The sequence below is a fragment of the Ictidomys tridecemlineatus genome, unplaced genomic scaffold, assembly GCF_052094955.1.
Source record: "Ictidomys tridecemlineatus isolate mIctTri1 unplaced genomic scaffold, mIctTri1.hap1 Scaffold_87, whole genome shotgun sequence".
NCBI classification, from domain to species: Eukaryota; Metazoa; Chordata; class Mammalia; order Rodentia; family Sciuridae; genus Ictidomys; species Ictidomys tridecemlineatus.
Window position 1 is genome coordinate 648,572 of NW_027526114.1, and position 66,854 is coordinate 715,425.

Consider the following 66,854-nt stretch of genomic DNA (forward strand, 5'->3'; position numbering starts at 1 on the left):
TATATATATATATATATATATATTCATATGTATACAAAAATATATAAATATGTGTGTATACATATACACATGAGTGTGCGTGCATGTATCCATGTGAAAACAACTGTAAACAGTTCCAGCTAATATTGCATACAGATTGTAATGCTAAATGAACCAAGATTTAGACAAAACACTGACTGAATTAGTTCCCTCAGTTCAGCTAACAAGGGACCTCAGCATGCTGGTGGTCAAAATCTTTTGGTTTATAAAAAGAAAGAAAAAATTTATTTTTACTCCCAGCTTTTCATATCAATAAGCAAGACATTCCTTCCATATTCAACATTCATGGAGTGACTTGCCCTGGTTCAAGTTGAGTTTAAATTGTCATTAATGCTCAAATTCAAAATTGTCCCCAATGTTCAAAGATATCATACTCTACAATTAGAGGAGGTTGCATCCAAAACAAGTAGCCTCCATCTGAGGTACTTTCTCTGGCATAAGGGGGAGAAATATAACTTAAATTATAGGAATTCATCAAATTATAATGATATTACCTCCCAATAAACCCGTCATAAGTTGAAAATATCACAGTTGAAAATTTGTTTAACAAACCTAATTTATCTACAGAACATTATAACTTACCCTCACCTAAGTTAAGCATGCTCAGAACACGTAGCTTAGCCTATAGTATAAAACCCATTTTATAATAAAGCACTGAATATCTCATTTAATTTATCAAATGCCTATATCCAAAAAACCCACTGAACTCACAGAACACCACAGGGTGTTAGTGTTGGTCGTTTCCCCTCCTGATCACAGAGCTGATTAGGAGACAAAGCTGGCTGCTGCTGCCTAGTACTAAGAGAGCATCTGCCATAAACCTGCCTGGCAAGGATAAGGACAACATTAAAATTTCAAAGTATGATATCTACCAAATATATATGGTTTTTGCATTATCATAAACCTGATAAAAAACATAAGTCAAATTATTCTAAGTCCCAGATTGTCTGTATTTTGATAATCAGTGAGTATGTAGGTTTGAAAGACAGTTAAAAAGAGACACATCTGTTTTCTCAAGACTACCCAGAATTAGGCTAATGTCTTCTAGTGTTTCAAGTATACATCTGGTTACCAACCCTCAACTTCAGATAAGAGTCACATTTTAAATTCTGTGACAACCTTACTTTCATGTAGACAGACTTATGCATGCTGACTCACCATAAGCAACCTAGAACTTCTTATTTAAAAAGGAACAGAATCTATAGTTACTTCTACTAGTATTATAAATATCTCATTGATTCATTTTTTTATTTATTTCAAAGATGACTGCTTTTAGACTTATGAGTAAGGACACTGATGAGTATACAAAGGCACCTGTGATTTCTCACCTGCTCAGATGGCTCTAACTGGATGACCAGGCTGACACAGGCTGAGCTTGAGTTTCCCATCAGTAAGAACAAGGACAAGAGCCCCTGCCCAATGTAGAAACTGACTTTTCAGCAACAGCCCATCTCTGTTCCACGTTTGAAATTAGAAACTGATGGCCACTGAATCCTCTCTAGAGGTGTTCAGCCAAATAACTCCTGGAGCTCAGGAGGTCACAGGGACTATTTGAGGATGTGAACAAAAGAATAACACATTTCCCTGCAAATACAGTAAAGGAGGATATTAGGAAAGTGGAGTGGTGAAAAACCTTTTGGCTAAGAAATTCCACTCCTGAAAATTCCCATCAAAATAAAAGCCTCAGTATCTGCAAACACCTATGCAAATGTTTTTACTGGGGAAAAGTAGAGATAAGGTAATTACCTTCAGTAGAAAAGAGAAGAAAATATTTGTACACTTTCATAATGGAATGTTACATAGCCACTAGACAACAGAACCATACTTGATAACTCAAAAAAATTCCCACAATGTGTTATTGAGTTAGAAAATGCAGAAAAGTGTATTTGTAAATACTGCCAAATTCAGATAGATGAGTATTTATAAACATGTACATGAATATGAACCTGTGACAGATCTACATGAGATTTGATTATGCTGGATGCAATAAGCTAGACAAACTAGTCCAATAACATATCAGTGTTGGGAGGAAACACAGCTCTGCACGGAGAAGGCAGAAGGAAAGCAAAGAAAGCCAAGCAGAAAGAAAAATTGGGAGGTGACTTCAGACAAATGGTATGAGAAGCTTTGGCTTTTCCTTCCCTCTTGGACACACAGATTCAAAGAAACACAGATCAAGTTCCTTTGTGAAAAATGAAGAACTCTATTTTATGAGCAGCACAAAACTAGCCACATTGAAACTGGTAGCAAAACCCATAAAACCCTAACAATATAAGTCCTTCCCAGCACAGTGTCAGAGTATCACTAGGAAATTGCAGCACCAGCTTCTTCCTGAGGAGGGAAGGGTGGGTCTGAACTGTACGTCCATATCCAATTTTCTGACTTTCCTGAGGGCTACCCAAGGGTAACCCTTGGGTACTTCACTTCTTGCCTGAATGTGAGTCCTAACAGGAAGTGACCCTGGGTGAGAGTCCCTGAGAACAAAAAGAAAAATGTGGAGGATATCTATTAAGCAAGTATGCTCTGTAGCCCTTCCCAAGGCTCAGCACAGAGTTCACTGCTGAAACCCCCAAATCCTAGGTTCCTCATGGGAGGGAAAGAGATGGACTGCGTGTCCAACATTCTAAATTTTCCAGGGACTGAATTCTACCCAAGAGTCTGATTCCTTGTCACATATCTTGAAGCAAGTGAGAAGCTGGCATGCTGTGGACATGTAGCAGACACTGAGAACAAAGATGGTTGTTTAGACTAGCAAGTATGCACCTGCCACAGTCCCTCAACTTTGTAGAACTGAAAAGTAAGCAGATGGAAACCACCAAATTCCAGTTCCCTAGGAGGAAAAGAATTAGACTGTATGTATAAGTTTCCAACTTTTTCAGGGGCTGCCATAGAGACTCGCTTCTGTCTTGTTTATCTTAAAGCACTGATGGTATCCTCCAGATACCTGACACACTGGGGGGAAAGGTGGCAGTTTGGACTATCAAGTAAGTACTTATCATACATATCCTGTCTTTGTTGTTCAATAAAGTGGGTATAGAAATCACCAAATCTCAGTTTTTTCCTGCAAGGGAATAGCTGGATCAAGCATGCAATGTTTCAGCATTTTCAGAGACTGTCTGAGGGACTAACTTTATCTCATCTGTCTAAGAGCACTGGTGAGACCAGGCATATTCTAGATATACAAGGGAAACTGAGAATAAAGGCAAAGTTTGGACTACTATGCAGTCATCTTCTGCCCTCTCCTGGCTCAGCACAAAATAATCAATGAGAATCTCAGAGCCTGGCTCATCTCTGCAATGAAGAGAGAAGAAAGAAAAATATTCCAAACATTCAGAATTGGCTTCAGTCTCACTGTTTTCAGAGCATGAATGAGATCTGGTACAATCTAGATGTCTGTGTGCTTCTGAGACCTCAAAAGAGTCCAGGTGTGCTGCTGCACCAGAAAACCAGTGATACCACAGACAGAATCCAGAAGCAGCAGAAGATTGTGAATTCATGAAGGAAATAAATAAATAAATGCAAACAAATATAAAAAGAACTTCCCTAACTGGGAATTTACACAACCAAATCCAGCAAAGACACATACACAGAGAGTTTGAAAGGTCCCTGGCAGGGCTTCCTACTGAGAGTCTTGTTCTATAAAACTCCTATTTATGAAGACTGGAAAAGATGGTTGCTTTTTCTAATGTGCAGGTATTAACTCTAAGAGACAAGGAAAATGAACAAATAAGTACACATGCCTCTACAAAAGGAAGAAGATGAAACTTCAAGACCCCAATTTTACTGACACATAATATATGAATTACCTGGCAAAGTATTCAAAATTAACTTGGAAAAAAAATAAAGAAAAAAAATGAAAATTTTAGCAAAGGTACATGTGAGCTAAAAGAAGTCTAGACTTCAAAGAAAACAGTAACTGCATTGAAAAATTCACCAAAGAAATTCAGTCTGCATCAAAACATCATACTAGATCAAGCTGTAGAATCACTGAATTTGAAAACAGGTCATTTGAAATTACCCAGTTAATTGGATAAAAAGAAAAAACGTGAAAAAGAATGAAGGAAGTTTGGTGAATACACCATTGAGTAGACCAATATATATAATGAATGTCCAAGAAGGAAAAGACAGACCCAAAAACTTACTCAAATAAACAATGGGGAAAAAAACTTGAAATTTTTTAAAAAGGAACAACTAGACTTATAAAATCCAAATAAGTCTAAATAAGATGAACCCAAAGAATTCCACATTGAGAGAAATTATAATTGAAATGTGAAAAGTCAGACACAAAGAGAACTGTGAGAGCAGCCAGTGAAAAATGACATATCACATACAGGGAATTTTCCCTGAGGTAGTCAATGGCTGTCTCAGCAGAAACTTTGCAGACAAAAGGGCAGTGGAACATTTTCAAAATGCAGAAAGGTAAAAAGCAACAACCAAGAATGTAATATCTGACAAAATTGCCCTTTAAAGTTGAAGAAGACATATATTCAAAAACAAAGCTGAAGAAGTATATCATTACAAGACCAGTCTTACAAGAAATGTTAAACAAATTTCTTCAAGTTAAAACAAACCAAAGCTGAATAGCACTATCAATGCATAGGTAAGTATAAAACTTTCTATTGAAGGTAAATGCATAGATAAATGCAGAATAATATATCATTGTAACAGTACTGTGGCAATTACTGTTAAATTCTAGTATAAAAGTTAAAGACATAAGTCTTAAAACAATAGTATAAGATATATTCTTGGCTACACAAAACAAAATGATATAAATTGTGATGTTAATAATATAAAGTCCATGGAAAAGATTAATAATATGGTTTTTATATGCAATTTAGTTTTTATTAGTTTGAAGAAGACTGTTGTAACTATACAAAATTTTAAGTAAGACTGAGTGAAATCACATTAAATATATGGAAAAGAAAGAGAAATCAAAACATATCTCTATAAAAAAAATCAATAAAATATTAAAGAAGACAGTATAAAAGGAAATCAGGGACAAAAAATGTATGGTAGGCAGCAAATCTTTAAAAAATGCTAGCAATGTCTTTCTGTGGTACAATAAAAATTAAATATTTGGTATTTGTACCTGGTTCTTGACACATTGCTCCTACAATCTTTGAAATCTCCAGTGGTCTAAGTGCCTTCTCTATGCTCGTAAGGACTGGTGGCTGAATGCTACCTCTACATGCCTACAAGATGGGAGCTGGTTGCCAGAAAGACCAAGAAATCATTAGAGGCATGGAAATTTCCTCTGCATTACTTGAAGTCTGAGAAGGCATGAAAGGATAAAGGTTGAACTTAATCTCCAAAGGCTAATGTCTTACTCTATCTGCCTATCTCACAAAACATCCATAATGTAGGTTGAAGAATACTTTGTAGAATTATGAAATTTCTTAATTCCTGTAAAGAACATAAGATACTAAGAAATTATATTTGTACATTAACTATGTTAGCATATTCAAATAATAGTCATGTAAGGTTGTTGTTTGAGGAAAATTCCAAGCATCACCTGGCAATCCATGCCTAGTTCGATATAAATAATGTTTGAATTAATAACTAAATATGATGTAATCAGTCTAGCAAAGCAACTCTTTCCTCTTGTATATATGTGTGTGTGAGTGTGTGTGTGTGTGTGTGTGTGTGTGTTTGCATATATATACATGTATATGTGTGTGCACAGGTATTCAATTTGCTACAAGAACATGTACTTGCTTACTAAAAAGACACTGCAAATCTCAACATTGCAGCATTAACAACCATAAAACTTAATAAACTCACCTAAGTTGTGTGTTGCAAATACCAAATAATTACAAACAGCCATTAGGGACTGATTTCAGAAGCATATGCACAGGCTTTGTGTTGCCTGAGCTAAATAACTACAGTGTATTTTAATGTAGCATGTGTTATATGAAATCCAAACAAAGAAATTCCATTGTAAGAGATTGATTTGGGGTAAGGGAGGATGATATGATATTCATCTCTGTACAGCCTCTTAAAACTGATTTACTGCAATGACTTGTAGAAGTAACAGATGTTTATCTGAATGAATATTCATTTGTTCACATCAAGTCTCAGTAGACAACTCTTTCCTTTTAAGAGGTCAAATTTTCCTCTTATGCAGTGTTTACTATTGTGGTTTCCAATTGTCTATTTAGAGGATATAACAATAAGAATATATGTAAAGTGGAGTCTTGAAGGATAATGATGTAGAATCTGAAGCAGAGATAAATACGCTAATTAGAAACAACGAAAATTTCAGATATAAACATTGTAGTGACTTACCTTATATTTCCTGACAGCATGGTGATCATTTCTCATCAACCAATCATGAATTCTCTCTCAAATTACCTTATTATCACACTGTTGGAGCTATAAAAAAATTTATTTAAGAAAGAGTATTATCAGGCTTGTGATGTGCATCAGTGGTACAGCACTTACCTAGCATGCATGAGGCCCTGGAATTGGGTCTCCAGCATTGAAAAAATGAAAAAAAGAAAAAGAAAAGAAAAAAAGAAATAACATTACCAAAAAGTGAAGTGACTTCTTTAAATAACCATAGAAACCAAATAAAGAATTTTCTTGTGAAGAATCTTTAGAAATTATACAATTCTATATGAATAGAAATTATTATCATTTGGAAGCCTGTCTGCATTTCTGCCACTTGCTATACAAAATATTGCTTTCTCCCATGCATACTTTTCAAGAAAACAGCAATATCAGAATTACAGATAGTCTGTTTTTTTCATAAGTTCATGTATTAGGGCCAGTTTATCATACCTATAGTTATTTTGGCTCTGCAAAAGATTATTTTGGCAGAAGTTTTATTAGTGTCTCAAATTGTCTTTTAAGAAACTTGGCTAGGTTTATTGCCTAAGATGGCAAGTTATAAATTTCAAACCTTATTATTGCATACTCCCAATCCCTTTCCCCAAGTCACTAGTACTATGAGATTTTTCCAGTGCAATGATTCAACATATATTTGTTACAGAATTCCATAAACAAATAGGATAATTTTAGGAGCAGAGTTATAATGAGATAATTCTTTGGCTTTATTTTTTAGTGCATGAAATGCCTAATATATTTGGCAGCTTAATTAATCTCCATTATCTATGGAATTATTAGAAGAACAGATATAACATGTACACTAAAATATGAAGCTAATTCAAAAGCTATTTGAGTCAGCCTTCTTTCTCAAACTCTCAGACATCTATCTATTCATGGGAAAAGGTACTACTACATTAACAAACCTAGCCTTAATAGCAACTGGGACAAAGTGCCTTAATTTTTATTATTTCCTTAGAATGAGGAGGCTTTTGTTGTAGCTCAGTGGTAAAGCATTTGCCTAGCATGTGTGAGGCACTAGGTTCGATTCTCAGCACTACATATAGTTTCTAGGATGAATTATGAGCATTGGAATTGCAGAGCCAACATGTTGCTTACTGTACGGGTTTGAAACATATTGTTAAATTTACAAAAATCATACAGCATATTCATTGAGTGTCTACTCAAATATTGCTTCTCTTTAGCCTTTCTTACTCCCTGAGGCAAAAATGAAAACAATTAAGTGCTATGCACTAGGTGAACAGCTGATCAAACAACCAGCCAACAAAGTCCCTGCCTCTTGATGAGCTTATAGATTTATTAATAAGACAGACATTTATTAGATAACGATACACAAATATGTCGTGACAAACGAACTTACATGATCCTTCTCCTGCACATCTCTTGAACTTTATATCTAACTCCTTTATGACATTACCCTTAAACTTAATTGGTATATTTTTTCTTCTGTTAGACTTAGTTGCTTAAGGGCAGGGACAAACATTTGTGACTATAATGTCTAAGTGGATCAGTTTCTGCAGTCAGACAATCTTAACGTACATCCTGTCTCCACACTTATTATGTATCTTTTGGATAATTTTTTGGCCTCTCGTGCCTCGGTTTCTTAATATATAAAATGAATGGGGAGAGTTATAATATTAACCCTATAGTGCTGCAAAAGGATTAAGTCCTAGGACACGTACAGAACTGAGAATAGTGCTTGACATATGGTAAGTGCTTAAGAACTATTAGCTATAATCATCTTTCCAGATCTAGTGTAAACATTTTGTAATGTCTACTGCCTAGCTTAATAGATAAATGCATTTAACTCTATCAATAATTCTGAGTTCTTTAACATAGTCAACAAATTGATAAATGACTAGTCTTAAAAATTAGTATGTGCTTGTGCCATGACATGAAATTGAAAGCTTGATTATAATATAATCATTATTTTGCCTCTAAGAAAAATTGTTGTCAGCTAAACAATGGCATAAATTATAATATCAAGTTAAAGAGTTAATTCAAAGATGCAACATTTTGTGTGCCATTATAAATGAAAAATCATTACCAATTAAACTGTAATAATATTTTTTGTTACTTAGAATTTTTATTTTATGTTTATTGAAATAATTTTCTTAAACTTATTTGTTCTTGGATTTTTATCGTGCATCACAATATAAAGAGCAATGGACAAGTTCATGCAGTCCCAAGCAATGTAATTGCATCACAATTGCTGCCTGTCGAAGAGTGATTGAAAACATCATTTATTGGATGGTACATTTTGATTTTAAGGCTGGCGGGGTTGTGGGGGTGGCTGACGGGGTTGGGGGGGCCGGCAGGCGTGGGGGCCTTCAGTGGCCTCGTTCCGGCTGACCAGCGGGGTTGGTGGGGGCCTTCAGCGGACTCGTTCCAGCCGACCGGCGGGGTTGGGGGGGCGTCCGGCGGGGTTGGGGGGGCCGGGGAAGGGGTTGGGGGGGCCATCCGTCGGCGTCGTGGGGGCCTTCAGTGGCCTATTTCCGGCCAACCAGCGGGGTTGGGGGGGGCCGGTCGGCGGGGTTGGGCGGGCAGGCCCGCGGTGGTGGGGGGGCCAGGCCGGCATGGGGGCCTTCAGCGGACTCCTTCCAGCCGACCAGCAGGGTTGGGGGGGCCTTCCGTTGGGGTTGGGGGGCCGGCAACCGGGCGGGGTTGTGGGGGGCCGGCTGGCGGGGGTGGGGGGCCCAGCCGGCATGGCGGGCTTCAGCGGTCTCATTCCGGCGGGGTTTGGGGGGCCTGCCGGCGGGGTTGGGTGTGGCCGGTCGGTGAGGTTGTGGGGGCCGGCTGGCGTGGGGGCCTTCAGCGTCCTCATTCCAGCCGACGGGCGGTGGTGGGGGGGGGCGGCCGGCGTGGGGGCCTTCAGCGGCCTCGTTCAGGCCCACCGGCGAGGTTGGGGGGGGACTGCCCGCGGGGGTGGGGGGGGGGCCGGCCTTCAGTGGCCTCGTTCTGGCCGACCGGCGGGGTTGCGGAGGGCGTACGGCGGGGGTGGGGGGTCCGGCCGGCGGGGGTGGGGGGGCCGGAGGGGTTGGGGGGTCCGGCCGGAGGGGTTGTGGGGGGCCGGCTGTCGGCGTTGCGGGGGTCCGGCCGGCGTGGGGGCCTTCAGCGGCCTCGTTCCGGCTGAACAGCAGGGTTGGGGGGGGCCGGCCCGTGGGGGTAGGAGGGCCAGCCGGCGTGGGGACCTTCAGCGGTCTCATTCCGGCGGGGTTTGGGGGCCCTGCCGGCGTGGTTCGGGGGGCTGGCCAGCCAGGGGGCCTTCAGAGGCCTCATTCGGTCGGGCGGGGTTGAGTGGGGCCGGCATGGGGGCCTTCAGCGTCCTTGTTCCCGCGGGGTTGGGGGGGTGGCCGGCGGGGTTGGGGGGGCTGGTCTGCGTGGGGGCCTTCAGCGGCCTCGTTCCTGCTGACCGGCGGGGTTGGGGGGCCGGAAGGCGGGGGGCCTTCAGCGGCCTCGTTCCGGCCAGCCAGCAGGGTTGGGGGGGGGCCGGCCAGCATGGGGGCCTTCAGCGGCCTTGTTCTGGCCAGCCAGCAGGGTTAGGGGGGCCGGCCGGCGGTGTTTGGGGTGGCCGGCCGGTGGGGTTGGGGGGTCCGGCCAGCGTGGGGGCCTTCAGCAGGCCTCGTTCCGGCCGACCGGCGGGGTTGGGGGGGGCGGCCGGCGGGGGTGGGGGGGCCGGCCGGAAGGGTTAGGGGGGCCGTCCGTCGGTGTTGCGGGGGCTGGCCAGCGTGGGGGCCTTCAGCGGCCTATTTCCGGCCAACCGGCGGGGTTGGGGTGGGCCGGCCGGCGGCATTGGGGGGGGCCGGCCGGTGGGGTTGGGGGGGCGGCCAGCGGGGGTTGGGGGGGTCGGCCAGAGGGGTTTGGGAGGCCGGGCGGTGGGGTGGGGGGGCCGGAGAGTTTGGGGGGGTTGGGGTAGCCGGCCAGAGGGGTGGGCGGGGCCGGCCCAAGGGGGTGGGGGGGCCGGCCGGAGGGGGTGTGGGGGGTCGCCTGGCGGGGGTGTGAGGGGCCTGACAGCGGGGGTGGGGGGGCCCGAGGGTTTGGGGGGGCCGGCCGGCGGGTGTGGGGGGGCCGGCCAGCGTGGGGGCCTTCAGTGGCCTCGTTCCGGCTGGCCGGCGGGGGTGGGGGGGCGGCTGGCGGGGGTGGGGGGGCGGCCGTCGGGGGTGGGGTAGTCGGCCAGAGGGGTTTGGGAGGCCAGGCGGTGGGGTGGGGGGGCCAGAGGGTTTGGGGGGAACGGCCGGAGGGGTTGGGGTAGCCGGCCAGAGGGGTGGGCGGGGCCGGCTCGAGGGGGTGGGCGGGGCCGGCCGGAGGGGGTGTGAGGGGCCGGACGGTGGGGTTTAGGGGGCCGGACGGCGGGGGTGGGGGGTCCAGATGGTTTGGGGGGGCCGGCCGGTGGGGGTTGTGGGGGCCGGCCGGCGGGTGGGGGGGCCGCCTGGCGGTGGGGAGGCGAGGGGACTGGCCGCCCTGGGGGCCTTCAGAGTCCTCGTTCCGGCTGACTGGAGGAGTTGGGGGCTGCGGCTGGAGTGGGTGCCTTCAGCGGCCTCGTTCTGGCTGGCCGGCGGGGGTGGGGGGGCTGGAGGGGTTGGGGGGGCGGGCCGGAGGGGTTGGGGGGCCCGGCCAGCGGGTGTGGGGGGGCTGGCCAGCGTGGAGGCCTTCAGCTGCCTCGTTCTGGCTGGCTGGCGGGGGTGGGGGGGCCGCCGGGGGTTTGGGGTGGTCGGCCAGAGGGGTTTGGGGGGCCGGACGGCGGGGGTGGGGTGGCCGGCCGGCGGTGTTTGGGGTGGCCGGCCGGCGGTGTTTGGGGGCCTGGCCAGCGTGAGGGCCTTCAGCGGCCTCGTTCCGGCTGACCGGCAGGGGTGGGGGGGCCGGCCGGCGGGGGTGGGGGGGCCGGATGGCGTAGGGGCCTTCAGTGGCTTCCTTCCGGCTGGTCGGCGGGGGTGGGGGGGCGGCCGGGGGGTTGGGGTGGTTGGCCAGAGGGGTTTGGGGGGCCGGACGGTGGGGGGGGGGGGGGGCGGAGGGTTTGGGGGGCCGGCCGGAGGGGTTGGGGGGGCCGGCCGGCGGTGTTTGGGGTGGCCGGCCGGCGGGGGTGGGGGGCCGGCCGGCGGGTTTGGGGGAGCCGGCCGGCGTGGGGGGCCTTCAGTGGCCTCGTTCCGGCTGACCAGCGGGGTTGGTGGGGGCCGGCCGGCGTGGGGGCCTTCAGCGGCCTCATTCCGGCCAACGGGCTGGGATGGGGGGGCCGGCCGGAGGGGGTGGGGGGGCCGGCCAGCGTGGGGGCCTTCAGTGGCCTCGTTCCGGCTGGCCGGCGGGGGTGGGGGGGCGGCCGGCCCGCGGCGTTGGGGGGGCAGCCAGCCGGGGGAGGGGGGCCGGTGGGGGTGGGGGGCAGGCCAGCGGTGGGGGGGACTGGCCGGCGTGGGGGCCTTCAGAGGCCTCCTTCTGGCCCATCGGTGGGGTTGGGGGGGGCAGCCGGCAGTGTTTGGGGTCGCGGGCCGGCGTTCAGGCCAACTGGCGGGGTTGGGTGGGGCGTCCGGCAGGGGTGGGGGGCCGGCCGTGGTGGGGGCCTTCAGGGGCCTCATTCAGGCTGTCCGGCGGGGTTGTGGGGGTGGCTGACGGGGTTGGGGGGGCCGGCCGGCGCGGGGGCCTTCAGCGGCCTCGTTCTGGCCGACTGGCGGGGTTGGGGGGGCGTCTGGTGGGGGTGGGGGGGCCGGAGGGGTTGGGGGGGCCAGAGGGGTTGGGGGGGCCAGCCCGAGGGGTTGGGGGCGCCGGCTGGAGGGGTTGGGTGGGCCGGCCGTTGTGGGGGCCTTCAGTGGTCTCATTCCGGTGCTGTTTGGGGGGCCTGCCGCCGGGGTTGGGGGAGTCGGCCCGGGGGGGTTGGAGGGGTCGGCCGGAGGGGTTTGGGGGGCCGGACGGTTTGGGGGGCCGGTCGGCGGGGTTGGGGGGGGCGGCCGGCGTTGGGGCCTTCAGCAGCCATTTTCCTGCAGCGGCCTCCTTCGTGCTGGGGCTGGGGTTGGTTTTGCGTGCAGCTAGGGCTGTGGTGGCGGCGGCAGCGGCAGCTTCATTCCCGCCACGAGGTAAGTCAGCGGGGCTGGGGTCGGCTTGTGGGGCAGTAGGGGCAGCGACATCTTCCTTCAGGCGGCAAGGTAGGGAGGCGGGGCTGGGGTGGGGGTGGGGGGGTGGGCAGTTAGGGCACCGGTGGCGGCAGTGGCGGCAGCTACGTTTTCGCAGGGTGTCGGCGCTACCGGTGTCCGTGAGCTGCGGGGCCTTTTGTCTGCTCCTATAACTTGGCAGCTGGAGCGGTGTGCTGTCTGTGGCGGCCTTCCCCACCAAGGGCTGCAGAGCTGTGTGGTCGCCGGCGGCAGCAGCTTGCCTATGAGGGCACAGACATTTGTTGCAGTTCTTGGGTCTTTGTTGTTTTTCCTTGGGCTTTTACCCTTCTTTTCATTAATTTTGGATAAAATGACCCCCGTGATGTAAAGATAGAGCAAGGAACATTGGTGAAGTGGGGAGCTTTGCAGAAAGTGCAGTTTGGATTCTGCTTTTCCATTGGTGATGGCTGGATGAATCTTCACTGCTGGCCCTGGAAAGGGCTAGGGCAGCTTGTTAATTGAGTTTTAAATTTCCTAGTTTGTGTTTAAAGGTTTTAAGTGCATAGAAGAGGAATGTTCACCTTAAGTAAGCATATGAGCGGATAACAAGGAATGTTTTCCTCTGGGAAAGGGAATTTGGTAGCTCTGACCCATGTCAATCTGTGAATATTTAGACCTGTAGTGACTTTTTAACATTTTTCATAAAAATCTGTTATTTACAGTGTGTCATATGTTGTTAATACTCCTTGCCTTAAGTTCCCCAGCAAATCTTTTTCATGCCTTCTGAGAAAGTAGACAATTGATAGATTATCCAAGGAATGGAAAAAAACGTGAATGGGTTATTTCCACAGTCCCTGAGAGCTGGCATTGTAAGACTCATCCTATCCCCAGTAACATTTTCATACAATAAATGTGAACACTTTTGAAGCCTTTTTATAAAGATACAATTTGGGAATGATATTAAGATAAGGAAAAGCTGTTAATTGATTTCTTAGATTAACATGTCTTCCCTTTTCTCTTTTCTGTTCAGTGGCCTCGTTCCTGCCGCGGCCTCGTTCCTGCTGGAAAACTTTGAAAACTTATCACTTAGAAAACTTCATGAAGATGGCCAGTGATAAGCAAATGTCTGATGATGATGACAGCCCCAGCACCAGCACTGGCAGTTCAGATTCAGACCAGCAAGTCCCTGCTGCTCCAGAGCCTGAAGATCATGAAGAAAGAACCTTCTGCCACCCAGTGGAAGAAGAGCACCAAACTCTCTCAAAACCGCTGGTAAGTCATCCACTAGTGCTAAAAGGTAACATTGTCAGGTTGTCTTTCAAGCAATTAGATGCTTCCTTTTGTTTCCTTTTGTGAGTTATACTCTTGAGTGAAATTAGCATGTGTCCACGTGGGTGTCAGTCCAGGCATCTGTGGTGGCAGCTTCATAAAAGGAAATGTGTCACTTTTCATGAAAGGAAATGATCAAAAAAGTTTATATTTGCTAAAAAATGTTGAATGTCAGGCCTTGGTTTTTTTTGAAAGCAGATTTTAAATTTGCTTAGTTTTACAAACAAGTCTTTAAATCCTGCATAATAGGTATATTTTTTTGTAGTTATAGTTATCCCTCCTTGTTCTTGTGAGAACAAATAAAACTGAAAAGTAGCCATTAACAATCTCAGGTGTCACTTTGCTGTTAAAACTTTGCACATCTTTAAAACTCGTGGATGTTCTTGACATAGCAGTGAAAATGAACAGCAGGAAAAAACATTTTGTTGGTTGTAAGTGAAAGATTATTTGTTTTCCTGCTGACTTTTATTTTCTATGATGGCAAAAAAAAAAAAATCCATCAATGGGACACCATCAGTGATAGTGGTTGTATTGAGTGGAACTCTTGTATCAAACATAAAATGTACCTATAGCATTACCTAATGTTGATGTTTTGTTGTTTTTCATTGATCACAACTAAAAGAAAAAGAAAATATAAAAACTTATCAATTATTGTATTTTATAGCGATTCATGTTCTTATTTTTGTATACATTTTTACCGTCATTGCACCATTAACCAAACACTAATGAACTTGAGAATATTACATTGAATAGCAGCAGTCTTTGAAATAATTTAAAATTCTTCTCAGTGTGTTGTAATCTTATGGAGAGAACATTAAACAACTTTTGAAAACATTTTAAATTTCAAGAAAATCAGAGAAATGCTCTTTTTCCCCTTACCTCAAGGCCCTCTTTCCTCCAAGAGTATGAAATTTAAATTTACGTGCTGTACCTAAGATCAGAGAAAAGAAATGGTTAAGATTGCTAAAATAGTCCTTGGAAGTTTTTCATTGGTAAAGGTATTTGTAAATTTTAAACTTTTTTTTAAACAGATAAAATATTGACAAAACTATTAATGTACTCTTGCAATAGCTTTCTAAATTTTACCACAGTAAAAGTGGATTGAAGTCATTGTCAAAAATATTCTAGTGCTTTTTCTCCTTCCATTTTGTCTCATTTGCATATAAGCTTGAAAAGAGAATTTCTTTGGTAAGAAGAGTTTTAAAATAGATTTTATATCCTTTTGTTGAGTAGTAATGGAGAACTTTCTCAAATCAGGTGTAAATGACTTATCTATTTACAGTAGCAAGTGAGAAAAAATCTGCAATTTTCTGTTAAGGAGTTTGGGTTATGCCTCTGAGAACAAAGAGGAAGCAGCCATGTTAGCATTACTGAAGGCAAAACCAGCCTTGCATTTACCTGCATGATGGTAGAGGGCATTCTGATTTTCTGGTTATTCTGTAGACTGTCTCAAATCTTTTTTGTCTGTTCTCATTTCACTAATGGAATTCAGAAGGATTTAGCTGAAGTAACCCTTAATTCTCTCCTAACTGCAGGTAAGAAACAAATTTTGTTGTTTTGATTTCTAAATTGTGGAACAATATCAGGAGATGAATGTATTATCCTTGTATGTATGTGCAGCAGAAGAGGCTAGCTAGCTATGTTTGCTTCCTTAAAGCTTTGCAAATGCTTTAAACAAAAGTTGCCTAGGTGAATTAAATTAGGAGAAAAATACTATTAGCATGTATCATATATTCTGTACTTATGAATATAGTGATCTCGTGCTTCTTGCTGAGATTTGTTTGAGTAGTGTTGATTTTTCTGTTGTTTTTCTGTGGAATATATTTATTCACAAGTATTTTGTAGAAACCTGTAAAGTTTTAAGTTTTAAAGTTAGTGCTTGTGTGCAATCTGAATTGATTTTCCAAATTTAGAAATTGTTAAATATGGTGTTACAAAATGTAAAAGCATTAAAAAGGAGTATAGTTGTATCTGTTTGATTTATTCAGTAACTTGCCTAAAGGAAAAATTTTATGTGCTAAGCTATGGTTGTAGTTGTTATTTTCTAGAAAACACATTGTTGGAATTATTTACATTTTAAGCAAATATCCTAATGACTTGGAAAAATTCTTAGCAGTAAATTAATTGGAATTGTGAGAAGAATCAAATTCAGTGGAACTCAGAATTTAAGATTGGTTGACAAATTGTATTAAAAGTAGCTGATTGATTTTTTTATTTGTGTCTTATATAGTGTTTTGTTTATTTTTGAATGGTGACTGTGTGGTTGACAAAATTTATCAAATTTAGAGAGCAATATTATAAATAAATTGCATAGAAGTATGTGCTCAAGAATGAGAGGGGAAGGGATGCTATAATTAAGGAAGTGTTATGATTTGATATAAAAATATTTTGGTGTTTAACCTGTGTTTTTGCTACAAATTGTGTTTGCTCATGTTGATCAGCACCATCTCTGAAGTCTACTTGAGACATAATACGGAATAATCCATTTGCTATTTATTGTGTTAACCAGATCCCCAGATAAAGGGGATCTGATCCTGATTTATCTAGTGAATTAACAGTTTTGCTTATATTTGTAGTCGCAGCTATTTCAGCTTAAAAAGGAGACATGAATGTGAACTAATTATAAACAGAGTGATATTTCACATCTCAAAGTATTACTTAAAAAGTATACTGCTCAATAGTGTAGCCACTAGCCACATTCTGACTATGGACCAGGATGTTGTGGTTAGTTGAAAATGTGATATGCAGTAAGTGTGAAATGCATACTGGATTTTGAAAACTTAGTACAATTTGTAAAAGAATAAATATTTTAAAGATATTTATTACATGTTGAAATAATATTTGGCATGTTTAGTGTTTTAAAAATTGTATTTTTATCATTTTAGCATAGTTATTAGCAAATTCAAAATTACGTGTGTAACTTGCATTATAATTTTGTTGAACAGTATTGCTTTAGAGAAGAAGTAAATCAGTATTTCTTTTAGCCTTCTAAATGGTGTGTCAAATCTGTACCATTTAGGAGGTCAAGTTAAATTTGTTCTGTGGAAGAATCACTTAACTTTCAGAGTATATTCTGATAATTTCCATTATGAAAGATGTAAAGATCTGTCAATTTAAAACTCACATGTCTTAAAGTTGCATGTCAGGTCAAACTTTTTTAAGGGTTTCTGTTGATTTTCTGCAAATGGCTTAAACCAGTGTATGAATATACATCTAGAGAACATAGTAGACATATTGAATGCTTTCAGAGCAGTAATGTACTGGTACATTTGGTAAAGGAATGTACTTTAAGTGTTTAACCCAGGACTGTTTCCACAAGGTCACAGGATTATTTTAGATGGAGTAAAATCTTTCTGGGAAATAGAAAGTAAGTTTCACTTATCGCATATTTTCTCTCTTTATATACCAGATTTCATTTAAGTTCATGAAATAATGCTTAACATTTAGTGATTTAACTAGTGAAGCAGTAAAACTTTGGGCTTGCTTGTGCACAGTATCATGGAATACTTATATCTATTTTCTTTTGTCACAGTCTTTGGTGACTGTTGGCTATTGAAAAGGACATCTTTTAACTTCTCTTGTTCTTTAATATCTGAGTTTCTTTGTGGCTGTGTAAGTGATTCAGGAAAAAAAAAACAAATGTAAAATACAAGTTTCTTAGGAAATTAGAAGTTGTTTCTTACTACTTTGGGGAGAGACTTTTTTCCATATACCTCATATGTAAAATAATGCAGATGCTTTTGTGTGTCTTTGGTTTCTTCTGGGTAGAAGGCTACTTCTTGTAATTTTGATAGAAAAGCCTAAATTTGTATTGTGTTTTTGCTTTCATGCCAGAAAATGCAATAGATTTTGGTATTATATTTCTTTTAACTCATAGCTGCATAAATGAGAATTTTAGCTTTATGGTGGTTGTATTATTTAGATTTGTTAATTTATGTTGTAATTAAAAATGGGATTCCACAGTCATAAGTACATCTATAATTTGTGGGTTAATATTGCATGAGACCTTTGAAACCTTATGCTTGCTACTTCCAGGTACAATTATTTAATTATGGCTTTTGGTAAGGTGTGGTGTGTGTGTGTGTGTGTGTGTGTGTGTGTGTAAACTTGTCAAAGTATGTGACAGTGTTAATTATCCCTCAGGGAAGAAATGTTAATTGTATCTGGGTACATTCAGGAAAATGTTGAATGAGATATAGGAAAACTAGAATTACTTGTACTAGGGAGATTTGTCTTAAACCCCATCTTTTGTTTTAATTAATAAGTTATTCTTTAGTTACATAATTAGGTCTAATATACACATCCAGGATGGCCTTTGGGTAGATATCATTGTCAAATTAAATGCAGGACTTTAAAAGTGTTTGATTATATGTCAATAGGAATACTTCTTTTTCTTTTAGTAAAAAAAGGTTGATAAAGATTTAAATGGTATTTTAGGTTTTAAGTATTGAAGGCCTGTGGGCCAATGCATTTTAAACACAGGGAAATAATATATGTTTTTTTGGTTTACGTTTATACTTTTTATATTCTATATTTTAGATTAGGGTATAAAAATCAATTCACCAGTAAGGGGGAAGGGAAATTATTATGAACATCCCTTTGTTTTACAGAAACTTATGGACGATAGTTGTTTAGTAATGTGTTGACATTTATGTTCTATTTTTCAAAGGATGTGCTTCCTTTTCCACTTACAGTCAGCACTTGTGTAAACAGCAAAAGTTTAGAAAGGTGCTGGATTTCTAAGTTAATCTTGAATTTCTTTTCCTGTATAGAGGGTACAAACATGTACTCCTAAATATTAATGGGTTTGGACTGAATCTATGTTAAAGAAGATATTCAAGAGTAATTGTAAATCGTTTTTGGTTGAGGAGAAGGCCTTATGGGGGGGTAGATATTACAGCTTCAAGTTTATATTAATCATATGTTGACTATCAAAACCTGAAATCAGCTACAATGATACTTGTAAATATTATAATACTTGCAAATTTTGTTAACTTCACTTTTTAAAAGAAAGAAAAAGTAGCAGCATAAGTTCTAAGTCAGATGTTGGCAATTTGCACATAAGAGTAATTTTCTGAGGATAAACTGTGTTTCTGATGGTTGCCATATCTCTCACTATCGTCCAGTGTAGATTAGAACTTTGCTAATTAAAGGGTGATCTTCAGACTAGCAACATCTGTATCACAGGTGTGATTGTTAAAACTCAGTATGTTGTTTTCCCCTAACCAGAAGTACTGAGTCCGAATCTGAATTGAGTAAGATTGCTAACTGAATTGTATGTCTATTGAGGTTGGAAAAATCCCGCTACTGAAGGAAGACTGTTCAGATCCATGCTGTGCCACTATTGGCATGCCACTTTATAATCCTGCTACTGAAGCAAGACTGTTCAGATCCATGCTGTGCCACTATTGGCATGCCACTTTATATAAGTTATGGGATATTTTTGTTATTCAGTTTCCCAAGTTGTAAAATGAAGATTAAGTTGATCTCCCAATTGTATAATTTTTATGAGGATGAAATGAATTTGTTGAAAGTTTTGTTAACCACATAAATTGGATCCCTAAAGTGGATACAGCATGATAAAAGTAGGTGAGACAGTTTAGCAGCATGCCCACACTCTTGCTGGTGTTTGCTCCAGTGTATCCACATCCTACTTATAGGAATAATTGCATCTTAATTCATCATCTAATTATTCAGTATATATCAAGCAGTTTGTTTTTAATGTGAATAAAAGCAGGATTTTAAAAACTTGAGTTAAAACAGAAAATTAGCCTAAAAGTGTTGATCATAGATGAACAAATACTCAATCCCTTCCAAAAAAATATCTATAAACTTAATGATACTTAAAAAGAATGCCTTGGGGCTGGGGCTGTAGCTTAGTGGCAGAATGCTTGCCTAGCATGTGTGAGGCACTGGGTTTGATCCTGAGCATCACATAAAAAAACATAACATATATGCATTCTGTACATCTACAACTACAAAAAAAATGTTTTAAAAAGTATTTATAAGAATACTATGACTATGACTGCCCAGTAAAGTATAAAAAAATTTTTTTAGATAGTTGTATTAGTTAATGTTTTCCCCTCTTTAAATATCCCATTTTAAGAGTTTGTGATTTTATTCAGAACACAGTAATTTCAATATTTGTAAAATTTACACTCATAATAGTATAGTTTGCCAATTACTTCAACATAATGTAGTGTAATTCCAGGCAAAACAGTGAGTTGGAATTCGAAAAACATATTAAATAACTCATATTCTTTACTTTTTTCATAATTGTGATATTTAATATTAATCACTTAAAAATTATTTAGCTATCATTTCTATTTGCTTATAGAAAGTAGTTGATAATTATGGTAATCCTAATTGTGTCTCCCATATATGCCAGTGGAGCAGAAGGACTCAGTTACCTTTGAATAACTCAAAACATTTATCCAAAGGAGTGATTGATTGAAAATAATATCTCCCCCACATAAGGTCACATTTTTATTAGCTGTCTATTATGTTCAATGACGATAATGTAAGGAGAAAGTGGGTGAAAACCTTGGGTACTTTTTAAAAACCTAAATGGTTATTTCAAAGCAACATGAAGCAAATTGTTAATTTTCTTTCTGCAAGTAAATGATTGGTACCTTATTCTCTCCTTGAATGTGTTGCTGTAACAAAATGTAGATTATGTTTAATTATGAGGAAAATCAACAAGTCTTGCTTAGAGTACAAGAGCATTCAGATTGAGAAAACTGAATGGGAAAACTTTATCTTCCATTCTTCTCTTTTCTATAAATATGATATAACAAAACCACTTGTAGATCTATTAGATCTACAGGCATATAAAGTGATGATTTTTTCTTTCCGTATTTCTTTAGACAATAATTGTATTTGGCGGGGCTGGGCTTGTGGCTCAGTGATACAGTGTTTGCCTAGCATGTGCGATGCCCTGTGTTCAATCCTAAACACCACATAAAAATAAATAAATAAAATTAAGCTATGTGTCCAACTACAACTAAACATTAAATTAAAAAAAGAATTGTGTTTGGGCATTTTATTAGAATTTAAAAGATGAAATATCTTTAAACATTTAATGTTTTTTTGCATCTTGATCACAGAAGTTTTTGCCTCTACCCCATATTCATAATCTAGGAGATAGTTGACAATACCTGGAGACATTTTGCTTTTCAAAACTTGGGGGAAAAGGCTCTAGTACAACAAAGAATTGTCTCCCTTCAGGAGATCTTACTGAAATAAAACATGTATATGTTTCTGTTATGTTTTACTAGGAATATTGAAGTAACTTGTGACTACATAATGCACGTCACCTTTGTATTTTCTTAGTGATGAAAATAAAAACCAAATGAAGAACATGGCTTTCTCTCCAGTGTGTAATTTAATGTCAAAATCTAATATAATGTAATCATCACTTTCTGCAATCATAGAAAGTAATGTAATTGCCTCTTCGGTAAAAGATGGGAAGAGAGTATCAATATCAAATTTGGAGAAATGGTAAGAGTAAGGGAAGCATCTAGAAGAGATGGGAAGGCTCACTCTCTAACCACAAATTCTGCACACCTCTAGTTTTCCACCTCCTACCACATATCAGGCTTTCTAAAACTTTAATTTTTATTTTTTGCCTTAGATAACTAAAAATTATTCCAAAATTATGTAAAATAAATGTAATTTTCCATTACTAAACTTTTGTTTTCCATAACACATTAAAGGGAAAATTAAATAATAAAAACAGACATAATAAATTCTTGTTTGATATAATCATTTAAATATCTTTTTTAGACAGCAGTAATTCAAACAAAATACTTCCCTTACTTAAAATGTAACATTTTATATTAATGAATCAGGAGGCTAAAACACTAAAATTGTCAGACTTAGTAAATCCTTCAAATATTTCATCTATAGAGGCACAGTGCACACTTAGTGTAAATTATAAAAGGTTTTTTTTAAATATATAAATTCCAGGTCAAAATATATCAAATCAAACATATATCAACTTTGCTTCTCAATTTACTTCTCAATTTACCTCTCAATGTAATCATATTTTGTTGACTCTAAATAACATCGTCTGGTAACTGATAGTGACATTAAAATTTGTATCATCTTTCTGCTAAAATATAGTAAGCTCTACTCTGAACCCCTCATTCATAGGTCTTACATCTGTTATCCCATCGTCAGCAATAAAGCCAATGAGATTATTCTAAAATGTAAACGTCCCCATGTTATTCCTGTCTTTGCTTATTAAAGGAGCAAGCAATGTACTCTCTAATTTCTCTTTTGCCTATTTTCCCTTTGATATAGAAATATATTATGCATTTCAATCAAATTAAAATCTTTCAGTTCCCTTAACTGTCTAATATATTTCTAGTTAGACAAATGATGATGCACCTCCTGAAATCCTATTTTCTTTTCACAGACCTCTCAGTCTCACTCTGCTCCATCTGTAAATATCCAACTCCTCTTTGGGATCCTTATAAAATCTCCCTTTTGTGGACATACACTTTATACAGTCAACTTGATGACTTGATGCTTCCCGTCAGTTCTATTTTGGAAATATTTGCAAAACTGCATTTATTACCTCATATCACAGTTATTCATTCACATCACTATTTCCATTTGCTGACTATGAAAGAAAACCTTTCTGGTTTTGGCATCCGCCTTGGCAGCAGCAGTCGGAGAAGACAGCCTGGAAGACCTCCTCTTGGGCTTTTACTTAGCCTCACATTCTTCAGAGCTGACCTTCCTCTGGAGCTTCCTGGCTGAGAGCACAAGGCTCACACAGGTGCTGCAGGCAGTGGCTCTCGGGAACCTTCTGAAACTGTGTTGTCTGGCCACTGCTGCTGTTCCCACCACATGAGTTGCTGCGACACACCAAGTATTCAATTATTTTAATGCAGTTTTTACCATAATTGAGACATAACTATAGGCAATTTTAAATCTCTAAATTTTGTGATTTTAGTTTTTACAAACCTTATAAAAATCAAATCCTTACTCTTATGTTTTGTTTATTCTGCTTTCTAAATAAGTTCTCATTTTGTCATTATTGCCAGTGCTTACAACCCTCCTTTCTCTTATCTCTAGCCTAGAGAACGGTGACCTGCCCCTAGTTGCTCTTCCTGTCATGAGCCTCTCTCAAGTGTGCCATTCTCCCCTCTCACAAGCATTAGTTTCTAAAATAAACATTTAACCATGTCATACCCACAAAAGTGAGAAAGTATTCTATTATTTATACAATAAACTCAATATTTATTCATATGTCCCCCAGCTCTTCCAAGCATGATCACAAATAGTCTTCCAAATTCCCCGTAGGAACAAACTCAGCCCCACTAATACTTGTTCACATAATTCCTTTGCTTCACACAATTCCTACCTCTTCTGATTTTTATTGCTTCTCTGTCTCTATTTATGGTTAACATTTGATAACATAGCCTCCATTGCCTCTAGCTCTTTAAGCTTCACCTTGAATTTTCTTTTTTCATGCCCCAAAGAATTTCTGCTGCTCCATCATTGCTTTCCCATCCTAATAGAAGTGAGAGCTTATTAATCTAATATCCATATACTTTTTCAAAAGCTTTAATTATAACATTAAGTGTGCTTTGTCTCAGTTTTTACAAATAGATATCTTCTCCATTATGATGCAAATTCTTTTAAGATTGGTATCATATTGTATCATTTTTTATATCATCAACATCTAGTATATAAAAGGAAAAGTGAAAGAATAATCTTAATATAAAATATATCTAAAGTTTCTAGTTACTGTGTATTATATCCAATATTCAGAGCTATAATATTAGTTCTATATTTTGTGACAAGGAACTTCTTACAATAATTCTACAGTGCAAGTGGACACAAACTTTAAAGCCCAAATGAAAGCCCCACACCACTTACTTTCCCCAGTAATAAATGCTACTTTGGGATTATGCTAATAAAATCTAACCTTCCATTAGATACATGATTTCTGACTATTCTTTAATAAATTACCTCTTAAATAGAATAAAAAAGACAACAATGTTCTATTACAAAAATGTGTTTCATATTTGATGTTAGAGTACAACACATTAGTTTTCTAAGTTAGATTCAATAAAGATAAGGAGCTTAAAGTTATCTGGACAGAAGAAGAGAAAGGAATCAGTCATCAGTTAGAATGAAAGAAAGCCCATGATTGCACTTGAAAGGGTGTTAGCAGAAGCTGTCCAATAAATTCACAGAAGATGCTTCTGCTTTAATAAATTGTTGTGCTATCAGCCAGGCACGGTGGTGCACAACTGTAATCCCAGTGGCTTAGAGGCTCATGAGTTCAAAGCCAGCCTCAGCAACAGCAGGGTGCTAAGCAACTCAGTGAGACCATCTCTAAATAAGAATACAAAATATGAGGGCTGGGGTTGTGGCTTATAATATAGTGTTTGCCTAGCATGTGTGAGGCACTGTGTTTTATTCTCAGCACCACATATAAATAAATAATAAATAAAGGTCCATCAACAACTAAAAAATATCTAAAAAAATGCAAAATAGAGTTGGGATGTGGCTCAGTAGTCCAGGGCCTCTGAGTTCAATCACTGGTACGAAAACAAACAAACTGTTGTACTATCAAATCCTTTTGTAGCACTTGAGCTTCACTTTCTCTACTTGTGCTGACAGATCAAGGTTTTGTTTGTCCCAAATCTATAATTTGGTGCCAATTGTCTGTTTATCTTCTGAGCATGAAAGGGAAATCTCAGCCTTGAAAAAATTTTTATTATTAATGTTATTATTATTGGCCTGGTAAGAACAACAATAGTGCTTTTATGAAGCATAAGAAAATTTAGGGTTCTAAGACTTTATTCTGGAAAAAAAAAAGTAATTTTATAAATATTATTTCATGTTCAAAGTATATTCATATACAGCCTTACATTTTCAAATGACCAAAGAATGAGGAACACTTAAAAATAATGTGTTTCACTATTCACATAGGTGGTAATAAAGTTGTAGCTTAAATTTTAGCATTAGTACTCATTCTCTAATTTTGTGTTATTTCTATTTATTGTCAAACATCTAACAATACTTTAGGAATCCCAGCTTGCTGAAGTTGTCCACGCTTGCTTCGGCAATTAGCTGGTAGTGATCCCCAGGTCTGCAGGCTAACGGCAAGCAGCAGTCAGACCACTTCACGATCTGGGAGGAAGCAGGTGAGGCGGGAGGATGGAAAAGAAAAGTTGAGCTTTTTCATTTCTAAAATGACCAGACACCACATTCTTCCCTTTAGGCTCCTCACCACTAAATTACAGTCAGGTTTAGCAAATTACTAGACATTGTATTTTATTAACATTAGCGTTTTGCAAATATTCTCATTTCTACCAGACAACAGTGCTTGCTTACAAAACATGAATATAGCTTTCTCCTTTAAAAAGTAACTGAGGTCTCAGCTGCTTTCAGGAACTGAAAGGGAAGGACCATTCCCAGAGTATGAAAAAACTGTCCTTTAGTGACTGGGCATAGGTGATAACAGCCAGTCCACAGCACCCAGAGGTTTAACATGCAACCTGTCGACCGGCTCTTCTCCAAGTGTGGCCCAAGGCCAAGTGCAATAGAACTACCTGGGAACATGCCAGAACCTGCAGTTCCTGACCAAGGCTCCCTACCTGCTTTAGACTCCGGAGTTGATGCTCAACAATCGGGATTGTTCAACAGGCCACCCCATGATTCCTGCAGCATATACACATGGGAATGACCATCAGGCCCTCCACAGACAGTTCACATTCCCAACACAAGTGTTTCCAAAAGAATCTGGCACTGGGCGATGAAATACCTACAATCTCTCTGAGGGTTTCCAGTGAAGAGAGTGCCTGTTGGAGGGAGGGGCCGGCCCTGAGTCAAACCCCACCCACCTGCCCGGAGACAAGCCTCAGCACTTCCCACCCCCCTCCTTTGTAAAACAACATCAATACCTACCATCTCATAGGCTTCTAGTGTTCCTGAGATTAAGCAGCATACACAAGGCCGCCAAGCTTGGGGCTGAGGGAAGTGCTCAGTCAATGAACGCTGCTTCTGTTAGTGATCACCTGGCTCCAAAGGCCCTAGTGAGCATCCTAGTCTCCTTCTAAGATGCCAAGAATGATCCCCTACTCTCCAAAATCATCTTGTCAGGGATATACTGCCCCAAATTCATAACCAGAGATGGATCATTGTGAGTTCCATTTTTCAAGGTGAGTGGGCTATGATTTTAGAACTCCTAATGAAAACTAGAAAAAAATGTTGGATTAAATGAATAAAATATCACCTTAAAAGTACTGAAGGACTGTCCAGATAATGCCAGACCAAACGCTAGGATAAATTCCAACCTCCAGAAATGAGAGGGACTCCCACAACTCAAGCCCCATCTGCCCTGAGAGGACCTACTACCCAGGAAACTTGGGCTCCAAAAGTCGAGGCCCAGCTGGCTTGAGGAAAGGCGCAGAGAGCCGCGGGACAGAACTGAGAGCACAGAAATAAAATCACCTACGTGTGACAGCTGATTTTAGACAAGGGCACCAAGATGATTCAGTGGGAAAAGAAGTAACAAAGCTGCTGGTACAACAGGATATCCAACTGTAGAGGAACGAAGATGGGCCTATCTCACACCATGGATGGAAAACTAATAAACCAGATGAAAGACCTCAATTTAGGAGCTAAAACTAAGGACATTATCAAAAAAAGTGAAAAACATACAAAAATAGGAAAAAATATTTGTGAGTCGCCTAAGAATTCCTACAACCCAACAATAAAAAGACAATCTAATTTTAAAATGGCAAAGGACTTGAACTGACATTTCTCCAAAGCAAGTACACAAATGCCAATAAGCACATGAAAAGATGCTCCAGTGTCATTAACGAAATGCAAACCAAAACCACAATGAGACATCACCTTCAAACCACCAGTGTGAATATAAGAAAAAAATCACATAAACCATAAGAAGTGCCGAGGATGAGAAGCGAGAACTCTGACCCACTGATAGTGGAAAGGTCAAGTGGTGCAGCAGTTGGGAAGGGTGGGAGTTCCTGAAAAGGTTAGATGCAGAATGACTACAAGATCCAGCAATTTCCTCCCTCCAAGTGTATATCTAAGAGATTAAAAAACATGCCCACACAAAAACACTTGTGCATAGATGTTCTCAGCTGCATTATCTCTAATAGCAAAAGCAGAAGCAATCCAAAGGTCCTTCCACAGGTGAGGAGATAAACCAAATGCACAAAGCATGCTATGGACTATCAGGCAGCCATGGAAAGAATGAAGCCCTCACACCTCTACAGTACGAAGGCACCTGGAGTATACCATGCCAAGAAGCCCGTAACTAGAGGTCACATAGGAGTCTGCTTACACAGAACATTTAAACAGGCAAATCTATAGTTAGAAAGCAGGTGAGTGGTTGCAGGGGCAGGGACTGACTGCTGATGGGCACATGATTTTTTTTTGGGGGGGGGTGGTAATGAAAATGTTCTGAAATTAGATATTGGTGATGGTTGCACAACCTTGTGAGTATACCCAAAACTACCTCCAGCCCAGGCACACCATCTGATATATAGGAGGTATTCAATAAATCTTGAACTAATGGATGAGGCCTCGGCTGGACACATGACCCAAGGGAATATGTTGAAACAAAAGTTGTGTGTAAGTGGGCTGGGGTCATGGCTCAGTGGTAGAGTGTTCGCCTAGCATGCATGAGGCACTGGGTTTAATACTAAGCACCACATAAAAATAAAATGAAGATACTGTGTCAACCTAAAATTTAAAAAAATATATTAAAAATAAAAAGGTTTGTATAAGTACTCTGTGTCATCAATTCTTACAAAAGGGGACTGCTAACATAATTGAGAATGGAGCTGAATCTGCCTTCACCTTTGGTATTTATTACTGCACCTGGCAAAATAACTAGATTTGTTAATGAACAAATAAGTGAAAATATGAATACGTGAATGCTACATTTTTAAAGCTGAATTCTTTTGCTGGAGGTCTATAGAAGGACTGCAAATCAAAACCATTTGAGATATGCAGAATTTAAAAAGATATCATCACAAATGTGAGAGAAGTAGGATCCCATCAGATTCAAAAGTTTTTCTTAGTTATATTTTTTAGGTATATTCTTCTTATTTTATATTTAATATCTTAGGACCCTGTGAAAGTCAAATGAGTTCAGAATTGTGTGAAATATACATGCATAGGTTCATAAGAGCCCCTCGAAAGGCAAAATCCCATCGAGCAATCAACCTGAATAGGAGCTGCAGGCTTGATGAGAAGACAGTGAGCTACGAGATCAACCCTTCTTCAAGGTATTAAGCCCAGCTTATAAAAGGAAGCTCCACACCACAGCCAGGGTTGTCAAAAGAAAGGCTGTAGGTATCTCTAGCACCTTTGTGCAAGACCCACCAAACTCTCCAGCCATAAGTAAAACAAGTGAACTGAAAAGCGGCAGTCTGCCTCAGTGCACAGACGTCTTTCACCCCAGAAAGTTAAGAGTCAGGTAACCAACTCAGAAAGTAGGTGAAGGGAGATGATAACTGGGCAGAGATGCTAACTACGTCCCAATACCTAGTCTTCCCTTCTCCCTGCCTGGTGGTAACAGACCTGTGCGTGTCCCTGAGGGAATGCATTTGCTATCCTCCCCTGCAGCTAAGTGCCCAAGGGCACCCTATGACTAAGTTCTAGGCAATCTGGTGGGAACAGAAGTGGCATGAGAAATTTCTGGATAACAATTTCAAAGAGGAAGTTGGTTGTCTTCCACTTTCTCTCTTCCCCTATTCTGCAGGCTACCATGTGGATGAAGGTGTTACTTGTGGAGTAGCAGGAGAGGGCAGGAGCCAGCCTCCACCTCAAGAAGCTGTCTATCAATCACCAGGACAGCAGAGCAACAAGGCAAAGGAAACCCAGCCCTTGGATCAACATTCAGAGCAGAACCACTCTAAGAGAGAAATTAACTTCTAGTTTGCTTGAGCCACTGTAGTTTTGGATTTCTTTGTTATAGTACCTTAGCCTGAACCCCACATAATATGGTAACTTTGTTTCTTAAGATATTGCATGTCACTTTACCCCATAAGTAATTAAAAAATTAAAATATAGCAGTTAGGGGCTGGGAGGCGTAGCTCAATGGTACAGCATGTGCTGCTCAGCATGCTCAAGGCCCTAGGTTCAATCCCCAGCACCAAAATCAAAAACAAAACAAAACAAAAAAAATAACAGCAGTTATATATATTTTTGTGTCAAAAAGAATCTGTCCATATTTGATATTATATGTAATTATAATATTTTGGAAATCCTAGCTTTGGTTTTAAATTAAAATCTAGTAAGATTGATAAGTAATATTAAAATATATTATTTTTCTAATATATTAAAATATATAAGAAAAACTTACCATATTTATACACTTAATAACACATAAGAGTTACGTAAGTGTTCAGAAAGGTGGTGTTTACTCATCCAGTAAACTTACATATCTAAAAAGAAGCTGAGGGAAGGGAAGGTGAAGCCAGGGGAGGGAGCAGGTAGGTGGACTCCATGCAGGACCCACACAGGTACATATTCCAGCTTCTATATTAAGGGATGGGTTCAAGGGAATTTATATTACTTCAAATTCATGAGCGGATGAGGACCAAGCATAAACCAAGTAGGAGGTCACATTCTTCACAGGATTATAATCAAGCAAATTCTCTGCAGTAGAGTTTAAAAATACTTCAAAACACTTGAGTCTGTAAAGAGAATAAATATTATTCAAAAATCCCTTTAAAAGTGATGACAAGGGCTGGGGCTGTAGCTCAGTGGTAGAGCGCCTGCCTTGCATGTGGGCGAAGGCAGAAAGACAAGAGTGACTCATCAGATGAGACACAGGGGAAACAGACCAGAACCCAGAGCTTCCGTAAGAGGGTCCCAGCTGGAAGTGTGTCTGGGACGGTGACTCTGGTGACTCTGGCCATCGAGAGGAAACCCAAGGAGAGGAAGACATCTTCACAGCGTAAAGAGAAGACACTGAAGATGACAGTGAACCCAGGAGCAGCTGCAATGAAGGTGCAAAGCCGTGACCTCTGAGGAGTGACATCAGTGGAACTTGGAACTCAGTGAAAGTTAGGAGCAGGTAAGAGGAAGAGTACATTCGGGTGTTAATTGGGGACATTTTTTTTTAAACAAAACATAAACAAGTTTGTACATGTGACTGAGTTTGACATATTTTCAGAATCCTCAGGGTGGGATGTCTACAGATGTAACCCAGCCATTCAGGCTGTCTGAAGGAGTGAGAAGATGTAGGGAGAAACCAACTGGCCAGGAAGAGAGCACGGAGCAATGCTGTCCCAAACGAACAGAATGTAAGCCACAAAAAAAGTCATACACATGGTTTGAAATTTTCTAATAGTCACATTAAAAAAATAAGAATAAAGAGGTGAAAGAAATTACAGCAATACATTTGATACAATCCAAAATATCCAAAAAGATAGCAAGACACCTACAAAAGCTAGGGAAGATCACTCATAAAAAAAAAAAAACTTGGTTAGGATTAAGACACGTATAGAACTAAATGACACACAAGAAAAAACAACATAGTACTCACTGTTTCAGAAGATGGTCTCTGTAAACTGTCAGCTTGTACCCAAATGCTCTCTGTCACAAATGCTATGTGTTCTGCTTCAAGTATAAAGGGAGAGACAAGAAACAGGGTCCATTTGTTCAAGTCATCAATGGACTGCACAGAGGGAGAGAAACATAGAGGATTCAGTGTCACTTCAAACCACAACTGCCACTTATCTCAGCATGCCAGACATACCCGCCCCTCTGCAATTCCAGGTATGATCTACCTAAGATTATCTGATGCTCTTCTGCAGACATTAACCCTGTGCTTCTTGTTTAACTGTGACTGTTCAAACAGCCCCAAAGCCCTCTGAGACTCTTGACAGCTTTAAAGTCTCTGGATATTTGTTTTCACACAATTAATTCTGACCACCATTGCTTACAGATTAGCACATAGTTTTCCAAATTACATTTGAGGCACATTTAAGAATGAGGAGGTCTGGAAGAGCCTGCCTGGCTACTGCAGTCTTATGACCTGATCCTTCATTCCCATGGGCACCAGGCCCGGCAGCACAAGGCAGCTGTCCTTTGTGCTTGCATTACTCATACTGAAGTAAACTGTTCTTTCCCCTGAGACCTGGGAAGTGCATAATCTTTTTGAAACTCACAAAACAGTCAAACCCAGGGCTGAGGGTATAGCTCAGTGGTATAGCACTTGCCCAACAGGCATGAGGCCCTGAGTTTGAAGCCCAATATTGCAAAAAAAAAAATAAAATAAAACAAATACAGAGATAAGATAGGATATTTCTGGTAAAGACCCTTACCATATGCAAAAAAGCCATCAAACATATTTTAGAGAAAATGTAAATTCAAGAGTGATTTTAATTTAGCTTTTTTTTTAAATTATCTTTTTAGTTGTAGATGGACACAATCTTTATTTATTTATTTTTATGTGATGCTAAGGTCCAAACCCAGTGCCTCATGCATGTAAGGCAAGTGCTCTACCTCTGAGCTACATTCCCTGCCCTAATTTAGCTTTTTTAAAAGGAGATTATAGTCAAGATTGGTCAGCAGATCAGATATGGTCCCACTGGGCCCTCCTTATCAGTGGTTCTACATCCTGGATTCAAACCAAAAAAAAAAGAAAAAAGAAAAAAAAAGAAAAAGAAAAATAATTAAATCTGTACTAAACAAGAACAGACTTTTTTGGTCATTATTAGCTACACAATGCAGTTTAGGTAATAACAATAATATAGTAACAACCACTTACACTATATTAGGTATTATATATATTGATCTGGGGGCTGAGGATGTACTCAGGGGTAGAGTACTTGCCTAGCATGCATAAGGTCCTGGGTTCAATCCCCAATACCACCAAAAAATAAATAAATCAATTAAAAGATTTGAATATAAGGAAGATTTTTTGCATAGTAGGCAAATACCACATCCCTTTATATAAGGGATTTGAGCATCTCTGGATTTTGGTGCCTTGTTTTTGGTGGGCTAATGCCTTTTTAAATTAATTTGCTGTTCTTTAGGAAGCATTTAAAAAAACTGTTTAAAAAGGGTTTTTTAGCCTACCAAAAACAAGAAACATATTGGGGTGGGGACGAAAATCCAAGGCTTCTGGGGGAAGCCTTATCACCACCACCACCAGCAGCCACAAAAAGGCTCCAATGCCCAACAGAGGAACCATATCTCAGCAAAACTAACAGTGTAAAACAGAAGCACAGCATGTTACAGAATCCCTGAAATCATCAAATCGCCCAGGGCTCAAGGGGTAGGCAAGAGCAGAAAAAATTAAAACATTTACGTCTCAAATTTCGTGTATGTTAAAATTTTACTCTAAACTCTAAAGAATATATTTTAAATAAATCAAGTCTAGAAGCTCCTGCAGTAGTAAAATCCACTCTGTAATTATTCTTCATTTTATTTTTCTCAACAGGTTTCCTAAGGTGGCCACTGGATGTAATGAACTTCCCCCCTTGGGTCCAGGTGGTACTTGGGTGGTACTCGTTTTGTACATTCCTAGGAAGAACTGAGAGAACCCGTTCAGTGTGTATACTATATTTTTTAACTTAGGGTGTCCTTTATTTGCTACCGGTACAATTTCATTCCACACCTAAGCACAGGCACAACAGAACGTTCAACACTGAGACAAGATTTTGATTCTCTCATGGGTGTTGTGATTTCACCTACGTTTAAATAACTTTTTAAAATCTCATTTTATTGCTGAAAGTGACCCAACTTTCCAGATGGAAGAAGTTTTTCTAAAAGCAAAAACTCTTCTCAGCGTTAGTTATTGCGATGCCCATGGCAATTTGCTTAGAAATGCACTGTGAAGTCCATTTCCCAAACAGCTGCCTGGAAAGAATCACTGTCCCTTGTCACAGCAAGGGCGCGTTTTTTACAGCGATTACAAGGCAGGCCCACGCCACTGTAGGTGACTGGGCCAGCTGGACAGTGGCCACCATCCCAAGAACCAGGCCCAGAAACAAAGACCGAGCGTCAGCCAAAGCGCTGAAGATTCAGAGTGGGCTGCCGAGAAGATGCAGAGCGCATGGGACATGTCCTGGCCCTGGCAGGGACAGCCTCCTGCCGCGCTCAGGTCCCCCAGAGGCTGCCCACCATGCGGAGCGCTGCAGGGAGGCCGGGTTCCCCCCGCCAGGCTCAGCGGGGTCTCGCGCGAAGCCGATGGCGCTTCTGGCCCCGCTCCGCGCCCGCCCACCTGGCTCTCGCCGACGCAGAAGACAGGGCCGCCACGGCTCAGGCACACGCACGAACCGCAGAGCCGCACCGCTGCGCCGCAGAAGGTGAAGGAGCAGCGTGAGGCGTGCAGCCGCCGCACTGTGGTGCGCAGGAGCGCGGCAAGCTGGCGCCCCCAGCGCGCCCACAGGTACAGGTAGCACAGCGTGATGAGCATGGCCGGGAGGCTCGCCCGCCGCGCTCCGCCCCGCCGGCCTGCGGGAAGAGGCCCACCTCAGACAGGCTGCGCGGGCGGGGGAGCGCAGGCACCAGGAAGGGACACCGCGCGGGGCGAGCGAGGCCGCGGAGGCCTCTGGGGTGGGTACCTGAGTGCAGGGAGAAGCCCCCACGTGGGAGGTGTGCAGGAGCTCAGGAGCATGGGGGCCGCCCGGCTGGCGGCCGCAGAAGGGTGGGCGGTGCAGCGAGACTGCGCATGTGCACTGCCAGCCCACGTGACGCGCCTGCAGCCTGTGCTGCTGCCTGCTACCGCCCGCCAACCGGCTGATGTGGTGGGCCTTAGGCGGCGGCGGCGGCGGCCCGAGGATCGCGGGCTGCGGGCCCTCGTGAGTGCACAGCCAGCGCGTGGCAGGGCTCCCGGATGTGTCACCTTGTCCCGTCACAGTCGAGATGCCCCGGGAGCTGGGCCCTCCACACCCCCTCCGTGGGTGTGTGGTGAGTGTGGGTGTGTGCGCGTCGCCCCGCCATCCCTTGCAGAGGTGCCTGCTGTGTGTGCGTGGGCCGGTGTGGCCGTTTCTGTCTGTCCCGGTGGGTGTGTCCCCTTTGTCCGCCCCCTTCGCGAGCTTGGGCCTAGGGTGCCTGTGCGACGTGGGGGCGGCCACTGTGTGCGTACCCCCCTGCAGCCCTGCGCCCCGGTCTCGGTTCGTGCGTGGGTGACACCTGCTAGGCGCGCATGCACGAGCCCGTGGGTCTCCTCCTGGTCCCCTTTGTGTAGGTGGCCAGTTTTCTCGGAGGCGGCGTGGGCGCTCACCGCCTCGGTGGGTGGCTCCCCTTTTGTCACTGTTCCCTCTGGGGCGCGCGTCCCCAGCGCGCTGTGGCCGCTCCTGCTGCGGTCTCCACCCTCGCCTGGCGCATCCCCCGCGAAAGTGTGCGTCTTCGCGTGGGTTCGGCATAGGGCCTGTCGCGTGATCTCGTGTGCGGGGATGAGTTTGCGAGTGTTCCTGAGCGCGCGCTCGGGCCCTTGCATGTCTGCGTTCTCCGCGTTCTAGACACCTGTGTGCTGAGAAGGGCTGCCAGTCCAGAGCCGCCCCGTGCGCAGGGGATTGACCAGGGAGGGGGACGCCGCCCCAGCGCTCCCGCTCCGCGGTTCCTTCGCTGAGCCTCCTCCTTCCCCAGAACGCCAACGCGAAGGGGGAAGGCATCCAAGGGTCTGGCGGCCACCTGCTCTGCAGTGTCTGCGACGTCATTTTGGCCAGTGGAGCCATACTGTTCTGGGGACAGAATAGGGAGACCTATTAGGGGGAAAAATTGATCAGAGACATGGGTGAATGGGATGGTACCAGTGAGTTGTTCCTTTTCTAGAGGCGCCCTAGATTCCGAACGCCCTTAAGATGCCAGCTCCTTCCAAAATATGTGCCCCTGCCAGCCGGCAAATGCATAGTAGCTATCCCTGGACGTTCTCCATGATACTTACTGGTTTACAGTGTTTTATGACGTTCACATAAATGTCTTTCTGTTCTGCCCAACGGTGAGGGAAAGGAGGTAGAAATCTTAATTCCTCTCCTTGGGAGGAGTAAAATCACAGTTTGCTTATGATTACAGTCCTAGTTAGGACACCTTTTGTTGAAAGAAATTTGTATTTTATCATCAGGATAGTGGAATTTATTATAAGGATATATGGGAAAAGAAACTTCAAACCCATTAGGGACCCACCTACTACTATTATTATTCGTTCCTGCTTTGCACTCAAGGGCTGCGCTTGGTGTGTCTCTGTTCTGCGGCAATTTCCTATTCTTGACTACTTTTCCATTCTTTTAATTTGTGGAGCATTTTGAATATAAATGGAGATCTAATAGATGATTTAGATTTTACAGATGTAATTATTTTGCCAGATTTACTTCAAATCTTTTTTGTAAAAAAATGAAATTAAAAGATTGTGGAGGTACTTTCAGTTCCTCCCCCTCCTTACCTAGAGATAGCCACTGTGTTTAGGTTTGTGTAAATCATTTCTTTGCATATTTTATACTTTGCTCACGATGAATCTACAAACATACATTGTGTTGTTGGATTTTAAACTAATGATATTAAACTACGTGTGTTTTTTTGCAACTTGCTTTTTTCACCCAGTATCACATTTAGAGATTTCTATATGAATAAATTGAATGATCAGTTATGAATAATCTTTGGTGAATTCATTTTAATTCCTGGTATAGAATTACATTGTATGAATATACCATAATTTATACATTCCCCTATTGATGGACTATGAAGTTGTTTCCAGTTTTTGACTCTTTAAAAACAGTCCTGCAATAAATATCTTTGTACCTGTGTGCTGTGCACACATTTGGAAGTTTCTCTAGGAAGTATGTCTGTGTAGTAGATTTGCTGGGTAGAAGTATGTGCATCTTCAATTTAAACAGATATTACAGAAGCTCTCAAAGCGGTTTTACCAAGTTTCATTGTTGGTATTGAGTGAAAACACCCATTTCCTCATATCCTTGCTAACAGTATGTCATTATACTACATTTTTTTGTCTTTTCTTTACTGACCAGCTTCCTTATGACTAGCTTGCTGTTGCATTTGCTTGCAGTCATCTAGGCTTTTGCCTTAGTCCTGTGTCAACATATGAGTTCCTGGCTCAAGCTAATTAGCTCAATCTTTAATGCATTTGATCCTCAAAATTAATTTCAATGAACATTTATTATGTACCTAATATTGCGATGGTTGATGTAAAGATAGGATTTCCATGATATGTTATATGTATCTCTCAAGTGGCAGGTGAGGGGAATTAATTAAAGCATTTTTTATAAGATGAATGTTTTAAAAATTTTTTCTCTTTATTTTAATGTTTTAAAAATCCTTTCTCTTTATTTTGATATATTGAAAATGTGTAACATATGCAAGCTGTGAAGCAAAACAATAAAATGAACATCTGTGAATCGACCAGAGTTAATCCAAGAATCAAAATAACCAATATTGAATGTGTTCACCCAAAAGGTGATTATCTTGAATTGTGTGTTATTCTTTGCATTTAAAAAATAATTTTTATCAGATTTGTAAATATCCCTCAACAATGTATTGTATGTTTTCTGTGTTTGGAGAAAAAGAAAGAAAGGAATTACTGGGTACTGTAGTCTTTGGGAACATGTTTATTTCATCCAATGTTACATTTCTAAGGGTCACTGATATTGAGAATGGATGTAAGTCTTTAATTTTTACTGCTGTGTAATATTCCACAGGTGAATATAACACAGCTTATGCATTCTCCTATTGGTGGGTGTTCTGGTTGTTGAGGTTTTGTTACTTTGAAGAGTCTTGTATATACAGAGTTGAAAGAATTTCTTTTAATTTTCATCCTGGGGTATATGATTTTCCAAGTAGTATATGGGAACAGGAGATGTTAATGAATTTCTAGATCATTAAATTCCATATGTGATCTTTCTTGAAACTGTATGCCTGAGACCAATAATAGAGTCCTGCTGGTTCAACTTTCACACCTTCCCTTTCATCACAGTAGTGTTTTACATAACACAAACCACATACCTACAAAGAAGAACTAGGGAATAGCCCCAACTAGGAAAACTCTGGAAACCAAAGAGGTAATTTGGTTTACAGTGTATAGCACTGTTTGGTATACAGTGTATAGCATTGGGGAAAGCCATCTTTAATTCAGGCAACATCTCTCCATTATTTCAAGAGATGCATGTCCAATAAAATTTCACTTTTCTATTTAATTATCAGTATATGTAGCTATTTTGATTAACTGTATTGTTATTAATAATTATGCATTTAAAAGAAACATTCATTTTAGTTTTAAATGCTACTATACTACTCTATAAATTCATCATTTGCAATTATTTAAGCTTGATGCCAGAATTTTTTAGATGTTGTTGTAAAATGTGAGTGATTTTTTTCAAAAGCATTTTTGGTGGTTTATGAGAGGGAAAAGAAAAATAGTAAATGTAAGCTGTTTGCTAGAAGTGGAATTGCTGGGTCAAAGGGTGTGTAAATATTCAACTTTACGAATGATTTCAGGGTTTTAAGTGGTTGTACCAGTTTATATTTTGGCCAAAAGATTTTCCAACTTAGATATTTTCATCAGCAGTGTGTAAGTTGATGTGTATCCTCTCCAATACTTATGTTAGATGTCCTAATATTTGCCACTGGAATGGGTATGTACAATACATCGTTGTGGTTTTAATTTGCATTTGTTTGATTATTGAGATTGAACATCTCTTCATATATTTATGAACCATTTATATTTTCCTTTTATGAAATACCTGGTCATGTCTTTTTATCCATTTTTTTCCTATTTAGTTGTCTTATAAAACTGGTAACAGGTCTTTTATTGATTATATACATTGTAAATGTCTTCTTCCAGTTTTTGGCCAGTCTTTTTACTCTTCATGGTATATTTCATTCACTCTTTCTTAATTTTAATGTTCTGTAACTGAAAACCTTTCTTGTTCTGGGTTTATAAAGACATTCTCAAGTGTTTCTTTCTAGAAGTTTTAAAATGACACTTTTCACATTTAAATTCATAATCCATCTGAAATTTATTTTTCCTTTTTTGGAATGGTGTTAGTGATTCACATTCATTTTATCCCTTCATGTGGTTCCAGCCCCTCAGTCACTAGTGATCTGCTGTACTATTTCTTTTATGTTTGTCTTCTGTGTGCATGATGGGTCTGTTTCTGGTTTGCCTTTCTGCATCACTTGTCACCTGTTATGAATCATTTGCAATCTTTTTCTGTGTTGATACTCACACGGTCTTAATCAATAATGCTATCATTTTACCAGAATTTTGATATCTGGGGAGGACTTGAGTCTCAGCTGTTTTTGGACATTTGGATTCTTTAAAGGATCAATTTGTTACATGAGACATGAAAAACCTTTTGGGACTTAATTGAAATTCATTGAGTAAGTTCTGGGGAGAATTAAAACCCTGAGGATTTTGAGAATATAGTATTTTTATTTATTTAGGTTTTCAGTGTCTTTTAATACAGTTTTATAATTTTCTTTATAGAGATTATTCACTTTTTAAATGCTGATCCAATGTTTTAAATTGTTGTTGGTATTATAAGTGCCAGTGTTTAAGAATCTATTTTTTAAAATTTTAACAGTTAAAACATTTTTATACCTTTATTTTTATTTATTCATTTTTATGTGGTGCCAAGGATCGAACCCGGTGCCTCCTCGCACATGCTAGGCAAGCGCTCTACCAATGAGCCACAACTACAGCCCCAACAATCTATTTTCTGACAATTATTAGTAAGTAGCAATTTAATGTTTTTAATATTGCTTTTTAGTTATCCACTTGATAAACTTCTAATATTTCTAATATATTTCCTGGAATTCCTTGTTTTATGTGAATAATTATATCATTTGCAAATGGTGACAGTTATTTGCTCTTTTATTTTTTAATGTTCTAGCACACTTTTAGATCTATGTTCAATGGAGGTGATTATGATTATTCATTAGAAGTGAGTCATTATAATGGGCTTACAGATCTTATTCCCAATTTTAAAGAGAGTGTTCTCCCATAAAGAATAACATTTTGTATGAGCTTTTGTAGACATCTTTGAATGTGTCCAGGAAATCTGCATTTTGTCATGTTTTTCTGCATCTGTTGAGAAATATCTCCTTTTTTTTCCTTTTTCCCCCCTGTAATTGTTATAAATATAATGAATTACAATTTATGGGTTTGAAAATTCTTTATTCTTGAGATAAATCCAAACTGGTATTGATGGATTATCTGTTTATGAACTCCTGGATTGAATTTGCTAATATTTTCTTCAGAGTTTTTGAATCATTTTATAAATAGAATTCTCTTTTTCCTTATTGACTACCTGATTCTGGTATTACTTTATACTGAACTTATATATTGAATTAGCAAGTAGTTCCTCTTTTTTCAGTTGTCCGAGAGAGTTTGGATTGGTCTGATTTGTTTCTTAAAAAAATTGGTGAAACCTATTTGAAAATGACTTAAATTTAGTATTTTCTTTGTGGAAGCTGAGTAGTCATTAGAAGTTGAATGGTAGTAGGAGTGTTCAGGTTCTCTATTTATTTTAGTTTTAGAAATTTGTCCTTTCATTAGCATGTTTAAAGTTTATTGGCATCAAGTTAATAATATTTTAATATCCCTTTCCATCTTTTCTTTATTTGGATGTTCCCTTTTCTCATTTTGAATATTATTTATGTCTGACTTCTCTCTCTGTCTCTATTTCTCTCTTTCATTATTGCCAAAGTTTGTCTGTTTTATTAATCTTCACAAAAGACTAACTTTTTACGGGGCAAGGCGGGTGCTAGGGATTCAACCCAGGACCTTGTGCATGCTGATTTCCCTCTTTTATTTATGATTTCCTTCCCTTTCTTTTCTTTTTCTAACTTAAATTGCAAGTTTTAACATCAATTTTAGCTATTTTTTCCTAGTATAAGCATGTAATGCTATAAATTTTCTTGAAATTCATTATTTTCTTCATCTAAGTTTCTAATGCTTTTATTAATTTTCAGAAATTAAGTTCTTATAAAAAGTTCAATTTTAATTTTTTTGGCTTACTATTTAGAAATGCTTTCTGTTTGTTTGTTTGTTTTGTCTTGGTACTGGGGATTGAACCCAAAGGGCTTAACTACTGAGCCACATCCCCAGCCATTTTTTATATTTTATTTAGAAACAGTCTGTTTCTGAGTTGCTTAGGGCTTCGATAAATTGCTGAGGCTGGCCTTGAACTCACTATCCTGCTGCCTTATCTTTCCCAGCCACTGGGATTACAGGCATGTGCCACCGCACCTGGCATGTTTTATCTTTTCAAATGTATCTGCATTAACTTTTTCATTGTTTTAATTTTCAGGTGTATCTACATTAATTTTTTTTTCACCTGTGTTGTTAGAGAATGTGTTCTTGTTGTTATTTCATTCTTATTTTTATGACCTTGTCCATAGTGAATTCTATAATTTTTCTGTAATCATTAAAGATAAGAAATTGTGTTGTTCAGTCTTTATTAGTTTTTATCATTAATTGAGAAGAGTATGTTGGAATCTTCTGTTACCTTCTAATAGACTTTTTATACTTCTAATAGTTTTTGTTTTTATGTATTTTGAGGTACTTATATTAGCTGCATACAAGCTTAATATTTTCTCTTAACATATCTACTCTGTTATGATCCTCTCTATTCCTAATTTTGCTTTTTTTGACTTAGAGTCTTTGGTGGTAATTTATCTAGAATGTGCTTTTCATTTGATTTTTACTTTTTTTTCATATTGCTGGTCTTATCTTTCAGGCCCATCAGACAATCAGTGTCTTTTAATTGGTAGGATTAGAAGTTCCTTTAGTTCAAAACTCTTGATTGGTGGTCAACTCAGTTTTTATTTAAAACTATTTTTAACCCTTTTCTTAAGAGAATGTGGTGAAAATATTATACAAAGTCTGCTGCTAGTTTTATTTATGCTTTTTTTGAAGAAAATATCTTTTTCTTATAGCTGCATTGGATTTTGTCTTTGATTTATATCATTTCATTTCTAAGTTTAGATGGAAATTATTTTTTTATTGTATTTTGGATACTGGATGTTCATTCTGAATATTGTCTTTCATGAGATCTAGAAGATTCTGGAGCCTTGTATTCTTTAAATATTGCCTCTTTTTTATTTGGACTGTTCTCCCCTTTTGGAGTTTTAACTGGCTATATGTATGTGTAACTGTTTCTAGATCACTTACTCTTCCCCCATCCTACTTTTCATCTTATTTCTCCTTAATAAAATGTTTAGTGCTGGGTAATTTCATCCTTCTTATCGTCTAGTTTGCCATTTTTCTCTTAGGTGTGCCTAATTTTCTCTCTAATCCCCCATTTTTTCACTTTTAACAATTATATTTTTAATTTCTCAAAGTTTAGCTTGGTTATTTTTCATATATACAGTCATTTATTGTAGTCTCATGTTACTTGCTCATTTTTGTAGTTGTTCACAGACTGTGTCTGGAAATCTCAATGTTTCTATCCTTAGGGGATCCAAATTTATTGCTTTTTTCCCCATCTGTTGTCTGCCCCTCATGGTGGCTTGTTATTTCCAGTGCTTGGTGATCCCCTATTATAAACTCTAAAGATCTATTTGGTAGAAATTTGTGAGAGTCTTGAGAGCCTAACTGGAAGTTACTTTTCTTTCTGAAAGCATTTGTATTAGCTCTGGTTGGGAGACAGGAGTTTAATTTGACCCACTTTTCAGTTCTGACATTTTGCTTCTGGTCTAGGGTTCACTGTCCTGAGAGTCTCCTGAAATATATTTCTGTGAGCAGAAAGTACTTAAAAGTATTTTTTTAAAATCCAAGATCTGCTTTTCTACTTCTTACTGCTTTTGGTTGCCAAGTTCCTGTCTAAACGTTTGCTGCTTTTTGGGGGGAGAGGGTCTCCTGAAATGTATTTCCGTGAGCTGAAATTACTTAAAAGTATTTTTTAAAAATCCAAGATCTGCTTTTCTTGCATTGGTAGTGTCCTTCAGAATCTAGTTCATCATAACTGATGTGATCAGAAGTGTATTTTAAGATTAATTTTAGTAATATATTTAGCTTGTATTAGAAAACTTTTGTTGTATGTTATCAATTTTCTATTAAAATAAATTTGTTTAAAAGGCTGGGTTTTTCTGAAGGGAGATATTAATTAAATAAATAATAGTATAGGTGGCAAGCAGACTGCACAGTGTATCCTCTGGCCCCGTAGTGACCTTACAGAGATGAACCTGTGGTGATCAAACAGTGTAAGAACTGTGTCAGGAGTGGGCAGGGTGCTCTAGGCTTGTAGAGTAGAAGTGCAAAAATAAACTTGGTACTGTGGAAAATGCTTCATAGAATTGAGTGTCAAGGATTGGTAGGCACTAGGTGGTCACAGAGTTTATGAATGATGAGCAGTTGGGTATGACTAGCTTCCATGTTATATATCACAAAGTGACTGGAGATAGAAACAGGAATAGGATCACATGAAATCTATGCTTATAGTAAGGTGGTTGGACTTTATTCTGATAATGAAGGAAAGCTGTTGAATGATTTTCTGCTGTAATATTATATGATCAGTGTTTTAGAGGATACCAGGTTTGACAGTAAACCACAGTTAGGAGATCATTTATGCATTTTTGAGAGGAATAAAGGTAAAGATACAATTAAAGCAGTGGCACTGGACATGAAGAAGTATATGTGTGCTAAGTTTAGATCTTGGGGAAGATGAAATTGAGGATTTAGTGGTCAGTTGGATAGAAATGTTGAGGAAAACAGGAAGTCTAGATTGACCCCCAGATTTTTGGTTTGAGTAAACATGTGGCATGTAGAGCAATTAACTGATAAATAGCATATAGAAAGAGAAAAGAACTTGGTTTCATTTGCTTTTTTTTTGAGGAAAAAGTTATTTGTTTTTCAACTTACTGAAAATTACTGAGGGGCTTATGGGACATATTGGTTAAGATCCAATAGCAATTGGGACAGAGGGTCTAGAAGTTAAGAGAAGGATTTGGGATTTTAGCATTTGGCAGTTTGGAAGCCATTGTTTTCCTACAGTACCATATGAGATAATTTTAAATAGTACCTGGATAAGCACTTGAATTTTTTTAATAGTTAGGATTTTATGTGTATGAAAAAACATAACTTGTGGATCAAACCTATGACATCATGGACATTATCACTTAGGCCAAGTGAGTACAATGAAAGGAAAATATTAGTAAAAATACATGTGATATATGGAAATGGCAACAATCATGGTGAAGCTATGCAAATAAAGTTCAGAAAGTGTTGTTTTAAGCCCTGTGTATGGTGGATAAGGTCACCAAGGACCTTAATTTTACTGAGACTTTTTCCCATTTTTATAGTGGAGATGTTGGCATGTGGGGCTACTAAGAATTGTTATGAGAATGAGATGATGGCTTGTAAAGCACTTAGTGCAGTATTTTGACACATTGTATAGAGTTTGCTAGGAAGCCTGTTATTGTTCTTCACTTTAGATATTGCAAGGTTTTAATACACTAAATTGGATATAATAAGAAGGATTTATTAAAGAAATATTTCAAAGATTGATGGTGGTCTTGCTTAGGAAAAAAGAAGCTTTACTAGTTCTAATCATAATGGGATAATAGTGAAAGTGAAAAGGTGTAAGAAATGGTGTTAATCTTGGTGCTGGTGATGGTAGAAAAAGAAAGCCTTTATTTGGGCAAGAGTTAGAAGTAGTAAAATGAATTTTTCAGTGATATTTAGTGTAGCTGTTCTCTCAGAGCTCTAAAAATCCTCATTATTGAACTTTTTTTTTCAGGGGGAAAAAACACAAAATCTTAATCTAAAACTCTGGCCCTAGTTTCCCTTTTCCCCCATTGAAATAAATATTTTTAAAACATGTGTCTTGGTAATGTGAGGTTTTTTTTCCCTCCTTTGTAGTCTAGCAGTGCTCTGTGTTGTGGTGGTTGGGAGACTATTAGAAGAAGGTGTAGTTACAAGATGGCATGTCTGGATTTGGACATCCATTCATGTCTGAATGTCTGGAAGAGATTTGAAAGACTCACCCTGGACCACTCTGGTCCTGTCCCTTTCCCCAAGATGGAGAGATGATGAGAGACACATAGCGGAGTATGAACACTGATAGGAAACTGTTTCTCAGTGCTAAGGATTTAGTTCAGGCCAGGAAATTGAGAATGTAGCATTTCATGTATGGTAAAACATGGGATGCAGTAAAAGCAGGTGGAGTAAGAGTGCAGCAGTGGGAAGATGCCTTTCTATTTTGAGCAGTCATTTGAGGCTTACTGAATGCTAGGCACATACAAAGTAAATAACAGTGCCCTTATCTTCCATCTAAGGGATACATGTAAACAGATAAGTTCAGAGTAGTGATGGTGAATATCTGAGCCTGAGGAAAGGAAGAAGCAGATAAAACTATTGGGAGAGAATGGGGGGAGAATCACAGAATGGGGACAAAAATCAGTGTTCTGATTGGAGTTCCTTAAGCATAGGTTTTTAGTATTTTTCAGTTATACTATAGAAGCCAGGAAGAATGCTGCTCATGTCATCTCAAATGATTTAATTACTGAATTGGATTATGTTATTTCCTTAGGATTGTGTGCCATGGACAATTTTACTGATGGAGACTTCACTGTGGTGGATTGTGCATTGTTGGAAGATAGCCCTTACGAAGATGATTGTGTCTTTGCTCCTGAATATACGACGAATAACTATGTTCGTGTGACTCAGCTTTACTGTGATGGAGTGGTAAGTAGGTTTGTTAAATTTTTGTTTTTAACATGGTATATCCTAAAGGCTTTCTGATTTAGGGCATTTGAGTAAAGATTTTGTGTGTGTATGTGTGTGTGTGGCTATGGGTTTTTATAAGAAGGAACACATGCTTTTGAAGAGGTTATTATTCAAAAGAAATAAGCTGTGCCTCAACAATAAGAATAGATTTCAGAGAATAAGTGAAGACATTAGGCGGCTTTCTGAGAATTAGAAAAACTCTTGAATAGAGTTGTAGAAAGAAACTCAGGAAACATGAAAAAGGCCTTAAATTAAGACTCACTGGCTACAAATATATTCAAAGCATATAAGTAAATGTACATTAGATGTTTTTCAGTTTAGTTCTGCTAATCCATTGATTGAAAGTCAAAAAGTATACTTGTGTATTTTACCAGTTGCAAATCGAAATAATTTTCTTTTTTTTTTAGGATATGAAGTATAAAGATTATGCCCAAAGCGAGAAATATTTAGGTGAGCATGTTGACATATTAACGTTAATTTATTGATGGACCACAAATGGAGGTGATTTATCTAGTCATATCAACAAATCAGATTTGTCTTCTTAAAAATAGATTCTTACTATGTTTTTTCCTGGAACCCAAAATCTTTCTTTGTAAATTGAGTTTTAGCCAACACTTAAAATATTCTTAACATCTAGCAGTTTAAAACCTTAATTCATTTCTTGTCTTCTCATATCCATTTTTACCTTTTCTGTATAGCAGTGTTGATTCATTAAAAATCAGGGCACAAATATTAATTTTAAGCTTTTTTATTTTAATTAAGACATCTGCAATATATGGTGTAGTAAACCACTTTCTGTCCTGCAAGATTACTGTGATGCCATTAAAATATATATCTTCTGGCCACTTCTTTTTCAACATCAGCACAGTTCTGTAATATCATGATTACATCCCTGTGTGGAGACCATGTAAGTCACTATATGTTATTCATTTTGGATGAGTGGTGATAAGCATGTTGCACAGTGCTAAGGAATGTCAAATACAATGGAAGGGTTATACCTCATTCTTCTTTTTTTTTTTTGTGGTGTTACTGTGGGTTGAACTCAGGGTCTTCCCCGTGCTTGACAAGCTACACCTTAAACCCTTTTTTAAAAATTTTATTTTGAGATGCAGTCTAGCTAAACAAACTTTAAGCTGGCCTTAAACTTGAAATCCTCCTGCCTCACCATCTGGAATAGCTAGGATTTTAGGCATATGCCACTACACTTGGCTTACTCTTCATTCCTATATGCTGTTCAGTTTTGCTTTTGTTTAACAGGAAGAAAAGTAAATTCTTGGAATTTGAATATGAAAGAAAATTTATAACATTATAATGAAATAATTCTGAATAGTATTAGATGGTAGACTTGAAGTTAAGTCAGGAAAAATTAAAATACTTTTATAAATGTGAGTGGTATAGAACTGAGAGAGAGGGGATATATGGTTTGGTCCATTTAATAAACTCCTTATTTATGTTACCTAGAGTGGAGAAAAGAACTGAATGTTTTTGTCAGATAGCTTGTAATATAAGCATAAAATTCAGTGAATTTGTATACATGAGAAAGTAATCTTTCCAAAAATAAATTTGTCTTTAAACAGTTCTCATGCCTCTGAAATGAGTTTGAAGAAATTACAATATCTTGAGTTGATGTAAGATATTTTGGATTTGGCAAAGAAAGTTGCGGTAAGTGGTAGAATGTAGCCCCGCCTCCAAAGAATGTAAATATAGAGTGTCAGTTGTTAACTGTTAACTGCTATAAACTGTGTTACCAGTTTATAGCAGTTAACAGATAAGCTTTTCAGTTTTCTTTACCTGAGATTATTCTGCTGTCAGAGTGTGCATGGTATGGAAGTGATAACGTTGATAACCAATGTCCTGGTTCTGCCATGCCATAATGGACCAGGACAGCTTCTTGATATTAAAGGAGAGAAATTAGAATTTGTCACTAATGAAAGGGGGCCCTGGTTCATAGAAACCTTAATCACAGGTTCTAAAAGTAAACGAACTCTGTCTTTTGACATAAAAACATACCACTATTGACAAATACTTTGCCTTTGGGATAAAATTTATCAGGATAGATTTGAGAAGGTGTCTTTGTACTATGGTGATTCTCTCTCTCTCTCTTTTGGGGGTGGGAGACTGAACTCAGGGGCACTCAACCACTGAGCTACATCCCCAGCCTGTTTTGTATTTTATTTAGAGACAGGGTTTCACTGAGTTGCTTAGTACCTCGCTTTTGCTGAGGCTGGCTTTGAACTCATGATCCTTCTGCCTTGACCTCCTCTCTTTTAAAAAGCCATTTGATAATTTTTCTTATCTCATTTGGATCCTATCTGGTACCAAATCTGCTGGAGCTCAAATCCTTCATAAAAAATGGTATAGTATTTGCTGTACCTTGTACACTTGCTCACATATATTTTAAATAATCTCTAGGTCACTATATAATACCTAGTACTCTGTAAATACTATGTAAATAGTTGTTGTACTGTATTGCTTAGGGGAAATGACAAGAAGAAAAGTCTGTACATGTTCCTATAGACCCTTTTTGGTCTTTCCAAAAGTTTTTGATCTGCATATGGTTGCATCTGCAGTTGCAGAACCCATAGATATTGAGGGTCAACTGTACATCCCCAAATATTGGATATTACATTCTCCTTTTCTATATAAATAATCCCCTAGCTTATTTTTGATATTAAAGATGGAAACCCAGATCCATTTTTCCTAGGTATTGGTTTCTTGATTGTCTTTGGAGCTAATTGATGGGTCTTCTTTCACCTTGGTTTCTCAGAAAGGAGAACTAATGAAAATGAAAGGAAATGAAGAGTTTTCCAAAGAAAGATTTGATATAGCTATTATCTATTACACCAGAGCCATTGAATATAGGTAAGAGCAAAACAGAGCAATGAGATCCTTTTTGTGTGGCAGCTCAAGTTAGAATGTTAGGATAAATAAAAATAAGATCAAGAATTGTAGAATCTTCCAAATTGATATGCATAATAGATTTTTATTTTTTATCTTTAGTTATTAGTAGCATTGGAGGTAACCTGAGTATTTGGAACTGATTAAATCCTGCAATTCAAGCAAGTCAGGTGCAGTGGTGAATTTGGTTCTGCCTTGCTCCATTTTCTTAAGGCATTCCAGCAGAGTCACCTGTTATTGTCTTTTTCTCATTTTGCTGTCAACTACTTCCTTATAAATTATTAACTGATCAAAAAGGATTAGTTCCTAATACTTAAAATGCTACCTACTTAGGAGGTTTTGCTTTCTTAGAGGAAACTTTTAAAGGAAAAATAGTTGCAATGGTTGAGGATGCATGTGTTCTTTTCTACCTGGTTTTGTTACTCAGCTGCTGGAATTTTGTAGTCTTCCCCCTAGGTGTGCTATTCTGTACCTAATGGCCACTTCAGGTGAACAACCTAATATTAGAGCAGCCTTTGAAGGTTGGGGTGTACGTAACTTCTCCCTTTCCTACCTTGCTTGTCCCCAGGGGGAATGAATCAATCTAGTCAACACGCTGCCCCAAGACTGCTACTCTATTCTATTGAGAAAAAGGTGGAAGAAAATCATTTCTGGCTTTATACTGTCAAACAAAACTAAAAAGATCAAAATTTGAAATGAAGCTACTTAACATTACTGTTGCAATTTCCAAGCTCCTTTTTCCTGGAGTTCTTTGTCAAGGTGGCATATCCCTGACATAATGATCCTGTCCTCTGTAGTTACAGCATACATTGTAGTTGACTAACTTTTTAATAAGATGTCTTATTTGATCTTGACAATAGTCCTGCGATCTGGACAGAGCAAGGATTCTCTTCAGTTTGAACACAGGATAGTTTAGGTTGGTTTTAAAGAAGGCTACTGGGGAAGTAATGAAGTGAGATTTACCCAGTTAAGTTCCAAATCTTGTATTCTTCCTGCTCTGCCATGAAAATGTAAAGTTTTAAAAACTGTTTTCAGGGCTGGGGATGTGGCTCAAGTGGTAGCGCGCTTGCCTGGCATGCGTGCGGCCCGGGTTCGATCCTCTGCACCACATACCAACAAAGATGTTGTGTCCGCCGAGAACTAAAAAATAAATATTAAAAAATTCTCTCTGTCTCTCTCTCTCCTCTCTCACTCTCTCTTTAAAAAAAACTGTTTTCATGCCTGTTTTCAGTGTAATATATGTTTATTTCATATGTAATGTGATTTACTGACCAAACGTTACTTCTTTTTACGACCTGAAAACCACCTTCTTTATGGTAACCGAGCTCTTTGCTTTCTTTGTACTGGACAGTTTAGGTAAGTTGATTAAAGTACCACAATCATTGAATTGTTATGCTAAATGGCCATTTTTGGGGAGACATTTCTGTTTCATAGGTATGCAAGAAACCCCCCCTTTTTTCCCAAAAATAGTTAAAAATTGTTAAAAAGAGAGTGTAGTAGGCTGTATATATACTAACTGTACCTGCGGCAGCTGAGTGCAAGCTTTTGTCATATGTCCTGCATTGTTTTAATTGCTTCACGTTAAGTCTCACAGCAACTTTAATAGGTAGGTTATATTATTCTTCACACTTTACCTGTGACCAGCTCAGCTCATACCACTAGTGATGCTAATTTGAACACAGATCTTAGTTGATGTCAACGTCTGTGTTTATAACACCTATAATATACTATGTCCTTTTGCGCTATTAATTAATCTGTTTTGGAAGAAATATTTTTACTGCCTTCTTTTCTTCTTGTCTTGGTATGAAAAATTAAGTAAATATCCTTCATAAGTGAAAGAAAGCACATAAACTTAATAATGTTACTATGAGAGTGGAATCATAACTAATTCTTAATTTCTTATGTTGAATATATTTACTTGTTGAGAAAGATTGATGTAGATACTCTACCATGATTTTATTGCCTTGTCAGTTTTAAAAATTTAAGAAATTAATTATAAGTATTAATATTGAAATGTAGATTGTTTATTGAATTATGTAATACTTTACTGTAAGAAAGGTTTGGGGTATGCTGAAGAATATATTCACACAGTAGAATTTTCAAAACAGAATAAATCAGAAAACCAATTCAGAGCTTGTTTTTTCAAAACAAGGCTACATAGGTATATGGGCCTGTAGGAATACTAATAATTCATATTTGACCCTGATCTCCTGTTGCTTAGAATGAAAAAGGAAAACTTGGCAAGTTACATAATTTTCATTATTTACAAAGCCCCAGTACACCAATTGCTGCAATGAGTTTTCCTCCTGCTGGTTCCTTCTGAAGGAAATTTCTTAAATGGCTTACTAATAATGTTAATTGAATGATAAGAGCTAAAAACAATTCTAGCAACATTGCTCTTTATAGGGGGGGAAAAACCTCTGAAAATAAAGTTTTGGGTTTCACAAGTGTTTTTGCGATGTCAAGAAAACTGAGAACATGTTTTCAATTGTTTTTCAGTAAAAGCACTTACTTGGGATGTGGGAAGGTGGGGGTGGGGAAGACAATATATTCCAAGTATGTAGCTTTAAAAATAACATTTATTGTGTTTTTCTTTTATTATAAACAGAACACATTCTCATGTTAGAAAATTTGGAAAATACCAGAGTTTAAAAAGAAGAAAATAAAAATCACCAGTAATCCAACCACCTGTATTAATGTTATGCAGCTTTTAGATGGCTTAAGCCGTGGATAATCCGAGGCTAACTAGACCAGAGGAATGGATGGGCTTGACACAGTCTTCCATCAATACCACTGTCCTCAACTATTTCTGACAAGAAATGAGCTGCAAATGTCTTTAGGTTATTGCCTCTGGCTAGGTCCAGAATTGCAGATATTCTGTGGTGTTTGAAGGTGAATCTGTATACTTTCAAGATCAGATGAATAGGTTTGCAACTTGGCTAGCCTCTTGTGAAAATTGAGGTGCCTGTCTGAAACTTGCTGGGCAGAAAGTCACCTACACTTGAGCTCTGAAAGCTGAGAGGAAAATCAGGGTGACTCACAAGGAGGATCCTCCTCAACCCCTGCTATAACAGGAGGTGCATGAAAATAGAAACACAGAATCAGGTAGCTTGGTGATGTAAAGGCCAAGAGCAGGGCATTCTTGTACCTCCTTCCTGATGTTACAGCTTATTGTTGAATGCCATCTATATTTTCACTAGAGCCAGGTCAGCAGCATTGAAAACCCTCTGTTCTTTATTAGGCAATCACCAATATGTATTGGATGCCTGTTTAATGTATGAAGCTATGCTACACCAGTTTTATTGGTGTTTCCTACCTTTTTACACATTGTTTATGTCATTTGCTTGTAATGTAGGGTTAATGTTTTCAGAGTCCATAGTATCACTCCTGATCAAAATGATTAGAGTGATGAACCTTAAGAAAAGAACATGTTCTTAGTAATTGAAATGTGCCACTCACATAGGAGGACCTATGTCCTGAGAAGAGCTTTTAGCTGAGTTACCAAGGTTGAGATGTTTTGAAGCTCTCGAATCAGAGGGATGCTAGTTCTGCCATGGGAATCCTGCTGAGCATCTGTGGGGATAAAGCATCCTCCTTCCACTAGTTTGGGCAATAATGCAGTCCTTAGTTATTCCAGAAGGCCAGGCTTCATCTCTGCTATTGTAAAAGCAAAAGTGGAGCTGCAAGAGAACAGAAATGGAACATTTAAAATTAAAATTAGGAAAGAAGAATAAAAGGATTAAAGTAAGAAATGCTGAAACTTCTAAAATAATTTAATTCTAAAAGATTAGTAAATATAAATTGGGACATTAAAAATCAAATTTTAAGGAATAACTTTGGCAAGTTTATTTTCTAAAAGGGTAAAAATAATAGTACTGTATCCAACAAAATGGGTGTGCTGTTGTGAATACTTTATGTAAATTCACTTATAAAAACCTTCACAACCATGTGAGGTAGGTGCTGCTGCCTCTTTACACATAGAGAGCCCAAATAAAGGATACAAGGTATATGTGATGGAGCCAGTGTTTGAGTCCAGACAGCCTGGATGCAGAGTCTTTATTATTATTCACTATGGAAAGGTGACGATAGAGTAAAAAGGAAATGTGAAAGTTGATAATTTTAAAAAACAAATGATCCAAATAGTCAATAAACATTTATGAGGACATGATTATCCTTACATGACATGCAGATTAAAAACTACAAGTTTCTTTTTCATATCCATCAGATTGGCAAAAACTTAAAAACTTCGTAATACCAAGTGCTTGAGAGGATGTAGAACAAAGGAAACTTTCATACTTGGCTGGAGAAAGTGTAAATTGGTACAGTCACTTTGGAGAGAAATCTGACAAGGTGAAGATGTGCATATTCTGCAGCCCACTTCTAGGGTCATCTCTTCCAAACTCTCAATGTGTACTCAAGAAGATATGTACAAGCCTTCATATATAGCATTGTTTGTAAGTGTAAAGAAATGGAAACAACCTAAATGTCCATCAGTAGGGGAATGGATAAATAAATTATGGTATATTCATACAATGGAATTCTCAATGGTAGTAAAAATGAATGCAGTGTTGGTGAAAAAAAGCAAGTTGCAGAATGATTTGTACAGTATGATGCCATTTATATAATGTTTAAAACATGCAAAACAATATGCATATTCTTAATACAGAGAATGTATTAAAAATGTTTTAAAATGCAGGGGCATGTTGAACACCAGGGGAGTGGCTATCTCTGGGGAAAAAGGAGGGAAAATAACACAGTGGATGTCAAGTGTAACAAACTTCTGCAAAAGAAGCTGAAGTAAATATGGCAAAATGTTAATTTCTTGCTAAGTTGGTACACAGTTGGTACATTCCTGGTTTCTCTCTTGTTTTCTGTTGGTTAAGTTGTCTTACATTCTTTTTAATTTTTTTTCTTTTTTGTATATAGCCTTTTACTAGGAATTGATATCTGGTGGTATGATACCTAGTTTTGGTCTTCTTTATAATCTCTTTTTAAGAATAATGAATTAATATGTGTGAATACAAAATGATAAACCAGTCAATTTTAAACCAGATAAATAGGGGAGTAGTAAAAAGAGAAAGCAGGCAAATCAATGAGTTAGACCCCCTGAGAAGATAGTAGGAAATAGTTTAACCAGTAAGAGTTGGATGCCCTCACAAGTGGATTTAGGAGTTTGACAGTTCTGAGTGATGCTAAGTTTTGCCAAAGGGGTGTGATGGTAGATGACTGAGTTGAGGTATGGGAGGTTGTTGAAGGTAAGCCAGGCAACTGAGAGACTGAGTATGCATATACTGATGTTTACATTTTCTAACTTAGCATCTACCTCAAAACAGCTAGAAAAGAAAGAATTATTATCTTCATTTTATAGTTGAGAAGGTGGGTTCAGGGATATTAATGACTTCTTTAAGGCCCCAGGAGAATTAGCAGTTGAATTGGACTTAAATTAGGCCTTCTGTCCAGGAATGCATGCTCTGTTCGTATAGCTTAGCTAACAAGACCTGGGAGTTAAAATTTTGGCTACAGAAGTCTTATTATTGAAAGGCAAAATTATTGCACGCAAATATACAAATTTTTAGTTATGCATAGGTAAGATGTTGATACGATATATGCAGGAAATACTCCAGAAATGCTGAAAATACTTATTCCTGGGTTGTTGTGATTGTGACTCTGGGTGACTTTTCCCCTTTGTTTTACTGTTCTGTATTTTCCAAATTTCCTATAATGGACGTATATTTTGTGGATTTTAAAAAATTATTATTTGACTAAATGATATACATAGAAAATTCAGAACATAAAAATAGATAGCAATATACAGTACTTTTACAAAAATAAAAGAATGGAGATGTTTAAATATTTTATTTTTTTTTCTTTTTCTGTTTAGAAATGCACTTGGTGATGGAAAGAGAGCCATTATTCTGAAGAGCACTTGGCCAAAGGTAGGTTTCTTTTGTATTTTTACATTGAGCCAGTAATACTATATATTTTTGTGAAAATTAATATATGGGATGCGTATTTATATGTAAAAGTGCTGGATGAAATTATCAAGAATAGGAAAGGGGATGCTTCAGTTCCACTACCACTATGGGGATTTGGCAGTAGCTGTGAGAGGCTGAGAATGTGTGTGTGCCAGCATGAGGTGTCCTGGAGAGCATAGAGGGACTGCAGCAATTGAGAGGTAATATCTGCAAGTGATAGGTGTGCCTAAATGTGAGAAATGAAACTTTACTAAAACTTTTAAGGAACTATAGAAAAGCATTTATCCTTTCTTCTTTTGGTGCCAGGAATGGAACCCAGGGCCTTCCTCATGCTAGTATATGCTCTACCACTGAGCTGCACCCCAGCCTTTGGATTTCTTAAGTAACACACAATGTATAAATCAGTGTGAAATAAACCACATTGATATAATTTTCTACATCATACTTAAAAACTTATATACATAAAAGATATGAATGAAATAAGCAGGAGGAGATCATTTGTTCATCAATAATTTATATAACTAATAGGATTTATATATAATTGATATGATTGTATTGTGAATATGCAGAGAACTCCTAGAATAAATAAAAACCCAGTAGAAAAAGGGCCAGTGAAACAAATAATTTCATACAAGAAACCTGATTGGCTAGTAGAAATAAGAAACTTGAAAATCTGTTTTCTAGTAATTAGACTTGTGGGGAATTGGTACAAAGATAGAAAAAATGAAACCAACAAAGAAAAATAGAGGGCCTCTAAGAGAAAGATCCACCTATAGATGAGTAAATAAAGCAATGCAATAGTGTTGGGACCATTCACATTGGCAAAAATTAAAGAGACTGAGGGTCCAGAGTATTGGTACTGAGTGTGTAGTAACAGGAACCCTTTATAAACTGATGGAGGTGTGAATTGCTTACAACCAACTTGGAGAGCACCCTCATGTGCATACCTCATAATTACTTGATTTTACACTAACAATTACTCCATTTCATATGTGTCAAACTAGAAAATTTCTTACATAATATATAGTGTCAGTCATTGTGGCCTTGTTTTAATTGCATCAAGTCTCAAATACTTAAATGTCCATTGATAAAGCAGTGGATGAGTTGGTATTTTTATTTGATCAAAGTTATTACTCTGATCTGTTTAATCTGTTCCCATCTTGAACACCCTTCATTCTTCAAACCTCATTCCTGCTACTCTCTCTGAATTGGCACCTGGGCTCCTCACTGTTGCTCCCATCAGGCCAGGCCCACTTCATTCTGTTTTTGCTCTTTCCTCTGCCTCAGACACTTTCCCCCTAGAACATAGCTAGCTCCCTTATTTCCTTTCATTCTTTATAGAACATCCTTTTCTCAATGAAACCTTCCCTGGCCATCTTATTAAAATGTACACCCTGCTCCTTTGAGACATTTCCTATCTTCTTTCCCTTTTTTCCTCTTAGCATTTGTTATTGAAAATAACAAATGCTATTATATAATTTATATATTATATAATTTATATATTATATATTATATAATTAGCATATGTTATTGAAAATATTGTTACACTATTCAATATTGTTACATTATTTATTTATATTGTTTATTGTGACTTCCAGTGTAATGTGGGCTTTACAGGGAAAGGCTTTTTCGTCTGGTTTGCTCTTAAATCTGGACTGTCTGACAAGTTGCCTGGTTCATAGCAGGCACTCAGGAGTAGTATTTGTTGACTTAGTAAATGAGTAGTTGAATATTAGATTGTAGTTGACTGGCATATCAATATTTATGGATTTGAAAAACAACATGAAATGAAAAAATAAATAAAAGCCCAATACCCATGATAGTGTTTGCATTTGGAAAGTCAGGGAGGGAAAGGAGATTGAAGAGATTCCAAAGCAGCCATATTGATATCATTGCCTTTCTCTTGTTAAAAGAGAATTTGGCCAGGCACAGTGGTGCACGCCTGTAATCCCAGCAGCTCAGGAGGCTGAGATAGGAGGATCGTGAGTTCTAAGCCAACCTCAGCAAAAGTGAGGTGCTAGGCAACTCAGTGAGATCCTGTTTCTAAATAAAATACAAAATAGGGCTGGGATGTGGCTCAGTGATTGAGTGTCCCTGAGTTCACTCCCCAGTACCAACAACAACAACAAAAAGAGAATCTGAGCAAATATAACAAAATGTTATAATGTTATAAATGTTATAAAAACAAAATTCTGGGTGTTTATTACATTATTCTCTGTATTTTTTCAATTTGTAAAAATATTCAAAAAGTTTTTCAAAGTAAAGATTCAAATAAGACACACAAAGGCACATGTCTTTCATACTGTATTCCTGATTTTACATAATTAAAAAAAATTACAGTGAGTAGGGCCTTAGAGAATTACTCTCATTTATACTTCCATTACTGCTTTGCAGATAGACTTCATTAAATTCTTTGCAGGACTTAATTTTATTTTGTTTAGTGTTGTTAAAATTATATTTTTTCTTTATATTCTAATTTGCTATGATAAAAAAGAGAAAGTACAGAAGGTTGTGAAGTAAAAGGGAAGACTCAGCCTGGGAACCTTTTAAAGATGTTCTTACCCTCCCCTAAATTTACAATTTAGGCAGCCTAGGAGTGTATCTAGTGGTCTGGAGATGGTGAAGTTTTCCAGGTGGACTTCTACATCTAAGTTTTTGAGTAATTTTTTAAATGTCTAATAATTTTATGCATCAAGAAATTGAGTTCAACAGATGTGAAGTGACTTTTCAAGGTGTCATTGCAAGTGAAGGATGAAACTGGATGGCACTTGCATTAGAGGGTGATAAATTTGTTGGTATTTCCATTATGAGTCATTCTTTTGCTTGAAACAGTATCTTTGCTGATGACTACACCTTGCATTTTGTGGGTACTCTATAAATATTTGTAGAACAAATGAATTGATAATGTTATGCATACTGAAACCCAGTCTATGATACTGGTTTTCCAGAGATACCTCTTGCAAATTTTAATCTATTATCAAATTTAGGGAAGAATATTAAGGCTTTCTGAATTATTTTGAAGACTTTCATAGAGTGTTCCTGGTTTGGTTTCTCAGACAAAATATTTACTAATTTTTAAGTTGGGATGTTTTATGATATGTCATATGATTGCAAAAAATTTGCATAGATTAAAAACATACAACCACTAGTTAAGTATTCACAAAATTCGGTAACTATATATGTAAGCTATTTTTCCTTTTTATTTTACCAGATAGAAATATTCATTGAAGAATATTTTTACTTCAGAAGCTAAAATAGAGCATGCATCTAGGCATGGTGGCACACACTTATGATCTCAGAGACTCAGGAGGCTGAAGCAGGAGGATCACAAGTTTGAGGCCAGCCTCAGCAACTTAGTGTGAGCCCCTGAGCAAATTGGCAAGACTGAATCTCAAAATTAAAAATAAAAAGGGCTGGGAATGTGGTTCAGTAGTTAAACCCCTCTGAGGCCCCTAGTGCCAAAAAAATAAAAAAAGGAGAGCGTGCAAGGTGCGTTCTTTACTTTTCTAAGAATGTTTTGTTTGAAAATTATGAGCCCAAGTCTGTGGGGTCACAGCTCTAAGATAAGCCTGTAGAGGCAGGTACTTTCCATTTCTGCATGAGGATGGGCCATTTTTGGTTCCTTTGGTTCAGATAGGGGAGACTACTAGAGGGTCACCTGTCTCTAGACTTACTTTCAGGCTTGAGAGAGGATAAGTCATTGTGCTTTAAAAAATGAGAAATTTTATGGGATAGTCAATAGAGATATGTTAATGTTTCTGTGCGTATTGTGTTTTGCTGTAGTTTACAAGATAAAAAATAATAGACTCACTAAAGTCCTCAAGAGACGGAGTTCTGAAGGGTATGTTAGATTCTTGTTTGTGAACGATAGAAACCTGACTCAGGTCCTTGGTGTAGGTAGTAGAGAGAATCTGTAGGCTGTTGTACCTGAGAAGTCTAGGGGTTGACTTCAGTGGTGGCTGGGCAAGAGCTGTATGTGTCCTTCTGTTTCTCAGCTGTGTTTCCCTGTTTTGTCAGTTTCATATTTCGTTCTTTTTTCTCTTTTCTGTTTGATTTTACAAAGTTTTTTTTTCCTGTATCTTCAAGTTTGTGGATATTTTCATCTATAATGCTTCATTTGCTTTTCTTAACATTCAGGTGTTTTTCATCTTAAATTCTTTAATTTTTATCTCTAGAAATTAAATTTGGGTCTTATATTTCATGTCTCTACTTGCTTCTACAATGAATGGAATGTGATTATAGCAACTGTTGTAATATCCTGAATTCCATCATCTGTGTCATTTATGGGCTTCTTGTGACTTCATTTTAAAAAAGACTTTTACCCACATGATTTTATTCTCTTTTATGGCTGAGTAAAATTCTGTTTTGTATATATATTGCCACATTTTTGTTATCCATTCATCCACTGAAGGGCATCTAGGTTGGCTCCACAGTTTAGCTATTGTGAATTGTGCTGCTATAATGCTAAGTGAAGTTAGCCAATCCCCAAAAAACTAATCCTGAATGTTTTCTGTGATATAAGAAGGCTGACTCATAGTGGGGTAGGAAAGGGGAACGTGGGGGAAATAGATGAATTCTAGATATGGCTGAGGAGTGGGAGGGCAAGGGAGGGGGCAGGGGATTAGCAAGGATGGTGGAATGTGATAGATATCATTATCTAAAGTACATGTATGAAGACACAAATTGGTGTCAACATACTTTATATACAACCAGATATATGAATAATTGTGCTATATATGTGTAATAAGAATTGTAATGCATTCCACTGTCATTTATTATTTTTTTAAATCACTCAATAAAAAAAAGAAATATACCCTGTCGCTATTGAGATAATATACACAGGATAAAGTTTTAATCATTGGGAATAAGTTATGGTCCTTCAATATGAGGGATGAACTGACAATTTCCCTCTCCAATTATCTTCTAAATTAAGTAATTTTTATCAGAAAGTGACTGCATACCATATATACACCAATGCACAAGCAGAAGCATGTCATACATGAAAAAAACAAGAAAGAATAGAACAAGTATAGACCTTTGCTTGGCTGTGTATGGACATTCCACTCTAGATGTGCCCTGATCGTCTCTAAACTTTACAGTTATATATATAGAAAGTAGAGCATATTCACATTAAAAAAAAAAACTTTGACTTTGTAGTAGGAGCCCCATACCAATATCTGTCATAGCTATTAATTCTAATGAAAAGAAGCCCCTGTCAGTATCTATATAATAAGCCTAAGGCTCAGGCTGATTTCAGTTGGGTCATGTGTCCCAGCGTGGATCAGTTACAGTGACCTGGGAAGTGGTATGTTTCCACTGACCAATCAGAGCCGCTATCCCTTGTTGGGATGGTGCACTAAAACTGATAGTACTGCCATGCCATATCTATGAGGAGTGGGAAATGTTTACCCCTAGGTGAGGGGATGCTAGACCAAAAGATAATAGGGAATGTCCATATATGATAGAGAATGAGAGTGTCAAAGAAGAACAAAAATTTTTATGGTAATTGGGTTCAAGAAACTGAGATACTTTAATCTGAGCTTCATTAAGCTTCAGCACAGGGGGCTGGATAAACCGCTTTCTCAACCAGCAGAAGTTACATGGGGTCCAGGGAAAAAGATCCAATAGGTGGTGAGAATAGTAGGGGAAAAGAAGAAAGTATTCACTATAAGTTTAGCAGGTATGTTTTATGATCTAACATTATTTCTATTCTGTGTTTTATTTTTTTAAATGTAGTAATCTGAACTTGAAAGATGACAAATATCTAGTGGTAGGATTTTCCACCTTTTAGTATATATGAGAGATCTCTTTGTCCTCTTATACTGCAGGTGTCAGGAAACAGGACTTCTACCCTCTAAGGGGAAGCAGAGTTTAATGAAATGCATAGTCTTTAGAATAAAATCCTCAAAATTTGTAGGTCCACAAGAACACAGAACTGACTATGAATAAACATGCCAGTGATTCTTTTAGCAAAAAACTACTCCTTTTTAAAAGGTTCACTTATTTTTGATTTTTCCACTTAAAGGGTTCACTTATTTTGATTTTTCTCCCTGGTTCTCATCTAATCAGAATGTTCTTTGTAAAATGCGTAGTAAGGGGGCTGGGGATGTGGCTCAAGCGGTAGCGCGCTCGCCTGGCATGTGTGCGGCCCGGGTTCGATCCTCAGCACCACATAACAACAAAGATGTTGTGTCCGCCGAGAACTAAAAAATAAATATTAAAAAAAATTCTCTCTCTCTCTCTCTCTCTCTCTCTCTCTCTCTCTCTCTCTCTCTCACTCACTCTCTCACTCTCTCTTTAAAAAAAATGTGTAGTAAGTAGGAAGGAGATCTGGACTAGGTATCATAAAATCATTGTTCTTTAGTTTGTTTCTAACTGTGACTTGAGGCCAGGTTCTGGCCTGTTTTTTTTTTCTGGTAGATCGTCTCTCTAGAGGAGACATGGTACCTAAAATGGAAGTTTGATTTGTGAATAACTGGGAGCCGGGTTAGTTAAATTCACTTTCTAGACTAAGATATTAGATATAATGGATTTTCCAAATATTGGAGTCAGTAAGGATTTGGGTTCTATAGCAAAAAACAAAGACAAGAAGCCAAAACCTTACCATTTGAATTGAGAATAAAGTCAGTGATTTTTGGACCTTTTCTTAAAGCTAGGAACTACACTTACAGATAAAATAAAAGCTGATTGAAGGGGAGAGATGGAGAGAAGAGTTAGCCTGACTACACCTGTTATTTGAGCCTGTGTTCTTGGAGGCACTGGGAATGCTGCCCAAGCTGGTTGCTCCTTCCAGCTCCAAAATCTTGATTTCCAAAGTGTAGGGCACGTCATGACTTAGTGAATATTATTGCCTTAAAATATTTTTTAAAAATTTATTTCTTATAATGAATTACTTTTATTCACAAAATACTGTGTTTAGTACTTTATTAGTAAAATATAACAGAAGTTAAATACTTCGCTGGGGTACCAAAATCTCTTAAGCAAAAATATTTATCTCTAGTTAATTGTTAAAAATCACTTGCCTATTCATAACATTCTACTAATTCATTAGTTTTATTTTTTGAGGTGTTAACATTTTTATTTATTTTTCATGATAGGGGCCTGATCTAACATTTTAATTAATTCATTTTCAAACAATATTTTTCCTTACCTATTATTTAATTTAAGCATATTTTTGAGAAAAAAAAATTAAATTTATCTTTTTGGAACAGGGTCATTATCATTATTGTGCTGCTCTTTCTATGCTGGGGGAAAATGACTTGGCCCTGGAAGCAAACATAAAAGCTCAAAAACTCTGTAAAAAATGACCCTGAGGGAATCAAGGATCTAATTCAGCAGCATGTAAAGTTACAAAAACAAATAGAAGACCGACAAGGTATTTCACCTAAGATTCTTTTGGTTACAGTTGAATTCCCTTTAAAGTTTCAAAGGTGGGTTTCTTGGATTAACAGAGGATCATAAATCAGTTCTCAGATGATTTTTGCTTACTTTGTTATGTTATCTTCAAGTTACTTACGTTTTCTATATCTTTCTGTGTAGAGTTAGTAATATGTTCCATTGGGTTATTATACATGATTTGTATTTTTTATTTGAAACAGCCAGTAACCAAATTATTATTTATTCTTCTATAGAAAAATATTCTTTTCAGAAATTTTGAATAAAATAAATGCTTTTGAAAGGAAATTGTGTAAAACATTTCATCATTTAAGTTATTTCTAAAAGAAAGGGCCCTTCAATAGAGTTGCTTAATTTGTTTGCACCAAGTTTGCAAATAATTCTATAGCATGTTGAACATCTATAATCAGAAATTGGCTGTGCAGGCTAGGACTTGTAAATTTCCATTCTTCAACCTTGTTTTCTGTACTTAGTCATTTTTCTTTCTCAGTGCTTGAAAAAATTTCTTTACGCTTTGAATATCTAGGTCTTTCCTTTTTTTTTCTTCTTTGGATATTCAGTGTCTATGGAGCTGAGCTGAGCAGTTTTGTAACTAGCGGATGTTGTCATCCAGCTGTTAACAAGATTCTTAGATTGTGAGCTCCTTGAAGACAGGTACCGTCTCTGATTCAAATCAATGTATTGCTGTCATCTTGTCAGTAATCACATGCAGTGGGATGTCAGACATGGTGTACAGCAGTTTGTTGACACCATTCTGAAATTACTGACATCTAGGATTGTAAAATTGTTTTGATTCATTTTTCAACTTTCTAAAGTTGTTTGATGTTCTTAACTCAGCTTAAAGGAAATTTGAAAATGTGTTGAAGTCTGTTTTGCCAATCCATTGATTACTCTGTGTGTGTGTGTGTGTGTGTGATTGATTGACTTTTATAGGTCGAACACCAAATAAGAATCCAATTAAAGCTTTTTATGAAAGCAGGTGAGTTAATATCAGATCAGTAGCTACTACTTGGAATTACTTTGCCCTGTGAACTTAAGAATCACTTGTGTTTGTCATTTTAAAAACTTAAGCGCAACTATAGTAAATTTAGGGATGGAAGAATAAGAGGGTTCTTTTTTTGTGTGTGTGTGTGTTTGCACACAAAATATCAGGTGATCTGTGAGTTGTCAGATTTATTTTATTGAACCACTTGGACGATTAGTAGCCTAATTTAGTGAGAAAACAGGAGTGGAATGTTAATTTGAAGTTATTGTGCTTGACGGCGAGCAGTTGGTCACGGGGTCCTGGCAGTAGAGAGCTGATACACAGCCTTTGCCTCATGCCCTTCCTCTCTGTCCTGGAAATGTTGCCCCAGCCTCTTGATACTTTTCAAAGAGTACAAATCGATTTAGGAATGCTTATAAGAAAATAAATAGCCAGGTTTCTACATTTGCTTATTTGGCAATTTAAATAGATTAAGCCTTTCTCCCTTGATAAGCACACAGGATAGTGAAGCTGTTAATATGTGAAACATGAAGATTTATTTACTTTAATATTAGAACCCAGAATACTAGCCTTGAACTGGTTTTAAATAGTACTTATGTATAAAGGCTTATCTGAGAGGCAGAGGATCTTTTCAAAACAATGGTACCTTGCTTTCAAGGAAGAAAGGCTATACTTGCTGCAACCTGTTTGTTTGAAGGATAACTTTTAAAAATGCTCATTAATTAGTAGGAATAAAGGGGTCATTTCTTTTATCCCATTTTAGGGCCTATATACCTAGGAATTTATCAGCACCTGCTTTTAGTACTTCATTTAACTTTGTGGAGACGGAAAGAGATGTCAAAAATACTAACTACAAGATGGCAAACGGTGGTAATCAGAATCTAAAGGTAAGCTCAGTTAAAAACTTAAAATTATTTCAGCTATTAATAGTAACATGTTGGTGATAGTGGAAACCAACTATTTTGGTGGTATAAACTCTTACTTGTTGAGATCAAGAAAATTATTCTTTTTTTGGATTTTGTTTTGTTTTGTTTTTGGTACCAGGGAATGAACCCAAGGGTGCTTAACCACTGAACCACATCCACAGTGCAATTATTCCTCATATAACTACAACCAATTATACCTCATACAACTACATAAAAATAATGTATTTAAAGTCACAGAATTTCTTCTGAAATCACACTTACATATCTTTTTTTTTTAACCAGGGATTGAACCTAGAGATGTTTACCCACTGAGTTAACCACATCCCCAGCCTTTTTATTTTTTTTTTTTATTTTGGGCCTTTCTAAGTTGCTGAGGGTGGCTTTGAACTTGGAATCCTCCTGCCTTGGCCTCCTGAGTTGCTGGGATTATAGGAATGTACTGTCAAGCCTGACTATATTTACAGGTATTAAAAGTATTTTTGCTAGATATAATTTTGCCATTTAGTCCATTTTTATACCCTCATTTTAGGTCACCCAGCCAGTCTCAGGAATGAGTGACAATGGGGTCTGTTGGCCAAGTCACTTCTGCCCCTCCCTGTGTTTTGGATTTGTCTTTTTCTCCCTTTTCTGATTTGTAATCTCTTTGTGACCTGGCACTGTAGCAGCTCACCAGCCAACTTGTACTTAGCTGGGGTGCCTAGGAGGCACTCCTTCCCCACCTCTGCCAGGGTGTATCTACAGCTTCTGTTGCCCTTTCATGGCTGTGCTCAGTAGCAATCTTGGTCTGATGGTTTTTTTTCAGAGCACCACACTAAGGCTTCTAGCCTGCCTCTGAGGTCAGGTGACCCAGATAAATGTGTCTGAGTTTTCCTCTACCTGTGATATACATCCAACACTCAGCAGCTATCACTAAGTCACATTATATTTCTCTTCAAGATTTGAGGAAAGAAAAGATCATGATGTTTTGGCATTGGGTGGGTGATGGGCGTTGAAAGGAACTTTCTTAATATACCATTAAGTCCTTTTGTTGGTAATATTGAAAATCTCCAAGAGGATGTATTAATTTAGGGAGAAGAGCACAGGAATAATGTGGTAATATTCAGTTTAGTCATTGTTGAATAGCTTCCACATGAGACATCGTTCTAGGCATCAGAGATAGAATTGTCATTCAAGAATTTGTCATTTGTCTTGATCTCTGGTCACTAGTTATCATTTTGTATGCTTACTTATACTTTTAGACTTAGTAACTAGATGCATATTTTAGGCGCTTGAGTGAATTCTATCATATTCTACTACAAATTCTATTACACGGCCATTGAATTCTTATTTTTTTAACAGTACATTATAATTATACATCATAGTGGAATCCATTGTTACATTCTCATACATGCGTATAACAATTTGGTCCATTTTATTCCCCAGTACTTCCTCTCCCTTCACCCTGGTCCCTCTCCACTACTCTGCTGGTCTCTCTTCTAATTTCATGAGACCGGTCCTCTTTTTTTCCTTTATTTTTTCTTTAGCTCCCAAGTGTGAGAGAACATATGACCCATGACTTTCTCAGTCTGGCTTCTTTCACTAAACATGATGTGCTCAGATTCCAGACATTTTCCTGCAAATGGCATAATTTTGTTCTTCTTTATAGTTGAGTATAACTACATTGTGTGTATGTATCACATTTTCTTGTTCAGTTCATCCATTGATGACCACCTAGACTGGTTCCATAGTTTTGACTATTGTGAACTATGCTGCTACAAACATGGATATGCATGATCACTATAGTATGTTGACTTTAGTTCTTTTGGATAAATGCTGAGGATTGGTATAACTGAAATGGCTATATTATTTTTACAGTCTCACTAGTTTTATTTTCATGGGCAGGTGGTAGATGAGGCTTTGAAGGTAGATGATTGTGACAGTCATCCTGAATTTTTACCACCACCAAGTGAGTATTTTTTCTTATATAAATTGTTGCTGAGTTGTCATAGTATTACCTAAACTTTATGCCCTAAAATTTGTACAAGCCTCATTTATATTTGCTCTTGTTCTCATTTTAATTTATAATGCTTCTGTATAAGTCAGCTTTCCATCACTATAATGAAATATTTGGCAAACGCTAGCTATGACGTAAAGAGAATTATATTATGGCTCATAGTTCTGGAGATGTGAAGATATGGTGCCTGTATTGGCTCAGTGCTGGTAAGGCAGTGGATTGCAATGGCAGGGAAAATGTGGTGGAGCAAACTGCTCATATCCTGAGCCAGGAAGCAGAGAGAGAAGACAAGACCAGGCTCCCACATTCCTCTTCAAAGGCATTTCTCCAGCGATTTAACGAACTTCCTTCAAGATTCTACAGCACTTCTTAATATTGCCACCCTAGCGACTAAGCCTTTGCACGTGGACTTTTGGGAAACACTCAGCATAAACATAGCAGTTTTTATTGTTAAGAAAACATTGAGTATTTGAAATCAATGCTCGGTCTTTTCATTACTTAATACATTTAATTTTGGAACTTCAATAAGAAGAATGGAAAGGAACACTTAAGCACATAGCATTTCTTGATCTGTCCTTAATCACTATTAGGCCACCTTTGTTTCTTGTTTTTGAAAGTTTTCATTATTATCTCCCTTTCCTTAATCTCAGGAGCCTTTATTTCTTTTTTTTGTTTGTTTTTTTTTACATTTTTTAAATCTCCCTCTGAAATTTTTAATACCATACGTACTGCTTGTCTGTTTACGTACAATATGTTCATCTGTGCTTTATATATAAAAAGAACTAGGCTTTTTCGTCTCCCAACAACTTAATTTTTTCACTGTATTTGGGGTAATACTCAACTTCTGTTGAGAATGGATGTCTGTTGTCAGGTGTGGTGGTGCACACCTGTAATCTCAGCATCTTGGAAGGCTGAGGAAGGAGGATTGCAAGTTCAAAGCCAGCCTAAGCAATTTAGCAAGGCAATCAACTTGGTGAGATGCTGTCTCTAAATTTAAAAAACTTTAAAAGGGTTGGGGATGTGGCTCACTGGTTAAGTACCCCTGAGTTCAGTCCCTGGCACCAAAAAAAAAAAAAAAGAATGGGTACTTTAGTCCTTTGGAACTACTGTAGCAAAAATACTATAAACTGGGTAGCTTTAAACAACAAACATTCAATTCTCACATTTCTGTAGGCTGGGAAATCCAATATTGTGGTGCCAGCAGTTTTGATATCTGGTGAGGCCTCTTTTCCTGGTTAATGGATGACCTTTTTTTGGATAATGGGAATTGAACCCAGGGACTTACTATTGAGCACGATCCCTTGCCTTTCTTATTTTTTATTTTGAGAAAGGGTCTTGCTAAGTTGCTGAGGCTGACATTGAACTTGGGATCCTCCTGCTTTAGTCTCCAGAGTTGCTAGGATTACAGGGTGTACTACTGTGCCCAACAGTAGATGGCTAACTTTTTGCTGTGTCCTCACATGATAGAAGGATGGGGGCATCTCTTGGGGCCTCTTCTTATAAGGGCACTAATTCCTGTACGAGGTCTTTACTTTATGACCTAATCACCTCCTCAAAGTTCTACCTCCTAAAACCATTGGGGATTAGATTTCCAACATAACAAATCTTGCGGCAACACATTCAGCCCATAAGAATGCTTTAGGCTAATTCCTGTTTAGTTTTAATTTTGAGGAAATCTTTCTCATGTGGATTACATGCTTCTCTGTTTTTTAAAACAAGAGTTTAAGGAAATAGACTTTTTTTTTAATGATTCTAAAGGTTGTTATACCCAATAGTTATTTATCTCAAGCTTTCATATAGAGTACCTTTCAGGGTTATTGAAGTGAATTGTTGGCCTCCAGTTAGTGATACCCTGTTGCTCTCTTTACTTTCTCTCATTTGTTTTCTTTTGAATGGCTTTGTTTCTATCCATTTTTATCTTTTACTACCTACATTCTGTCTTCTCTGGTGTCTAATTCCACATGTTGAACCCCTGAACATTTGCAGTTGGTTAGCAATTAGTGTGCTTACAGTGAGTGGGAACTTAGGTGTTTGTCTAACCTATTGTGATTCCAACACCATGTGAAACATCTTTGAGGATTAAGCTTTTTTTTTTTTTTAGAAAGGTAGTTTTTAATTCGTTAATATTTCTTAGGCCATTATTAGCAGACAATACATTTAACTAACTTATTTAAATACTATCTACTCATCAG

At 38.7% G+C, this 66,854-nt stretch overlaps 1 protein-coding gene and 1 long non-coding RNA gene across 5 annotated transcripts; one reads left to right on the plus strand and one right to left on the minus strand.

The window, feature by feature from the left end:
* Positions 1–13,378: 13,378 nt before the first annotated feature.
* On the minus strand, positions 13,379–28,562 carry LOC144374764 (uncharacterized). Of its 4 annotated transcripts, none has more exons than XR_013434073.1 (4): positions 22,372–28,562; positions 14,670–14,721; positions 14,369–14,405; positions 13,379–13,883 (listed from the first exon to the last, which is right to left on the minus strand). It is a non-coding gene; the product is annotated as an uncharacterized LOC144374764 (long non-coding RNA). The 4 variants fall into 4 exon arrangements; XR_013434074.1 differs by having other exon boundaries at positions 13,379–14,405; positions 22,372–22,654; positions 23,164–26,675; XR_013434075.1 differs by having other exon boundaries at positions 13,379–14,405; positions 22,372–22,654; positions 24,835–26,674.
* Positions 28,563–33,220: 4,658 nt separating this feature from the next.
* LOC144374767 (uncharacterized) lies at positions 33,221–45,391 on the plus strand. Its single transcript, XM_078037505.1, has 4 exons — positions 33,221–33,716; positions 44,294–44,448; positions 44,898–44,940; positions 45,253–45,391. The coding sequence occupies exons 1-4, from the start codon at positions 33,221–33,223 to the stop codon at positions 45,372–45,374; spliced, it is 816 nt and encodes a 271-aa protein (XP_077893631.1). The 3' UTR covers positions 45,375–45,391.
* Positions 45,392–66,854: the final 21,463 nt, after the last annotated feature.

What these genes read in the sequence shown, in the direction of transcription:
- LOC144374767 (XM_078037505.1), top strand. Translation starts at nt 33,221, where the DNA reads ATGGCCGGGAGGCTCGCCCGCCGCGCTCCGCCCCGCCGGCCTGCGGGA. An exon ending in ACCCCCTCCGTGGGTGTGTG is followed by an intron (nt 33,717 to 44,293) that starts GTGAGTGTGGGT and finishes TTATTTCCTTAG; the next exon opens with GATTGTGTGCCATGGACAAT. An exon ending in CCAAAGCGAGAAATATTTAG is followed by an intron (nt 44,941 to 45,252) that starts GTGAGCATGTTG and finishes ATTTTAATTAAG; the next exon opens with ACATCTGCAATATATGGTGT.